This window comes from Arachis stenosperma, chromosome 6 (genome assembly GCF_014773155.1).
Source record: "Arachis stenosperma cultivar V10309 chromosome 6, arast.V10309.gnm1.PFL2, whole genome shotgun sequence".
Lineage (NCBI taxonomy): Eukaryota > Viridiplantae > Streptophyta > Magnoliopsida > Fabales > Fabaceae > Arachis > Arachis stenosperma.
The window spans coordinates 104474676-104546764 of record NC_080382.1 but is presented as its reverse complement, the minus strand read 5'-3'; the positions used below and the strand labels follow the sequence as shown (position 1 = coordinate 104546764).

Here is a 72089-nt window from a genome sequence, read left to right as displayed (position 1 = left end):
GCAGTACAGCTCCATGGCAAGCAAGTTCTGGTTACTGAGGAAGCAATTGAAGACATCCTCTAGCTTCCACCTAAATCAGATCAGCCAGATGGTTACCAGAAAGCTGAGGAGGATATGAGATTCATGAGGTTTGATTGGGATGCAGTAAAGAGGGACATCACTCTTGATCCTACTGTTCCCTGGGTCATGGGAACAAGCACATTGGTACCCAAGGGAATCCGGCTTATTTATCTTAATGATGAAGCTCGACTATGGCAACAGATTCTGAGTAACTATGTGATGCTGAGTACTCATGAGACGGACGTGCCAGCTGCTATGATTACCCTCATCTGGTGTGTGATGACGGGTAAGAACTTATATCTACCCCGCTTCATCCGGCATTACATGACCAGGGTCCATGTTAGAGGCATCCTCTCCTTTCCTTACCTGATTACTCAGTTGGGTTGCCAAGCTGAGGTACCTTGGGAGGTTGCTGATCAGAGGCCACCCGCCGCGGACTACCGGAAGATCATTCCTCACAGTCGGAAGTTTCTGGCTTTCGGCTACTGACCTCCATTTCTCACTGACACTCTTGAGGCAGCCACTTCTTCAGCTGCTCCTTCTGCCTCCACTGGCCCAGCACCATGCACTGCACCCCCACCTGCTCCTGAGCCCGTCTACCGTCTGGTGCACCGACTCTTTGACTGCCTAGATCAGATGGAGCGCCATCACTAGTAGCAGTTTGAGAGGTCTGAACGTTGCAACAGGCGACGTTTTGAGAGGTCTGAGCGTCGCCACAAGCGACGCTATGAGCACCTCAAGCTGATGATCAGATCTGGTGGCGACATCCCCTCCGAGCCCGACACACCCTCCGACACATCTGAGGAGGAGGTGAGCGATCATGAGGAGGAGGCACCTACCCAGGCTGAGCAGGGAGGTCCCGAGCATACTGTTCCACACCATGGAGAGCACCACCAGCTACAGACTACAGATCTGGAGGTTCCTCTACAGACAGAGCCCCCGCTTCAGCAGACCGCTCCTCCTACCCTCACTGAGACTGCAGACCCTCAGCCTACCATCGAGACACCAGCAGCCCATCCTTCTGGAGATGTCACTTCTTCACACCCAGTTTGACTGAGCATCGAGGACGATGCTATTATTTAAGTGTAGGGAGGTTGCCATCTCTGGCATATCTTTTGGTGAACCACTACAGACTCTCTTCTTATTTTGTCCATTTTCTGTATTTTTGCACATTTCTCTCTTATGCTTTTTGTTGTACTTTTGCATTCTGCACTTTGAGCTGTATATATATCTTGGATATTTTAGCTTAATTTGCATCTTAGTTTACTAGTTATATATTAAGTGGATTAACTAGTATAGTTTACCCTTTTTAGCATATGATAATTGATTTGATTGAAAATAAAAAGGAAGTAAGCTAGAGATTTTAACAGAATCGAAACAATCCACACCCCTTGTATATATAGCATTACATGTTAGTTAGTTAACAACATTTCATCAAGGAGAAACACTAAAACTTTAAAGCCACCCAAATAAATTTTACATTGAAAATAATGGAAACTCTTAATTTATACTTGCATGACATGCATGACTGATATATGATTTATGAGCTTGAGAACACACAGCCTGAGAGTTTTGAGCTTAATTGTATGGTTACATTCAGACCATAATTTTTATTCCTGTGCACTTCGCCCTTCTTTTTTATTCTGGTGTTCCTTGCTTTGTTTTACTCTATATGTCCGATTATAGAATATAGATACATACTAAGAAACTGATTGAGGCCATCATTTGAATTTTTCCTCACTTATCCCAAATTAGCCTACCTTTTACATCACCCTAGTTAGCACCCTCGAGCTTGTTAATCCCCTCTTTTCTGTAAACCATATTACTAGCCTTAAGCAGAAAAATAAATTAAAAATCCCAAGTTGAATCCTTGGTTAGTTTAAGATAGAAATTGTGTATAATTTAAGTATGGAGAATTTTATGGGAACATGGATGATAGGAAAAAAAAGTAAGAATTTAAATTGAATAAATTATTTAAAAATTTGGGAAGCATGCTCATGTAAAATCAAAACAATTAAAAGTCACCATGTGCATATGAAAAAAAATTATTTTCAATAAGGGGATACAAAAAATTCCCCAAATGCAAAATAAGAAAAATCAATGCACATGGGGGCAAAGTTAAATTTAATGCATGAGTTTGCAATACAAAGTGGGAAAATTTGGGCAAATAGGTTAAGAAACTTTGATTTGTATAAAGTATGTATATGTTAGGTGAGATCTTAGACTAATCAAGGATTCACTTATTGGCTCACTTAGCCTTATACATACACCGTTACCTCTACCTTGGCCCCATTACAACATTGGAAAAGACCTCATGATTTTTGTATGTCTATATTCTATAATTGTTGATTGGTTAGATGAAGAACAAAGTTATAGAAAGTAAGGATAAAAAGAAGATTAGAGTGATTAACCCAATAAACACTGAGTGACTAGAGAGTAAATACAAAATCTAGTGAGGATTCAATAGCTCATCACCATATATCTCTGCCTCAATTGTTAATTGTCTTGCAAGTTTGGAAAATATTTTTACCCATCTCAATTGTAAAAGTGCTTTAACATTGTCTAAAGGTTGGCTATGCATATATAATTCCTTGAGAATGTGAATTAATTTAACTACACGTAAGTTTTTATATACAAGTGAATAATAACTAGATTTGCATGACTCATTTAGGTAGATACATCTAGGATAGAATGCATTGCATGAGATTCCACCACTTTACCTTACTCTTTAACTTGGATTTAGCATGAGGACATGCTATTGTTTAAGTGTGGGGAGGTTGATAAACCCATATTTTACGATATATATTGTCCTCAATATAAGTGATTTATTCAACCCTTCACCTACTTATTCATATGAATTTGCATGATTTTGCAATTCCTTCCTTATGATATGACATATGAGAAAATATGTTTCTTATGCTTTAAATTAATCAAATTTAATTATCCTTTATTACCATTCGATGCCGTGATTTGTGTGTTGAGTACTTTCAGGTTTTATAGGGCAGGAATGACTTAAAGGATGAAAAGGAAACATACAAAAATGGAAGGAAAGCACAAAATTGGAGTTTTGGAGAAACCAGCAGTGACGCGTCCGCATGGACGACGCGAACGCGGGGTTTGCGCAAAAGAGAATCGACACGAGCGCATGGATGACGCGAACGCGTGGCTTGCGAAACATAACCCACGCGGACACATGACTAACGCGACCGCGTGGAAGAGCAAAACTCCAGATGACGCGACCGCGTGACGTGCGCGATCTGCAGGATTTGCAGAAGTCGTCCTCAGCGATTTCTGGGCTTCTTTTGGCCCAGGTCCAAGCCCAGAGAACACAGATTGAAGGATTATAAATGGGTGAATCCATCCATTCATAGAGGAGGATAATAACTGATATTTTTCACAATTTAGATGTAGTTTTTAGAGAGAGAGGCTCTCTCCTCTCTCTAAGGATCTAGGATTAGGATTTTTAGAACTTAGGAATATTTTCATCTTCTTCAAATCATAGGTTCAATGTTCTTTTATTTGTATTTTTAATTTGATTTATGAATTTTTCCATGTTAGAATTGACGTCTTTATTTAAATATAATGTGAGGTATTTCAGACTCATGGTTGTCTTTCTCCTATTTAAATAATTAATTTAGATTTTTTTCTTTTGGCTTTGGTTGATTAATTGGTAACTCTTGAGTTATCAAACTCATCGTGAGTGATAATTATTATTCTTGCTGATTAATTTAGATTCCTATAACTCTAGTCTTTCCTTAAGGAGTTGACTAGGACTTTAGGTATTAAATTAATTTGTCCACTTAACTGACCTTCATAGTTAGAGGTTGACTTAGTGGGAGCAACAGTATAATTCTCATCACCATTGATAAGGATAACTAGGATAGGACTTCCAATTTTCATACCTTGCCAAGAGATTTCTTCATTATTAATTTATTAATTTCTGCAATCCATTTCTCTTGTTTAAAACCTTTTTAAAACCCAAACACTCTGTTTTCATTAACCAATAGTAAAACACACTTCCCTGTAATTCCTTGAGAAGACGACCCGAGGTTTGAATACTTCGGTTTATAAATTTTATTGGGTTTGTTACTCGTGACAACCAAACGTTTGTAAGAAAGGTTGATTGCTTGGTTTAGAAACTATACTTGCAACGAAAATTTATTATAACTTCTAAACCATCAATCTTCAGTTCTTCAGTGCTCCCTTCCATGGCAAGTTGTATGTTGGTGGATCATCATTGTCAATGGCTACCATCGGTCCTCTCAGTGAAAATGATCCAGGAACGGTTTTCGCACAGCTAATCATCTGTCGGTTCTCACTTGTGTCAGAATAGGATCTCTCTATCCTTTTGCACACTGTCACTGCGCCCAACATTCGCGAGTTTGAAGCTCATCACAGTCATCCCATCCCCGATCCTACTCGGAATACCACAGACAAGGTTTAGACTTTTCGGATCTCAGGAATGCTGCCAATTGGTTCTAGCCTATACCACGAAGGTTCTAATCTCACGGATTCGAATGCTCTGTTGTCAGGAGAGGCGAGTCAAATCTGTGGATCAGAGACCCAGAGATTATACTATGGTTGTCGTCCAATGACTACATTAAACTTCATGTAGACCGCTTGTGGTTGTCAGGCACGCGGATCTTGGCTAAGCGAGTAACGAAGATAGTGGGTGATTGTCACGGGTCACCCCTTCATTCTGACTTAACTGAATTAAGTACGAGAATATATCATGGAGAAGAAGTAGGCGTGAATTGAAAAAAAACAATAATACTTGCATTAATTCATGAAGAACAGCAGAGCTCCGCACCTTAATCTATGAGGTGTAGAAACTCCACCGTTAGAAAATACATAAGAAAGAAAGGTCTAGGCATGGCCGAATGGCCAGCCTCCCTCAAGTGATCAAAAGATCAAAAGATGATCAAAAAAAGATGAAATACAATAGTCAAAAGTGCTATTTATACTAAATTAGTTACTAGGGATTACAAAAAATAAGTAACTAAGTGCATATAGTGCAGAAATCTACTTCCGGGGACCACTTGGTGTGTGTTTGGGCTAAGCTTTGAAGCTTTCACATGCATAGGCCATTCTTGGAGTTAAACACCAGCTTGGATGCCAGTTTGGGCGTTTAACTCTAGTTCTGGTGCCAGTTCTGGCGTTTTACACCAAAAAAGGGTCTCTGGTGTGCGTTTATACGCCAGTTTGGGCCATCAAATCTCGGACAAAGTATAGAGTATTATACATTACTGGAAAGCCCAAGATGTCTACTTTCCAACGCAATTGAGAGCGCATCAATTAGGCTTCTGTAGCTCAATAAAATTCACTTCCAGTGCAGGAGGGTCAGAATCCAACAGCATCCGCAGTCCTTTTTCAGCCTCTGAATCAGATTTTTGCTCAGGTCCCTCAATTTCAGCCAGAAAATACCTGAAATTATAGAAAAATACACAAACTCATAGTAAAGTCCAAAAATGTAATTTTTGCATGAAAAATAATAAAAATATACAAAAAATAACTAAAACATACTAAAAACTACCTAAAAACAATGCCAAAAAGCGTATAAATTATCCGCTCATCACAAATCAGAGAAGCGATGCGTACGCGTGGAGTGACACGTACGCCTGGGTGAATTTGTGCTAAAGGCAGAATTCCGCCCAAAACTTGCACAACTCTCTGGAATTTGTATGGGAGGTGAAAATTTTGGATCCACGCGTATGCGTGGGCGAGGCGTACGCGTGGGCGAGCCATACGCATGGATGGTTGAAAAGCTTGGGGTCACGCATACGCGTGGGTGACGCGTACGCATGGCATGGTGCTCTTTTTTTCAAAAATGTTCAAGTTCTTGCACCAAACCTAGCATTCCAATCCTCCAAACAGCTTTCAAAACACCATAAACCTTATTTAACATACTTGATTCCCAATTAAACTAAACTAACCAAACAAAACATGAAATTAAACCAAATTTACCAATATGTACAAAAGAGAAAAAGGGGTGCGGTGCCTCCCACCTAGCACTTTTGTTTATTGTCCTTAAGTTGGACTTATGGAGAGCTCTTCATCAAGGTGGCTTATGCTTGAATTCATCCTTGAACATCCACCAATGCTTGGACTTCCAATAAGCTCCATCATTCCAAATTAATATCTCCAAGCTTTGATGGAGTTCTTCACAAACCATGAGCTCCCAAAGTTGATCCTCCTCTTGTAAATCGGGATCCCATACTTTGTTTTGACACCCCCCTTCAAGTTGGTCATGTTGATTTCCTCCGGGTGGTAGAAAAGCCGAATTCTCACTAAGGCACCAAACTATTCTCCTAAACCCATTCAATTGAGAATCACACCAATCCGTGCTCCTAAATTTTGAACTTCCAACCATAATGAGCCTAGCTTTACAACGCTAACCACTAAACATCCTCCTCTTTTGCTTCATTCCACAAAGCGCCCTAAGTTGGCCATCCGTCTCAATAATACCATATTCAAGTGGGATAATAAAGCTAATAGTTAGAAGTTTTACCCACTCAAATGAAGGATTAGATGACAACTTAGGTAGAGGGATTCCCAACGGTCTTGATAAAGCATGTTCCACTCCCGTCCATCCTCTTCTAGAGGCTTCCACCACTTGGCAAGGTTCTTCAAGCTCTACCTCTTGCCAAGTTTCCTCAAGTTCACCTTCTTCTTCACCAATTTCTTATAGCTCTTCTCCATCACTCAAGTCATAAATAGGAGGTTTAGTAAAATCCACCTCATCATCCATTCCAAGCCCAATGGAAAAGAAATCATCAAGCTCAAAAAGATCATATGTTGATGCGGAATCATCATAGATAGGGGAACTTGGTGCTTGCCCCACTTTTTCCAATTCTTCAATCACATTGTGCCTTAGAGGTTATGCACTATCCTCCTTGACATCAACTTTGCACTTTATGGAAGAAGGCTCTTCAACTTGAGATTCCTCCTTGCACTCAACATTTCCTAAATCTTCAACATCTACTTCCTCTTGTTCAATAATATCTACCTCCTCCTCTTGTTTCACTTCTTACTTTAACTCGTCTTCTTCACCTTGAAGCTCCAAATTCACTCCCTCACTAAGCTCATTGATTACTTCTCCATATTCAACAATGGGAGTGCGTTGATTGCGTAAGCTTTGGTGGGATGAGACCATGTTGCTAATGGTTTTCATCACGATAGCAATCTTAGCTTCTAGCTCCTTGAACTCCTTTTTCGTCTCCTCTTGTTGCCTTAGGATATAATATCTAAGATCTCTTTATTTTAGCATGAGGGCATGGAGACCTTCATCTATTGGAGGTGGTGTGGGAAGAGAGGATTCATTGTTTGAGGGAAAGGTATTATAGTCGGAAGGTGGTTCATATGGGTGAAAGTCTTGAGGTGGTGTATATTGAATTTGTGGTTCATGGGAGTGTTAGTATTGGAATGATGGTGGCTCTAGATATGGTTCATATGGTGGATATGGGTTAGGGTCATATGGGGGTGAATGGTGGTATAAGGCTTGTGAGTGAAGTTGATAACAATATTAAGGGATTGGTTCATAATTGGGTACGCCATGGTGTGGATTGTAGCCATGAGAGATTGGAGGAAGGTGTTGTCAAGAAGGTTGACCATAAGCATGGAGCTCCTGCCTAATTTGATGTCCATTCCCACAATGTGATTTCTCATTGAAGCTTTCATTTCCGACAACATAATTGGAACCAAACTCATAGCCAAAGGGATGAGAATTCATGGTGACAAGAGAAAACAAAAACGAAAGTTAACAAGAAACAAAGAAAGCAAAATCCTACAACTAGCAACAACTAACAAGGAAGCAAAAGGCAAACATATTCACATTTATACAATAGCAAATAACATAACACCATTGCAACTCCCCGACAACGGCGCCAAAATTTTGATAAGAAGATTTATACCGGTTCGGAATTTCACCAATTAATTTCGTTGTGAGCATAGTCCAAACCAATAGTTGGTCCTCAAATAAAATTTTAAATGATTTTGGTTGTCACAAGTACAAATCCCAATGAAAAGTAACCGAAGTATTCAAATCTCGGATCATCTCACAAGGAATTGCAATGAAGTGGTCAATTATTGGCTATGAAGGAACAAATGTGGTTTGATTTATAAAAGTGGCGGGAAAATAAATGACAAGAAAAGTAAAGCAAATAACTAAAGAAAGTAATTAATAAAGAGAGACATTCATCGCAAGAATTAAGAATATAGGCTTTCTATCCTAGTCATTAATAACAATAATTAACAAGAATTTATCCTATTTCGTCATCTCCAACATGGAATAAGGTATAATATTATCTTCACATGAGAGAAAGTCAAATAACAATAGCTAATCTCAATCCAAAAGTCCTAATCAACTTACTAATTGAATTAGCAAAAGATTAGTGTCAATGGAAACAATATTAGCTAACAACTCTAGATCACCAACATGAGTTAGGTATTCATGACTCAAGATTGCCTAATTCCTCTTTCTTATCCAAGAATGCTCAAAAAGCTACTCTAACATTCAACCAAGCATTTTGTCAAACACTTGAAAGGCATAAAAGAAAAGCATGGTAAAATTACAAGAAATGTAAATCTACAACTATCCAATGCAAGGAATCAACAATAAACAAAGCAATTAACCATAAGAACATAAAAAAACATCAAATGTATTAAATGAAAACCAAATCCAACAAGGGTGCTCATAAACATAAAACAGGCTAAAAGGAGAAATTAACAGGAAAACTAAGAAGAACAAAGATATAAGAACAAGAAATTGTAAAAGAAACAAAATGAAAACAAGAATTAAATCCTAGATCTAAGATGCAAATAACCCTAAGAACCCTAATTCTAGAGAAAAGAGGGAGTTTCTCTCTCTAGAAACTAACCTACATGATGCTAACTTAAAACTAATTGCTCCCCCTTTGTCCAAGCTTGATTTCTGCATGAAATAGCCTCAGAAACAAGTTGGATTTGGGCCTGGAAAGCTCAGAAATTGCCCCAGCAAACTCACTTTAAGTGAGTCACATGCTGCTCGTCACGCGTGCGCATCGATGGCCAATTTCCTCCTCACGCGTACGTGTGAGTGACGCGTGCGTGTGGCATGCAAATCTTCAACTCATGCGTACGCGTGCGTGTGGCATGCAAATCTTCAACTCATGCGTACGCGTGGGTGACGCATGCGCGTGGCCCTCAATTCTCCAAATGCTCATTTTTTCATGAATTATCCACTTTGCATGCTTTTCTCTTCACTTCTTCCATCCAATACTTACCTTATGAAACTGAAATCACTCAACAAACATATCAGATCATCGAATGGAATTAAAGTGAATTAAAATTACCAATTTAAGGGCTTAAAAAACATGTTTTACACTTAAGCACAAATTCAGGGAGAGTTACAAAATCATGCTATTTCATTAAATAAATGTGAGATAAGTTGATAAAATCCCCTAAATTAAACACAAGATAAACCACAAAATTGAAGTTTATCAGTGAACCCTGAGGTTTACATGCTCATGCTCTTTTCTTTTGTTGTAAGGGATAAAGCAAGGCTATGGCTAGATTCTCAACCTAAGGAGAGCCTAGATATATAGGAGAAGGTGGTCAATGAATTTCTGACCAAATTCTTTCCACCTCAGAAGCTGAGTAAGCTTAGGGTAGAAGTCCAGACCTTCAGACAGAAAGAGGGAGAATCCATCTATGAAGCTTGGAAGAGGTACAAGCAGTTGATCAGAAGATGCCCTCTTGACATGATTTCAGAGTGGACCATGTTGGGGATCTTTTATGATGGCCTCTTCGAGATGTCCAAGATGTCATTGGACCATTCTGCCGGTGGTTCACTCCACATGAAAAAGACACCTGAGAAAACGCAGGAGCTCATTGAGATAGTTGCAAATAACCAATACATGTACACTTCTAAGAGAAACCCTGTGAACACTGGGACTACTCAGAAGAGAGGAGTCATGGAGGTGGACACTCTGGACGCCATTTTGGCTCAAAATAAGCTTATGTCCCAGAAAATCAACATGATCTCTCAGCACCTAAATGGGATGCAGGTCTCCGCTGTCAACTCTCAAGAGGCATCCTATGAAGGAGATGTTGGTGACAGTGCTTGGACCACCATAGAGGAAGTGAACTACGTAGTAAATTTCTCCTAAAATTCCGATAATAGTCCCTTTTCAAATACTTTTAATCAGGGATGGAGGAATCACCCTAACTTTAGGTGGAGAGATTAGCAGAGGCATCAACAAGGCTTCAATAGTAATTAGGGTGGAATCAATCAAAACAGGTTCAATACCAAACAGTTCCAACTCTCTCAACAGCAAATGGAGACGCCTATACAGAGCCTCTCTGACCTAGCTACAATAGTCTCTAACCTCTCCAAGATCACTCATAGTTTCATGGCCAAGACTAGGTCTTCCATTCGAAATTTGGAGATACAAATCGGTCAGTTGAGCAAAAGGCTACCTGAGGAACCCTCCAACACTCTTCCAAGCAACATTGAGGTGAATCCAAAGGAAGAGTGCAAAGCCCTCACTATAGGAGCTGAGGCCGAACCCAAGGAGGAAAATGCTGTTGAGGAACTGAAGGAGAACAAGGCTCAGGAGGAGATTGGGAGTGTACTCAACACACACCCCCATGAAGATTAAGGAGCCTGAAGACAAACCCTCTCTAGACGTACCAAAGGTGCCTGAGGATGAGCAACTTGCTCAGTTTTTGGCAGTCCTCAAGAAGCTGCAAGTCAATATCTCTTTGCAGAGGTGTTCAAAAAAAACCCCTATATGGCCTATTTAAAAAGTGTGATTTCTGAAAAGACGGCCCTGAAGAAGCATGAAACTATGGTGCTGACCAAGAAATGCAACACCCTTATGCAAAGGAAGCTACCTCTGAAGATGCCAGGTCCCGGAAGCTTCCTGATTCTCTGTACTATAGGGACCATCACATTTGAGAAGACACTGTGTGACCTAAGATCAAGCATCAATCTTATGCCTCTCTCTGTGATGAGGAAGCTGGGAATCCAAGAGGTGCTCCCTACCAAGATCTCACTGGAGATGGAAGATAAGTCCTTGAAACGGGCATATGAACTGCTTGAGAATGTCCTTGTAAAGCTTGAAGACATTTACCTCCCTGCAGACTTTGTGATACTTGACACTTGAGAGGACAGAGACAACTCCATCATCTTTGGAAGGCCCTTCCTAGCTACTATGAAGGCCTTGATTGATGTGGAGAAAAGAGAGCTGATTTTGAGGCTATAGGAGGATCATATCCTATTTAAGATTCCCAACCCTCACTCTCTCTTGGATAAAGGAGGTACTACTGTGCAACACTTAGTGTTTCAGTCTTTTCTCTCAGTGCAGAGCCTTACAGAGCCCCCAGATATCAAACCTAAGTTTGGTGTTGGGCATTCATCATCAACCACTGAGGAAGGAGGCACTAAGAAAAAAGTACCCCAAGGGCTGGCAAAACAAAAAGATCCCAAATGAAGACTTCTCACTTGGCATGCGAGCTGTCTTCACTAGAAGTCTAGTTATTCCACATACTGTGAATCGGATCCTGTCTCTAGAACATGTTAAAGTGATTCATGAGAGCACAGGAAGAAAGTTCACCATGAGGGGGGACGATTTGAGCCCCTCTCAACCTCCTTAAAGTTCCACATACTCTGTTTTCTTTGTGAATTTTGAGCCACTAAACCTCCTGGTTAAAGTTAGGAGCTCTGTTTATTTCTATAGATTAAGATTATTATTCTTCTACTCTAATTAATGTTTGATTCAGTTCTAAGATGTGATTTTCGTTCTTAATCTTATGAATTTGGGTGGAACGAGAGTATGGCCTTTATTCTACATGAGCTCTTGTGATTCTCAAGAGAGCTATTTCGCTTGAGCAACAGCTAGGAAACACTCCTCCTAAAATGAGGGTTACCAGCGCCTGATTGGGATGTGGTATGAAATCTTGTCAGCTTTGGGTAGTTATGGTTTTTGTAGCACTAAACTAATTTTCTGAACTTCACCCTCTGGTCTGAAAGAATTGACCTTGTACGTGACATTTCAGTAAGATTAGAGGAGATTAATTCGCTATGAAAGTAAACTTTAGTCACTTATGGTTTGCCATAGAATGAATCATTCATTGTTAAAGTGGTTAGTAAGACATTTTAATCCGAAAAGATAAAACATCTCCAAAACCTTAACTGCTTCCATATATTATATCTTTACCAAACTTTTAATTGCTTTCTTTATTTTCTTTATTATTTTGCTTTATGCGAATTCAAAAACTTTTTTTCTATTTATCTAACTAAGTCTAGCAAGATAACTATTGCTTACTCAATCTAATAATCCTCGTAGGATCGACCCTTACTCAGCTAAGGTATTACTTAGATAATCCGGTGCACATGAAGTTGTGCGAGTTTTAATTTCGCGCTCAGCATTCGATTGTATTTTATTTAAAAATACCCCTAAAATTGTGGCGTCCTAACTCTTGCTTAAAAAAAAATTAGAACGTCAACAATTGAAGAGTACAATATCTTCAAATATCTGAAGATGCACATTTCTATTATACCAAATTGATCATCTATTTATATCTATTTATATTATATAAAAATTAATACTAACTTATTATGAAATAATTTTATGCAATATCATTTTTTGTAATGATGTCATATCAGCAATTTTATAAAGATAACACTAATTAACTAAAAAGTAATTATTAAATACAACTAATAACTACATAGAAACTGTTATAATAATAGTAACAATTTTCAATTACAAATATTAACAGTGTGTATTCCTTTTCTTTCTTGAAACATTATTTATAGTGTTCATTTAGAATAAACAAGTCAATATTATTACTTTTAACATAATTATATTAAACTATATTATTACTTAACATAATCAATATTACTTTGTATAATATTTTTTTGCAAACCTTTCTTTAAATTCAATATTAATTTATATTAACTAATCAATCTCTAAACATTATAAATTTATAACATTATCCTATAAAAAACATAACACTTTTAAATTTATCCTATCCAGTATAATTAATTTATCTTTCTACACAACGTCTTTGTTAAGGAAAAAGGACAAAAGCTACAAATTTTCATAAAGATGTTTCCAATAATGAATGATAACTGAAGTTAATAATAACGTATCAAAATTTGAAAATAATCAATTTTCAAATTATAAAAAGTATTGGTGCATATAAAATTTTCATTTAAACATTATAAAATACTAAGTTGGTCTTAAAATTTTATATTCTAATAATTAACAAATACTAGTGTCATCAAATCTAATTTATCAAAATGTAACCATTAATAGGAACACATGCTTCCTATTTTGGGTACATATCCTTTAAGACATGATAAACCATTGCATTTACGTGAACCTGAACCTGAGCCCCATTTACAGATAAGATTCTCTCTATACTGCCCTATTTTTAAGACTATGAATGGTTTAGAATAGCAGTGCATAGTCAAAATAATTTAACCATACACACTACTTCGTTGATTCAAGACTCGCTAGTAGGCGGCCTGCGTCCGCGACCTCGTACGCCTCGACCACGCAGAACTCTTCCACGTGCTCTCCCACCAGTGGAAACTACTCCAGCCTGTCTCAATTGAGCCCTCTCTCGGGCTCGCTCTAACAAATTTATGGTGGTTGATGAACTGTTCAGAGGGGATGTCTGCTTTACATCGTCTGTTTCAGGAGGGGCACTACCATGGATAGTAGCTTGCCTTGTAACAATTCTTGAGGAGCTACTTTCTACAGCAATAGTAGCCGGTGTAACCTCACTTGCACTGGGAGTAGGTTCAGCCACCTGATCACTCTCAACAGCAGATGTCTCAACTGCTGTTGATTCGTTAACATCGGATGCCTTGTCTAGAGTATCACCAGCCTCCTCAGTCAATTCACCCTCGTCATTTTTATCATCACCTGAAAGCACAGGAGAATTGATCTCTCCTGCCTCAAGAGCTTCATCATCAGCCCTAGTAGGAGAAGGTTCAGGCGTTCTAACAGGCTCAGGCGTTCTAACGGGCTCAGGTTGACCTTCCCGAAAATCTTGGTTTTCCTCATTACCACCCTCAAGTTCTCCAGTTTCTGGCAATAATTCTCCCTCTTCTCTCTCACCAGCAACTGCAAACAATGACGGCTGGTTTTCTGGCTCAATCTGATCCCTTTGCATATCATCTGACCCCATTTTCACTTCAGCTTCTTGATCCTGATTCTCCTCTAAATCAATGGGCTTGTCATCATGTAATTCCTCTTGATTAGTACCATCCAAGTTCTGCGGATCGTTGGCTTCCACATCCTTTCCTACAGGTATTTCGCCATCTTCATTTTGAGCTTCAACGACTCCAGCATTTTGACCTTGTGGCAACTCACCCCTTTCAAGTTCCTCAGAAGCCTGATTAGTTCCATTAAGTTCTGGAGTTGTAGCAGGTTGATCTTCACCGCTATCTCCAGGGGATTCTGATCCCTTCGACTTCTTCAACATGGGCGTCTCGGAATTCTTCTCGCCAACTGCAACTGATTCTTCCCGCAACTCAGAAGTAGAGGTAGGAGCAACACGTTTACGAGCTACCGGCTGAGATGGAGCAAAACCAGTTTGAGGTTCTCCCTCAGAAGGCCCAGGCTTACCTGATCCTTCGGCATCAGACATTTCTGTGTCACCTTGTGGCTCATCAGGTTTTACCAGACGGGGCCTGACCAATTTCCTACCAGTTTTACGGGGTTCTGCACTTGGCCGGGAAAATGTAGGTCTTTTATCAGTATCTGTGGTGGCTTTAGGTGGTAACCCGCTTACACCAACAGCTGGCAAGGATACGACACTAGAGGTTGGTGCATGCACCACAGAAGCTGCCAAGTGTTAGCGCACTATTATTAGTATAAACAGAGGTATAAAAATTAATTATGCAGAAAGTCTGGTTTTAAATCTAGAAAATTTTCATTCATTGTTTTACTGCCTTCGCCAGACTCTCGCCATAACTCACGCTTCTAAAGTAATCTTAATGTACACTGCAGAAAGAGAGGTTAATAAACCTGTAGCAGCTGCAGAAGTATCCATAACTGTCGTTGCATCTCCAAGGTTCAGATGGTCTACAAGCTCAGAAAATACTGAATGAGCTTCCTTCTGAAAGCTTTCAACAGCAGATACATATGGAGCAGCTAAGTCATCAACATTGGTTCCAGAAAGAAGTTGAACTGCATTTGCTCCCTTAGAAAATTTATAACAAAAGCAAAAGGGGAAAAAATCAATATCAGATCTGAGATTTCTTTTTGATCTTTTAATAAAAACATTCGTAGGTTATAGCAAGCAACATCAGGTCAGAACATCACAAGGCAATCCCAGCTTGGACAAGCCACTATTTTACATCATTACCTCAGGAAGGCTGCCAACATCCTTAACCTTTTCAACTTCCTCAGATAATCGTTTTAGAGCCTCTTTGTGCCTCTCAAGTTCATTAATGAACTTCGCTTTCTCCTGAAAGTAAATCAATTAACAAAAGAAGTAAGAAGGTAAAGAGAGAGTATTAAAATCAAATTCTAATAGGGCAATATTAGTTTTTGTAATTTTTCTTAACAAAAAAAATTTGGGAAACATACAATGAGCAAGAGAGTCAACGTCAATCCATTATTGGGAGGAACCACAATGCATATTTAATCAAGAGATGCTAAAAAAACAATTTAGGAAAAACACCTGCTCAACATTGCTGTAAGAATCCTTTATTGCTCTTTCGGTCTTAATTCGTCTGGCTTTCTCCATTCGATTTTCGTCCCTCTCCTTCTTTAATTCATCTCGCTGTCTCTCCACTGTTTTTTCAAGAATCTAGAAATAGAAATAACAAAATTAATACATGCTGGATCAAATTTCTTCAAAAATAAAGGGTTGAACCACTTTCAGGCAAACCTGTATTCTGGTGTCCTTCTCTTCTTTCATTGCATGATCACCAGTTGTATCAGTAGTCAACCTTTTCCCTGAAAATTCAAATAATAAATATACTTCAGCCACAAGTAAGCATAGAACTTGAAAAGGAGGGGGGCGCTAAGAACCTTGTTTGATTTCATCTAATTGCTTTGAAAGTTGTTGAACCTCCTTTGACAATAACTCGTTCTTGTTCTGTAATTATGGACAAGGAAACATAGGATGAAAAAAAAACAATTGAAGACAACAAAATATCACCAAAAAAACAGAAATGGAGAATATATTAATAGGATAAAGGATAAGGATCCAGTAAATGAGAAATCTTGTAAAGTTACAAGAAAGGTTATCCACTCTTCAAAACAATAAATTAAACCATATAACCAGAACAAGGATAATATTCACTTTCACCTTCCAAAGATTCTCATATTAGAGGATCCAATCGATTATTCTTTTTATGATAAATATACAACTATTTTTTCAAACAAAAAATTTGTATACACCTTCAATGAACCCAGCATTTTCTTTTGCCTGTCCACTTCATGCTTTAGGCTAACCTGAGAAATTAATCATAACAAAATTTCGTAAGAAACAGGAGAACCTTTCAGAGCTTTTATAACAGAGAATATGATGTAGACCTCAGATTGTGAAATGTCATTAATTCTCTTTTCTCTCTCCACTAGTTCCGCTCTGCAATTTGATAGGTCTTGCTCCAAACGTGCAACTGAATCCTGTTTTACAGAAAGAGTTTTCCCCATTTCGTCTAGTTTAGAATCCTTTTCTTTGAGTCTTTCCTGATAAGATAAAATAAAATCAGTAAATACATAATAAATACCAAGATGCTATATTGCTTAATATAGAGTAAAACAAAATATTAAATCTGACAAGTGAATCTGTATACGTAAAAGTTAGTACTCCTCACAGATGAAAGATGCTATCTTTCTGTTTCTGTTGAGGAACTTTTACCACTTTCTATAATTATGCTAAGTAACATTGTGTTTGGTAAGTGTCATGAGGAGAAAAAATGTATGGCTCTGTCCATATCCCAGTTTTTTGGAGGACAAAAAATCAGGCTACTTTGGGCCTATTTATATTCACATTCTTCTCCAAATAGGTTTGTATCTCCTGGTGTGTCTGTATATTTGCCTTCAGACAATTACCAAATAAACCCTAAGGATCTATTTAGTTTTTGTGTTTCATTTTCTATTTTCAATTTCGGCATTTTCTATATTCAGCATCTTTTTAAGAATAAAACAGACAAATACTATACAGGTCTAACTATTTACACTTTTTCCTTCTCCAAAACTTCAAAACAGAAAGCATTTTCTCAATCCAAACAGATAGCATTTTCTCTATCCAAAAAAGTCTCCCTCTAGGCCGAGAACAAATAGTGTTAAAGATAGAACGATTGGTTAGAGCACATTCTAACATGTAGAGTCCAATCTAACTAGCTGTGTCAGCATAGCACTTAGGCTGTGTTTGGTTTATATATGGGTGAAGACAGAGACACAAATACACAAATATTGAAGACATATACATAAGGAGACACAAAATTTTTACTGTTTGGTAACTATGCACAAGACAGAACATAAATGGAAAATATCAATATTAACCTTATCTTTCCAAAAAAAAAAAAACCACCACCGTCACTACTATTAAGGATAAAAGTGGAAAAACTTATGTCTTAGCCTTTGTGTCTTAGTGTCTCAATAAAATGGCAGTACACAAATTTTATGTATTTGTGTACCAATGTGTACCACCGTGTCTTTGCTTATTTTATGTATTTGAAAACCAAACATGAAACATGGGTGTGAGTGTGTCACCGTGTCTCAATTTGGTGGACACACCCACTAAACAAACACTGCATTAGGGATTACAAAATAAATGACTAACTTATACCTAATATAATTCACCTATATATTTTGCAATCTAAGCTTATTGTGATTCGAATTTAGATTCGTCATTTTGAAGACTTCTCAACCCAAATCCTCTCGGTTTTACTTTTATGGTAATCAGAGCTATCTAACAGCAAATGCAGAATGGATCCCTCTACAAGACCAGCGAGAGCAAGTGCCACCCTCCATCTGATCAACTCCTCTTCCACCTATGATTCTACCAACTCTACAATTCCCACTAGCCCAACAATCTCAACCATACACATTTTGAATTCTACGTACTTAACGTCCCCACTAATCCATTTCGCATTCTCATCTTTCATAATATTTAACTTGTTGACATGTTACTGCTGAACATCGGATCCCATAACAAATACCATATTGTTGATCTTATGGATGTGGTGAAATTTGCTCATAAGCATTCTGGGTAAAATTCAATGCTTCAGTTAACATCTCCAAAAAATATTAAGTGCATAGGAAATTTTTTTAAGAGGCAAAGAAGTTTAATAACCTAGCTAATCAACTGTTAATAAAAGTACCACTTTTAACTATATTCATATTTTTCTTATTTAAAATAACGGAGAGCAACTCTGCCTATGTTTACATAGCCAGTCCCAAGCCCAAAAAAGAAAAGAGAAGGATTGTGTTTGGCATTCAACAGCCAATGTAAAACTTTGTCGAATCCTTATGCATGAACAAGACGCAATGAAGTCATCGGATTCATGAAGCGTACCCCATCTAGTAGGATAAGGCTTTGTTAAGAGAATAATAGACAGCATTGAGACTTGCTTTTGATAGCATCTAAGCCTTTCCTCCAGAACATAATTACATATGTACCACAAATAAAACTTACAGGCATATGACTAAGCTATGCAATATTTCAACTATGGTGGTATCAACATGAAACAGAATACATGAGAAGGGTAACACAATTTACACACTGATGATCCAAGACAGACAGGTACAAAGGAACATCTAAAGTTTTGAAGAGATATGACAGGATGAATGTAAGATAATATGAAACACATCTCTAGTGTGCAACAAAATCAACAGTTAAAACAGAAAGAAAATGTTACACAACAACAGTAAAGTAATATAAATGGATAATATGAACTACCTGCAAATCTCGAACAAGTTTCTTGCTTCGATCATAGTCCTCCATATCAATGTTTTTACTCCTTTCAAGCAACTGAAGTGAAGAAAAGTTTTAAAAAGAGATAATGATAAAAAAAACAACACAGTAACATTAAATGTTACTGGCAATGTTCAGGATGCAATACCTCAGAAACCTTATGACGGAGATCATCTTTCTCCCTTTTTAGTCCTTCAATTTCGTTCTTACAAAGGGCCAACTCCATTTCTCTTTCTCTCAGAAGGTTCTCTAGATTTTCAACCTCAGCTCTTGCTTTATGTGCTAGTTCACGCAATTTCTAACACAGATACAATGTTGGGTTTATTGTTATTAAAAGATAAAAAGCACATGCATAAGTAATCATTTTTTTTTATCCAATTAGAATTTTATTCTTAAATTCTTCTAAAGATACCTTCTACTCTCTCCCTATAATAAATTGTAACTTCTATATCACATCTAAGGAAATTAGAAATTTATGAATAAAATTCAATTTTTTTACACTTGATTAGAATTCCATCCTATTAATAGTTGGGTTTATCACCAGAGAAAGAATGATCCTTTAGCAACCACTATTTTTATTTTTATTTTTTTTATTTTACTTTTTACAATCAGTGGGAATATAATCCTTATATTGTTTTAAGAATACCTTCTACTCATTGTCACTATCTCCTTATAATTAATTGTGATTTTATGACCAAAAGTACTTCATGTATTCATGTACCTGGCACTCCTCAAAATTATGCTTATTTTCTTCCCTAAGCTGCATGTTGCTCTCACGAAGTAAGTTCATCTCCCTAACCTGCAGATAATTGTTGGAAAGAGGGGAAAAAGAAAGAGAGAAAGGGAGTGCGAAGGAAAAGAAAAAAGCACATTATTTGATTGATTATATAGTTCATTGAACACTACTATCGAAACAGGTCAGCTTAATATGACATCACAAGCAATGTAGATCATGAAAGAAGGATTCTGAACCTGAAGTTGCAATGATTTAAACTCCTCTTCAGTGGACAAGCATGATTTTGACTTTGCACGCTCAGCCTCTACTGATGCATGTGCAGATTCAACTGCCTTTAAAGCACCCTCAAGCTACATGAAACCAAGAAACCGAAGAAAAACACGTCACTAAATACACATAGCAAATCAGAAAAAAACTCCAGACAAAAATGAACTTCTTTAACTTGAACCTTCAAATGAACAATAAAACACCCTCAAGCTACATGAAACCAAGAAACCGAAGAAAAACACGTCACTAAATACACATAGCAAATCAGAAAAAACTCCAGACAAAAATGAATTTCTTTAACTTAAACCTTCAAATGAACAAACAAGACTGAAATATATTACTCAAGATACGGATTGTTTGAATGAGAATAAATACAAATTCTTATGTTATACATATATGCAAATTGTTATATTACTCATGCAATAGAATCAAGGTCTTGTTTTACAAATAGAGGTCAGTCTTGATGCAACAACTGGGAGGTCACGAAGTTGAATCATAAAAATAGCTTTTAATCTCTCTTGATGCGGCCATACAAAGAGTATGAGTAAAGAAATCAGGTAACAACTCAAAGTATTAATATTAGAGCAACGTACTGTAAAATATTAAGTACATATTCAAATCATTCACCTTTCAGTTTTTTAGACTACCGTATGATTTGATGAAAGCTATTACTAACAGTAGCATGATGCTGACACACCATGCCATGACAAACAAGAGAAAGATGGATCCAATGTTTTACCTGCAACTGTAGCCGCAGCTTTTCCTGTTTCAAAGCTGACACTTCTGTTTCTGACTGTGAAAGTAGAGAACTTAAAATGAATATACAAATATACAAGCGAAACAATTTTGCTGCACATGACAAGTATTTACAATTTCTTTTGAATTCCGGAGATAAGTCATCACAGCTTGAAGACCAGCATCACCAATTGTATCTGCACTACTACTTCCAGATGATATACCAGCAGCATTGCGTTCCTTCTCTGCCCTCCGAATATGCATAGCTTCAAGATGGCTATGAAGTATTTTATTCTGAAGGAGGTTGATGACATCAATCACACAAGTAATTTGTAAGACACCAATGCAATAAAATATAAAGAACAAAAACAGTTCACACTATGTGGGCTTGCCACAAGGAAGAAATAGTGTTACTGCCTGCTATCAAATACAGTTTATGGACATGCTGTTTAAATTGCATTACAATGTGACCCATTTTTTCTTTATATTTTGAGTTGATGATAAAGAAAAAATCCAGAGTTAGGAGGAAGAGGTCATTTGTATGACCAAAAAAGAAAAAAATAAAACAAGAGACAAACTCTCACACAATTACCGGCAGTGGCAGAGACTGCACATTGACAGTGATTAACTAGACTTGCTAACTGTAACTGATCTCAGGTTGCAAACTGCAACCAACACTCACCAAAGATACCAAATAAATTAACAGTCCTATAAATAATGAATTCCTCATATACACATCAATGGACCACAATTTTTTAATGTGTTGGTAGACAACAGTTTAATACTAAACAATAAGAGCAAGTTAGGACACAATAATTCAACAAGAACACTGAAGGATAACTGAATAAGGCATCATTCAAACTAAACGGGTGAAAAGAAAACCTGCTCATTTATTTCATCATATTTCTTCTCAGCGTCATCTCTTGCCTTCTCAAGCAATGTCTTCTCCTCTTCCCACTTAGCCTTCAGTTGACTCTGCAAACACAAATGTGCAAACAGGGTGAATTATTGGTACATCAATCCAGAAAATCAAACCAACCAAAATTTCAGTAAATGGGAAAGAATATATAGAGTAGACAAAGCATAAAACAAACTGACAAATGCAACAGTAAACCACGTGGCTTATAGGGAAATCCCAGTGCAGGAAGAAATGAAAAATCCCACTGAACTAGCACTATGAAAGAATCACTAGACACACTGCGCAAGTTTCACATGTCAGTCAAGAACATGTGCATTTGAAGTTCCAATTCATGGTATTGCCAAACTGCCATTGCCAACCTCATTCAGATGATACAAAAAGGGAACAAGTTGGACTGGATTGCCATTTTCATCCAAAAGACATAGGAACACTCAGCTTTCCCTGAAACTCTGAACTGAAGGTCAAGTTTGAAATAACAATTATGAACCTGGTGAACTGACAGATACCTGCTGTAAACTTCCTTACTCTCACTCCCGAGTCCAGTTATTCACCCTATACTGCTCCATTTTACCTCAGTATGTGATGTTCTTATTTATGTGATTCAAAAAACCACCTATATAATGTAGTAATTTTCTATTGAACTCTAGCAGCAATGACAAGAAAAATGTATATTTTAAAGATGTCCACCATCTTAAACCAAAATACCACTCAACTTTCTAATGGAGAAAAATCATCACTGTTTCATTCAAAATAGAACTGGAAAGAAGAGACACACAGCACCAGTAGATACAGTAACTTGATCAAGTGACATTTCACTACAATTGCAACACAGCATAAGTAAAAGCAAAAAATATAATAGGTAAATCAAAATAACACGACGTGGAATTTCTATAATAAATAATATAAGAAACAGGAAAACACACTAACTGCATTCATGATGAAGTACGCAGAGAAATAGAAGATAAGATTAAAGTTCGAAACTTTACATTTTCAATTTTCTGAGCATCAGCTAGTTTTCGTAATTCAGATGCCTCACCCTGCAGCATGGCTAATGCTTCAGATGTGCTTTTCAACTCTTGAATTGTTTCGGATTGGAGAATAACCTGTGATAATATATGTCACAAAGGGATTAAGTGATGAGAAAGGAAACAAAGTTATCCGAGAATATGAGTATGCAAAAATAAATTAAAATAAAATAAATTCATCGGACAATTTAAGGCCAGAAATCATTGGAGAGCCAGGGTCAGCACTATTTGAATGGTGACTGGTTTCACCACAGGTGAAATGGTCTCCGAGTAATCAGACCCAACATTTTGGAGAAAAACCTTTGCAACAAGGCATGCCTTGAACTTGTTGACACTGATTTCTGGGTTCTATTTTACCCAGAACACCCACTTGCAGCCATTGGCAAGTGTGGTCTGGGGGAAGAGGCACTAAGGACCAAGTAGACTTAGGACCTGAAATTCTTCTGTCACCGCAACAAGCCACTGAGGTGAGTCAAAGGCATCGCCTACAAACCTAGGTTCGAGGGAAACTACATGTTTAGGACCAGATACTGCTGGTTGTGTTGGAGGTTGAGAGGAGAAGCTTAAGGTGGGGCAAGGTTGAGGCTTTGCAGTTCAGGCTAGGAGTGTATGTATGGCTAGGGTTGGTGTGAGGACCGTTTGTGTAAGGGACGTGTGTTAGGGGTAGGTAGGAGGCCTCAAGCCATGGACCGAGTGACAAGTCTGTGCTAGAATGTGTGTGTTTGGAGGTATGTAAGGGTCAGATACAGAAGGAGATGGAGAAGAAGGGCAGGTGTGTAAAGGGAAGGATGTTCGATTGAGGACGCAGAAAAGGAGGATCCATCGGCAATGGCGGAGTCACCAGCAGAGGTGACGGAGGAGGATCCATGCCATCGTAATTTAAAGCTCTTGATACCATAATAGAGTTGGAGAATCTGTGAGAGTAGAGAGAACTAGAGAGAAATAGGATCTGATCATTCTGAATAATGAATCATAATATCACTGAAACGGTGCTTATATACATAGAGAGGAGTGAACTTCATCTAGCAAGAGAAAAGGGGCAGTAGAGTCACTGCACACTGTAACAGATCAGTAACCAGCAGTCAAAGCAAACATAAGTAAACCTGTCTTTCATAATTGTCTTGAGCAGCACGCCACTTCTTATGCTCCCCATCCAGCTGTTCTTTAAAGCCAGACATTTGAACTTCCATTGCTGATATTTGAGAACTACAAGCAGAAAAAACACCTGATACATAAAAAAAAAAAACAAACAAACAAACAAGCAGAATACTAAACATTACAGTATACACAACTTACCATTTGGCTAAAATTTCTTCCTTCAAATTTGTGATTTCAGCCAAAGCGGATGCAAGAGCCTGATCTTTGCCTGCACTTGCTGAAGCCACTTCTTCACATTTCAGACTAGTTTCATTTTCAAGCTCTGCCACCTTCTCTCTAAGTGAATGAACTTCAGCTTCTAAAGCCTTCTTTTCATTCTCAGCCTACATATGATAATGAAGAATATAAACAATTTTTAAATACAATAAAACTTCAGGATGATGTAAAGACAAACAGCTTTGAAGATCTAACTATAGCAACATACCTCTACTTTGTAGTTCTCATGCGCAGTTTCTATGCGCTTGAGTGCATCTTCATTAACCTCAGCAATGCTCTTATACTTTAATGTAAAATATAAAATGTAAGTAGTTATTAGTGTGAAGCACAAAGTTAATCTTTTCAGGGATAAAGAAACAAAAAAAGAAAATGAAAACCTGTAGCATGTGAGCTTTGATAGCATCAGCTTCCTCTTTCAATTTTTCAATCTCCGCTTTTGCTGTTTGTAGTTCACCATCAACCTGTGTCAGTTGTTTTAGGGGGGAATGTTATGAACAAATACAACACAATTGATAATGACTTGAATTGAAAGGAAATATGAAGCGCTCCACATGACGCAGGATCTTACAGTCAGTAAAATAATTTTTACTTCCTCTTATGCATAGATTAAATGGCATAAACACTACCCCAGCACCCCCCCCCCCCCTCCCACAGCAACAAAATAGAAAAAAAAAAAAAAAACACACACACACACACACTCAGTCTCATAGACAGAAGATAGTAAGTCAAGTGCTATTTTTGTTTTATAATAAAAATAAAAAGGATAAAATGTCAGGTCCGATTTTATTATGCTGCAAAGCTTTTATGTGCACATTGGTTATGTCTCCATCACTTCATATAATACAAACTAACTTAGCAGCAGAAGCCAAATTAAGTTATTTGTTTTCTACGCTCACCTCATCACTTGAGCTAGAGGGAAGTCCACTTACACCAACCTTTTCAGAAACCTACAATCAGTTATCAGTAATAAAATAAATTATAGTAAACAGAAAAACTAATATAGTGTATTTCCTTCGATGGAAAACCATAGACATGCAGGTGAACTTGCAAGTTTCTCTACATTCATGGCTCTTGCGTAACTACAAGCATGATCATTGAAAAATAAAAGAAAAACTATAGAAGAAACTAAACCTTATCGTCAACGGAGCCCATTTTTCTTTGAAGGGCAGAGAGTTTTGCCTGTGGGAACAAAGTTATCTTCATTGTCACAACAGTTTGCTAAGACAATTTTTCCAGCATATAGAAGTGTAAATCTAAAACATGTACCTCAGCCACAGCAGCCCTAGATTCAGCAGATGCAACAGCACGCAATGCATTAGCTAACTCTTTGCTCAAATCCTCAACCTGCCGCATAGTGTTCTTTATGGTTTGATCACGGTCTTGCATGAGTCTCCGCATATTTTCCCGCTCTTCTTGTAAGTCTCTCTTGGCCTCTGCCCATTCCCTCTGAAAAGGTACAATTTAACCCAATAAGCACTTTCTCAAGATGAAAAAATTATGGTTCACTAGGTGATAGGAAGTTTCATATGGAAACAAACAAATCAAACCTCTAATTTCTTTATATACTCTTCCTGTTTTACCCTCTCTGCAGCTCTTGCCTCCTACAGATTTCAAACCAATAAAACTTTCAAAAGAAAATCATGAAAGCAAAATGGAATTGGGTTGTACAATAAAAATAAAAATAATAATAAGAATAAGAAAAACAATAACAATAACAATAACAATAACAATAATAACAATAAGACACCTCTCGAACTTCCTCAGCACTTTGTATGGTACCCAGGCTAGCCTGCAACAGAAGCATAAGATAAGCATCATCTTGAATAAACATAATATAGCAAGCTAACATAAGCATCATCTTGAATATGCATAATATAGCATGCAATCTCTTGCTTGTTTAGTCAGTTAGAACTAGGAAAATCACGGAAGATCAAAAGGGTTCAATCTAAAAAAATGCTTTCATCCCCTTATCCTTACCATACCCCACAATCTCACCCAATACTCATTTAGGGGACTCACCAGGAGTCCATTAATTAGACCAGGCCCCTTGTAGTTCCTAGGTCATATTGAAAAAACACACAGAAGAAATTATCAGTACCTGCAGGCGCTGCACCCTTTCGGATAAACTACGAACCTCATCAGATGCTCTCTTTTCAGCATTTGATAATACTTCGTTTTCACGCTTTAAAACAGAGAACTGACAAATAAGGGCAGGCAGTGAGTTAATAAATAGGTACTATATAAAAATGTTACAAAAAGTGAAATCTTCTCAGCATTGTAATTGAATAAAATCTTAACCTCCATAGTAACTCTTCTTGAAAGCTCCTCAGCAGCATTCAATGACCCGGAACTTTCACGTAATTTTCGTTGGTAATCAACAATAAGCTGAGAAAATTCCACATTTCTTGCTAAAATGCTATTTGCTTCAGCTTTCTAAAATATCAACCCAGAATCCATGAATTAGTACAAGACAACCATGAAGATACACAAAAGTCCATTACTTCTAAAATATCAACACATTACTTCCATCAATTACCTGGTGTTCAAACTCTTTCATAAAACTATCGAGTCTCTCTTTAGAAAACTTCGCCTGGAGTTCCATTTTATCACGTTCTGATCGTAATACAATAATATCACTCCTGAAGATACACAAAAGTCCAAACCATGAAACCAATCAAGCTACACAGAATTTATGCAGGTTTTAGTAAAAGATGACTGATAAAGAAATAAAATTATTTAAATTAGAAGGATTTTATTATCCACTGTTCTGTTAAAAGGGAGGATTATTATGAAGTATGAAAAGCAACAACAACCTCAATATCAGATCTAATCATGTTCATACCAGAAACTGTACAAGACTAGTGGTGTACTGTGACAACCTCAGTGCCATAATGCTAGCTCATAACCCGGTTTTACATAATAGAACAAAAAAACATGTTAAAATGGAAGGAAAGTTACTGGTTGCTCACATTCCCACAACTGACCAGCCAGTAGATGTGCTGACCAAGGCTGTCTCTAAAGCTAAATTCCCAAGTTTGAGAGAAAAGATACATATAACAGTTTCAAAGTTATAGAGAGCCCAATTTCAGGGGACATAATAGAGAAGTTATAGGAATTGCAAACTATGATAGATTCCTCCCTAACAGTCCCTAACTAACTTATGTTTGTAAGGACCCTTCTACCCCTTTCATCTAGCATGCTGAACACTCCTCATCTATGTATATAAGTGCTGGTTCAGTACTCTAATATGAACAGGTTCTCATTTCTACAATTCTCTGCTTCTCTCTTTATCTCTCAACTTTCTCTTCTCTGAAATTCTATTAAAGAGTTTTATTGAACAAAATTTGTATCACGTATGTTTAACCAGCATTGAGGTTAACAAATACAAAGATCAGTTAAGGGTGATATATAACCAGCGATCATGTCAAAAGAAATTTTTATTATGTCAGACACGTTACAGTAGCTGCCATATCAGCAACATAAGGTAAAATACCCCCATTTAGCTTACTCCACAAACCATCTCTTCCAACTATATATTCTCAGGAAACAGTATTAGCACTCATAATAAAAAATATTCAGCTTCTCTCAATCTTTAAATCTCTGATTTTGTTACTTAGATGCACTTTTGTAGAAATTATGGTAACAAAATATTAGAGACCAAATAGGTTCCGTGTAAATGTATTGAGCAAGAGAGAACCTAACTTTTTATAATTGGCATCGAGTTAACTAGCTTCCTACAGTACCTAATTTGCATCATGTCATATTTTAATGTAATTACTTCTCACAACAGTATACAAAATACATTATGATGCATCATGAGAGAGAATATCTTAGAATAAATAAACAACTTACCTAGCCTTTGCTAAATCTTCCTCAAGGCATCTAACACGCTCTGCAGCTTTTTCCAAGGACCTCTTAGCCACTTCCTTTGATAATGAAAACAATATATATTACAAACCTTTGATATAAAAAGCTCAACAAAAGACCTTAAGCTTAATGAAGTTTTAGTCGTTGAGGTGATAAAAGAGAAATCATCTATGGCCAAATGACACATTGATTTATATACTGTAAACAAGAATAACTAACGAAGCAGAAGACTAAACTCTCCTTGCAGAACTAACAAAAGCTAATATTAGTTAAATGGGCTTGCCCACATTTCAACTTTCAAGCTCAAAGGATTTTTCCACGAGAGGAATCATATATGATGTTCTTAATGAACATGTGGGAGAGTGGGTCCCAAAAAGAAATATGGAATTGAAACATTGTTTCCAATAATCAAAACATCTACTTTACCTGTGAACTATCAATTAAAGCAGCAAGGTCATTTCTACCGACATCTTTGACAACTGAAAGATATGGAAAGATCATTTAATTAACAATACTTTATAGCAGTTGTCGTCCAAAAATTAATGTACAAATGCTTATAGCTTTCTTAGGATACAATGTTTAACACATATTGGCATTCTATGCAACAAAAAAAATGATACTTTACTGCATATACAAACCCTTTCTAGTAAAATAACATTTAAATAGTGTTTCACACATTTCTCTGTCTGACAAGCAAAATCAACATGCAGTGCAAAACTTTTCAACTGACATACAACTGAAGTTTTATTTATTTATTTTGACAAACACATGACAAAGAATACAACCAAGGAGGTTATATGTAATCTTCTAAAGAATACAACTGAAGTTTTATTTATTTATTATAAACGAAATTTGAAAAGGGGGGAAAAGTTAACATAAGGCATTTTCTGCACCACTTGACAACTTCAAAGCGGCGCATTGCAAATTCAAAAGTTTTGGGTGTAAAGTACGTGTGAGCTTAAAGTTCAGAGGTGTTTAATTACTTTTTTCACTTAAAAATAAAAAAGTACTATTCTAGGAATACCGGAGAAACGGGTACATCAGTACATATACAATATCAATGACAACTATTTTACATTCTTTGTGCTGCCATTCTCAAAGCAATAGAAAGAGTACAAGATGAACATAGGAAGCATATAAAGAACTTACTACTAAGCTTGAATAAACATAGGAGAAAATATAAAGAAGAAAAATTTATTGGGGATAAGGGATGAACATAATAGAAAAAACAACAATAGTACAAGATGGATAATTGGATATCTCAGAAGTAATGGCAGAATAAAACATCACAAAAGAAGACAAAAAGTGCTATAATAATATGTGCTTATATTCTAACTAAAAGGTCTTGGGTTAAAGTATTGGAAGTAGAAAATTATATTTTTATGAATTATATACAATGAAGGGAATTTCAAGAAAAAAAAAGTAGTGCATCAAAACTGTTCCATATCCCCATTACATATAGATTATTCCCCAAAGTCATCCACCTAAATCCTTACATTATGCCACAAAAGCTGTCTACAGCTTGTGGCTGAACAGCCTTTTAAAAAACTTCTTAATCGAGCATCAGTCCAAAAAGCCCCCTAAAACACATAAATATAATTACTTACAGTTAAAGACTCTTGGGTTAACATGATTTGTACCCCGCCAAAATATTTTCTTATTGGAAATGTGGAATAACAATAGAATTCAATTTCAAGCATGACCATAGAACATTACATTACAAGTACTAGGAGAACATGTAAAAGCAGCAGTAAGGGGAAAGAAACTTAAAAACAGAAACCAATTAAAGTAATAACATTGAATGCATTAGCTATATTTCTCATGGGTTTGAAATATGAATTGAAAGTGAATTGAAAGCATATGGGCAAACACCAAAACAAAGAACCACTGACACCGGGCTTCTGTCTCAAGCCCCTAATATCTCTCAAAATTTGTTGCACAAAATTATATACACTTGAGAAAAATGCAACAAACATATATTTTCCTTTCAATTCTGCTACATGTACATGCTATATAATAAACACCGTTTTGACACCAGTATTTTATTAACAACCAAACACATGTTCTCTTTGTCTTGTTAATTAAAAGATAATTTAAGTACACAATTAATTAGTAACAACTGTATTTTTATACAAGTGTCAAGAGTGTTTGGCGTATGGATAGTATTTTTCTTTTCCTTTTATCATAAATATGCTACATAGATAGCACTTCTTTTGATTGTTCTTTTAGTTAAAAAACAAAATTAAAAGAATAAAAATAAAAACAAACAAACAAACCTGTATGAGCATCTGAAGAATGGGTCTGGGATAAATGAATACTATGCTCTTCCTCATACAACCTCTTGTACATGGCAACCTACATCACGTAGCAACAATAAGAACTGATTGACAGAAAATATCAGGGTAACAAAACAATGAAAAAAGTTAAAACTTTGATAACACGAATACAAAGTTTGGTGATATAAACTTCCAGTACTTGAATTCCACATGTATAATATGTTATACGTTCTTCTCCCAAAGAGAAAACAGCACCACATGGCAGTTTTAACTAAATGAGGCCAGCAGCTACATGGTTCAGATGATTCTAGTACTGTTATTAATTATAGTTCAGATGACTCTAGTCTTGGATTTTGGGTTCCTTTCTAAAACCCAAATCCCTATGTATCCTTTATTTCATCTAATCTACTATTAGGTTTTCTGCAAGCCTTCCCAACAGATGCCAAAACCTATGGCAGAAAAAAAGAACACCCTACCCCATAATATATATAAATGATGAAAACTCACTGATGTATGAAGTGATTCAATCATGCGCCCTTGCTCTTCAGCTCTCTGCAGAACAGCAGCAACCTTTGCAGCAGCTTCATCGGAATGTTTTTTCAGCTCTAGTTCCAACCTCTCCTACAATTTATAGTAGAAAGAGGTAACAAAAAAAGAACCATATGTTATCGAGAGTTTGCACTGTGCTGATAACAGAAAGTTAACTGACCTTAAACTCCACCTCCTGATTCTCAATCTGGCCAGAAAGACTACGAACAAGACTTCTAAGTTGAACATTCTGCTCAACTAGACCATTAATATCCTTGAAGGTTAACTGCATCCAAATTTGAATTGAACAAATGTAATGATGTATCAGATGAGTTTGAGAAATAGAGAACTGCTTATTGGAGAATCAAGCCAACAAAGCCTTACAAGGTGCTCTGAGATTATTTTTTCAGCTTCCGTCTCCATACTTGTCCTTGAAGCTATATTTGCAACATCTTCAACAATATCATACCCAATGGATCCACAACGAAGTTGTATATCTCGGCATTCCTTCAGAAGTAATGTCACCTGCAATGAATCAATCATCATTTATTAATAACACATAATGGATAACCTAATACATTACAACACCGATTTAATTGCAATTAGAACAACCACAAAATCTTCTTCCACTTAAAAGGGCCTGCTCATTGCCCAATAAACCAGATGAAATTTTTATTTTATTTTATTGGTATTCCTTTAGCTAACGCACTGACTATCCTCCATCATGACTACTGGCATTGACAAAAGCTTCAATCAAAGCTTAAAAATAAATACACTGATAAATTAACAAAACACACATTATCAACTATTAGGGAACAAGGAAAACCATCATCTTTACCTGTTTTTGAAGGTCATCAATTTCTTTCTGTGCAAGGTTATAATCCCGTTCATGCCTTCTAAGGTCAGCCTGAAAAAAACAAAGATGAAAAAGAAAAGTTCAGAGCTAAATTTTACATCTAACGGTAAAAGATTAATCAATAGATAAAATAGAATTTTATGTATAAACCTTCAGTTCTTGAATACTTTTCTCCAAGTTAGCATTTTCAGTCAAGGAGTTCTGCAATTTTTGGTTCATTGAGGAGTATGCTTCAACCATCTTTTCATGTTCCGCTGCAAGGAGGATGTATAATAAATTTAGTGTAAAAGCCTAGCCTATCTTTGTAGATTTTGACCGAGTCTAGACAGTTATTAACAACAATGTAACAATTACCATGCATGCATGGTGTGAGAACTGGAATCAAATAGATAGAAAAGGCCAATTATCAGTGAATAACCCAGATTTGGGCAGAACCAGAGCAACGTATCTTTCCTCATGTTATTTAAGAGAAAATAGAAGAAAACAGTAAAGGGTATTTCAGACTGAGGTTTGCATGTTTCCTACACTTCCAATTCTTTTCGAGTCCCACCCTATAGAGTTCTAACCTCCTCACCACAATGACAACACAATAGAGTTGTTTACGTGCATTTTCCTCATTGGATACCACTATGGTGACTATCCTTCCCCAGCAATTAACCGTCTCAATGAACCATTAGTCATCACTACCTTGTAAATTTTTGTGTAATAATGAATATATATTTAATTTGTTTCATGTCCTTCTTTAATGAGACATGCACCTTTCAGTGCCTCTCAGCAAACTTTTTTCCCTTTAATATCCTCTATTCACAGATTATTTAGCAAGCTCCTAAACAATCAATGAATTTATATACCTCTTTCGTGTATAATAGCTTCAGCCTTCTCCTCTAACTCATACAGAATCTGTAAACAAAAAGTCAGCTTCAACATACTGTACAGGAGGGATATCATATATTCAAAGATCACACAATTCAAAATGGTGTATATTTGACAATCAAGAACGAACAAATGAAATAAATTGAAATTGAATGAGAGCATAATTTACAAACTCCACAGCACCAGCAGATAGTTGTACTAAGCCAAATCATGTAAGCATGACATAACAACAAAACTACCAGTCAATGATAATATGTGCCAAAAGGCCCAACAAAGTGACAAACTAAAACAACAAAATATCCTTCTTTCTGATACTCGAAAAACACAAGGATCTTCAGAGAAGTCAATTGCAGCATACAATGTATAGACAAATGTCAGCCATACCCGATGCAAGATTGCCTCTGACTCCTTTCTACCCAATTGCTCATGTCTCAGTGCATCAACAGCTTCTTGATATTTTGCATACATTTTAGCCAACTTTAGCAAATAAAACAATACAGTAAGATCATTTATATACACATATCTAAAGGAACGACGACACCAGTACAAGAAGTAATGGTTTGAGAACTCACACTCCATCCATCTCTCAGGAGTGAAGCAGCTAATGCTGTCCCAGAGACACCAACAGGAATTTTTGGGACAAGCAAATTATTTTCATCTGCCATATTATCATCTTCAATTGATGCCGTCCACCTGTGATCCAAAAGAAAAGGTTGAAGAAACTATGTCAGTGCATATTGTCATTGAAGAATCACACAACACAACACATTGAATATACATTTAGATAGACAATGGCCTACACATTATCTCTTAATCATGGCCATGAAAATATATTGATAATATATTTCTTACAAGATAAAAATGTACTAAATTATACAACAGGACTAATTTAAACAAAAAATCGTCTCCCTACTACAACTACACTGCCACAAACCCACCACGAAACAAATCAGAGTCTCTTGAGACAATTAGTAGAAATAAGTTTGCTCATTTAAATTTCTATTCATCACTAAACCAGAAGAAAACTTCCCCTAATAGTGAATTGCAAAATTATGTTATATAATCTGATGTTTGATCAACCATAATACTCCAACACCACAAAGCAAAAAATAAGTCCCAGCATAAGTAAATTATTAACTAAACTAGCAAAGAACATGACAGAATAGCATGTTTCTGCCATTTGGCATCAGAAATTTGTGGGACATAAGATGTCAACTGCATCACAAAGTAACTTCAATCTGGCAGTACTGATATCTTGAAGAATGAAGTGGCAGGATTATGCATAAATCAGCTCATTTTTACTCATAATGATCCATCGGCATCAGAAATTTGTGGGACATACGATATCATGCATCATCTGAAATGTAAATAATTGCTAAATATACAATGATGCATCTGTGGGGCTTGACAATTTCAACAACATGCCAAGAAAATTCAGGAAATTAGGAAAAATATGGAAACTTGAGTTCAAAGGAGCAAAAAGTTGTGATCAGCATACGGTTCAGCAGCAAAAGTGCTGAGTGAATGATCACTTGGCTCAGTTGTTTTCTTTCTTGCCTCAATTTCAGCTTCAAGCCTCTCAAGCTTTCCTTTTAAATCAGCAGCCTCCTAAAATGAACCGAACAGAGCACCTTAGCACATAACATAGTTTGACAAGAAATCTACTACGCACAAATGAAACGAGAACAAAGACAAAATGTCATCCAGCATTCACCATATACAAGTATACAAGTATAACTATAATAATAAAAAATGTTTTCCAGTTTACGGAACCATATTACAACAATTATTATTTCTTCAAAAATAACAACAGATTACACATATGAGAAGAAAGCAAATAAGATTCTTAATATCAAGTGACTAAAAAAGAATAATACCTTTTCTGCCTGATTTCTAGAAGTTACTTCCTTCTCCAATCTCTCTTTATAATCATCTTCAACTTGCTTTAGTTGAGACTGTTGAACAGAAACAAGCAAAATTAAATAAATACACAATTTTCAAATCTAAGCAATTCCAATCCTCAGAAACATCATAATTACAATCAAATTTCACCTCTATTGCTTGGATCACTCCCTCTAAATCTGCTGCTTTTCTTGACCACTCCTCAGAACTCTCTTTATATAGATCATTGAGCTTGTTAACCTAAAAATTAAATAAAAAAATCAATATACAAAAATAATTTACAAAGTAAATGAGAAATCAATTTTGTTTTATAATTTTATTTTCTGAAGAGGGGACCAGAGTTTATGTATTGCCTAGTCAATCTTACTTCCACAAAACATACATCTATGTCTACAAACATTATCTAGGTCTGGGATGGACTTATTTTTACACTTCAATTTGACTCTCAGGTGTTCTGCTCATTGCTACTTAAAAAAGGTTACTATCTCAATTATGCAAAGGCTCTGGCCAGCATTGTGGCACCTTTGCTGCTTTCCTAAGAACTTTCCTACATGAATTTCCTTTTGTACATTTCCAGTCAGCATCATAACTGCAGTTCACCTATCTTCTATTTCATAAAATTGACTTCACTGCCAAATCATAAACTCAAATATTTGGCAATTTAGAAAAACAACTCCAAAATAAAAATAGTCCATACACTTGAAGCTGGACATATAAATGCTGGATAGTGAAGCAGGGCATAAAAAGACTATCTTCAGCAGCTTAGATATCAAAAGGTTAGTGCCGTAGCTTGTATCTTATCATTCATCAGGCCAATGTCATACGAGGTCAGTTGTATCCTAAAATATAGTAAAGTTTAGACAATAGAGGATTATTTGTACACCTCTAATCCTCTATACATATGTATTCCCTGTTGGGAAGACATTCATTTGAATTAATGAAAGATTAGAAATTCAACCTGTTCTCTCAAATTCTCTCTCTAGTTGTCTCCCTCTTTTCTGAAACTAATGTATGCTGTTATCTACTATCTATCCCCTAACCTCCACCCCCCCCCCCCCCTCTTCTCTCCCCCGAGGCGGGAAAAACTTGCGATAGTTGGTAAGGAAAATTAATCCAATAGTCACATCACATGACTTTATTATGTTCCACCCCTCCTTTATTTCATCATATTCAAGATTGCAAGAAACTGTCTTAATTCAGAATCGAGATTTCTCATTTCCTTTTGTTCAATTCCTCATCTAGTCCAAAAACATAAAAAGCCAAGGAGTCTACATAATTAATCTGTATACAATGGCTGAGCCTATTAGATTTTAATAAAGCCAAAGAATTCAGGAATCAACTCACAGTGGAAAGTTCAGCTGATAATCGCTCTTCATTTGCTGCTGCAGCATCTTTAGCTGAAATTAAATCCTAGAAAGGAAAAGGAAAAAGGATCAATCAGTAAAGGGACATAAAAGCAACCGCAATTCAAGATGACCCATGGAACATTTGCAACCTCTTGCAAGGATATAAGTTGTGTTTCTAGTTCCCTCACTCTATCCTTATTCCACTGCAGAGATTTTGAGCATTCACTAAATTGCCTCTCAACCTGAAAGCAATGACAATAAATCAAATATTATCAAAGCAAAAACATAAGAAAACAAATTTAATAAGTATTTTTTAAAAAAAAAAATAAACTAGATTATTACATCTGCAAGCTTGGAAGACATGTCAGCGTCCAATTCTGTGTGTTTCTTTCGAAGCTCAAAGTAACTATTAACTTTATCTGTCAACTCATCATTAAGCCAAGCATTCTGTCTCTCAAGAATCTCCTTCTCCTGCTCACACACGTACACACAACATACACACAGATGCAACCAGAGAATTCCCAGAAGAACAATAAATATATTTAGACACAAATTTGATTTCACAGAACAGCAACTCCTTTAAGGAATTGAATCCAATTTCAATAAACATAAAACAGCTTTGTAAAACAAAGGAAAGTAGTAATAAAAGAGAATAATGGGAAAACACCTGTTCAAAGCGAGTACAAGCAGCCTTAGACCTTCCCAGCTCTGCTTCAAGTTCACTTATTCGGGCCTCCTTCTGAGCAGCATTCTCACTCAAATGAACCTTCAACAATAAACAGCATCATCAAAATTACTCTTCACCCTAACTAACAAACCAAACCACACAAAACAAAACCAACACCACCTGAAAATTCAGATTCAAAAAAGTTGAAAAAGAAAAAGCTCACAATCTTATCAAGGTAGCTCTTGATGGTAGCGTTTTTCTCACTAAGCTCCAAATCCTTCTGATCATTGAGCTCAATCAGCTGCCTCTTTGATTTGTGAACCTCGCTAACCTCCGTCCTCAACCTCTCTATCTCCCTATCCTTCTCAACCTACAAAAACCAAACACAAGAGGGGGGAAAAAGAATTAAACCAGGACAATAAGACGGGGAAAAACGCAATTGAAATTTCGAAACATTTCAAAGCGGCAATGTTGAACAATTCAGTACCAATTGGAGCTGGACTTGGTGGTTCTGCGATCGTACGTCTACGAGGTCACGGTTTCGCCGTTCGATATCGGACTCGAGTTCAGAGACACGGTACTGGAGGGAGGAGAAGTCGGAGGCGAGGGTTAGGAACTTCTGCTCGACGAGGGAGCAGTTCTGCTCGGCGTTGATATCGGCGGCGTGTGACCGGGCGCGGAGCGTGTCGAGCTCCTGGAGAAGGCTGCGGATGTAGGCGTCAGCCTTCGCCGCAACAGTGGCGCTGTCGCCGGAGCACCGCGCGAACTCCTCGTCTGAGAGGAACAAAGGCATCGTTTTTGTGCCCTAATTACGGAAGAAAGAGAACAGGCTTTTTCTCGACAGAGGAAGAGAGTAATGGAAATCAATTCAGAGAGAAGAAGTGGGAATTTTGAAGAGAATGGAAACGACCAGAATTTTGATGAACGTGAGAGATTTAAACGGCTGCACAATACCCGACCCGGTCCAGCATAAATATTCAACCCCAAATCCTAGAGGTAAATGGTAAAATTAGACCCTAAAATATCACTCAAAAATAAATTAATCTCTAAAAGTTTTTTTAATTAAATTTATTTTTCAAATGTTTTAAATTAATTGCATTAATTCTTTTGTTATTTTCTTTATTGATGGTACCAAAATTTGTTAATGTGACATGTTAAGTGATATTACAATACACATAAGAGATTAAGAATCTTAATTAACTATTAACATAATAAGTTTATAAAATTAGATCAAATCAAAACTTAATTTAGACGAAAACTTGAGATATTTAAATTCTTTAAGTTAGGATTGATATTATAGTGTCATTTAATGTGTCACATCAATAAATTTTGACGTCATTAGTAATGAAAGTGACGAAAAGACTAAAATGAATAACTTAAAATCTTTTAAGGACGAATTTGATTAAAATAATCTTTCGAGAATTAATTTGACCATTTTCTTTAAGTTCTATCATTGGCTCAAAATTTACTACTCAATTTTATTAAAGAGTAAACTACTATTACCCAAAGATTACATTGCTCGCGAAGAATTCTTGAAAGATGCTAACGATAAATAAACTCTCCAAAGATTTAAAAATACGACAAAAAGAATTAGATAATAAATAAGGTATTTCACACAAACAAATTATTTGAGGATCAAAATTACACCAATGTCTTAAAGTGAATTAGCTTACATGCATGTTCTAAAATAAATCTATGTAAATCGAAATGATTAAACTCAATTTACACATTTTAATGTAACTCGAATCACTATAATGATAAATCGAGTCAACTTGATTCGATATATACACATTCGATTTGATATCTGGCCATATTAACTTTAAAATACAAATGTCAATAAAGAAATACCATATTTGGATTTAAATAAAATATCAAAAAAATTAAAACAAATAAGAATAGAAATCCAACTTTTGTATTTTAGTTCAAATTCTAAAAACCTACATTTTTTTTAAACTTATGAATTTAAAACGGAACAATAAACGATTTCTAAAAATTCATTGAAAATCATGATTTGACTCATAGCATCTAAAATATTATTACCAAGACTTTTGATGTTGAAAAATTAATATAAAGTATAGCCCTCAAAGGTGGCAAAGGAATTAAAATTTGAATTTTTTTTAGAATTAGAAATAATTGATAGTTATACATTATAAAACGACCAAGTATATTTATACAATATGTAATTTGAGAAATAATTAAAATACTATATCAATTAAATTATCATTTAATTTGTGAAAATAAGTATAGAACTTAGATTTGAAAAAATGTATTGCTTTAATGATGTTACTTCCAACTCAAACTTAGATCTTTTAGAGTATAATGTCATCAAAGCATAAGTTTTATACTTAATTTCACAAATTTAATGATAATTTAATTGATATAATATTTTAATTATTACTAAAATTACATATTGTATAAATATAGTTAGTCATTTTATATTATATAACTACGTGTTATTTCTGACTCGGAAAAAATTCAAGTTTTAACTCCTATGCCACCTTTGAGTGCTATACTTTATATTAATTTTTTTCAACATCAAAAGTCCCGGTAATGATTTTTTAGATGCTAATGAGTCAAAGAATATTTTTAATGAATTTTTAAAAATTGTTTATTGTTCTATTTTAAATTCATAAGTTTATAAAAATATAGATTTTCTAAAATTTGAACTAAAATGTAAGAGTTGAATTTATATTCTTATTCGTTTTGATTTTTTGATGTTTTATTTGAATTTAAATTGGGATATTTTCTTATAGATATTTATGTTTTAAATTATTAACTTTGAAACACAAATGTTAATAATCTGTACAAGTAGTTATGCTGCAGAACAAGTAGTTATGCTGCAGAAGTAGTAAATCAAATCAACTAGATTCAATTTACATCACAGTTCTAAAAATTAAATCGAACTGGCCGATTCAACCAAATTAATCGAGAATCGGTCACCAAGCCAATCCGATTAGGTCTAAAAACCGCCTAGTAAAAAACTTGTCACAAAATCGGTCAAACCGACAGTTAATTGGTGAACCGGCAGAATCGGCCAGTTTTTTGAAGGGTTTCCAGTTCGAAAAAAACACTCCAAAACGGCGCCATTTTGACTTTAGAAAAAAAGAAAAGAGGAAAAATGGCAAAACCCTAAATCAATCCCTTTCATCCCCGTAACCCATCGTGACACACTCCTCTCCTTTCCTATCTTCTCTAAAACTGAACCAGAGAAGCCACCGCAGACCCCACAGCCTCCACCACGTCATTGTCATCACTGAGCTCGCCTTCTCTGTGTTCACCGGTGCCACGTCTTCTGTCGTCGTCGTCGCTCGCCTTCTTACTCACCGTCGGTAAGCACTGTGACTTAGATTTTGAAAATACTTGGATGTTGATAATCCTCTGTTCGCACTTCGTAGTTATCTCCTCGGCCTCTGCTTGCTGGTTTAGAGTTTAGTAATTGATTTTAATAATACTTGTTATTTGTTAGTAATTGATTTGCTAATTAGCTAGATTTTTTTAGCTTATTGTTTGCTGGTTTAGTAATTGTTTGATGAGGTTATTGATTTATTTGTTATGTCTATTCATGATTTTTTTGCCGAAGTTATTGATTGCTGGTTTAGTAATTGTTTGCTGAGGTTATTGATTTTTGCTGGTTTAGTAATTATTTGCTGAGATTATTGATTTATTTGTTATTTCTATTCATGATGTTTTTGTTGAGGATATTGTTTGCTGGTTTTGGTGAGGTTATTGTTTGCTAGTTTTGGTAATTATTTGCTAAGGTTATTGATTTTTCCTTGCTTAGTAATTGTTTGCTGAGGTTATTGATTTATTTGTTATTTCTATTCATGATTTTTTTGTCGAGGTTATTGTTTGTTGGTTTTGGTAATTGTTCATGAGAACTAAAGTGTCTAATTTAAAATTCTTTGAGAACCAAAATGGGTAAATATTCATAGAAAAAAAGTATAGAGATCTAATTAAAAATTCAATAATACTATAAAGACTAACAGAATAATTAAATTTAATAAAAAAATGCTACTTGTCCTTTAAATTTTCAGCTTTTAGTCAATCTTTTGATTTAAATAATATTATTTAATTAATTTAAATACTCACTTTTATAAAAAAGTTACTTATTTTTTATAGAAAGTTACTTATTTTTTAATTTTTTTTCTTCTAAAGATTAAATGATAGATAATTTTTAAAAAATACCTAATTGTACTGAACATAATAATAATAACAAGCTTCATTTGATACCATCCACAAATATCATATACAGCATGTATTGTAATTTGTAAACAATAATTTATTTTTTTTTAAATCCAATGAAAATTTTGAGTGAGCAGCTTAACTATTTATATCATATACTAATGAAAAAATCTCAAAAGAAAAAATGTATATAATCATGATGTATATTTAATTGGCCATGAGAAATTAAGCATCACTAACTACACAACAAACTAAAAGTTATTTTATATTGACAAATTACAAAGAACTCCAGTTCAAAGACCACTAAATGCATAATTATAATATGCAAGCTAAGTATAAATAATTAGTTTGTTACGAAAGCCAGAAATATAAGTCATTGGTGTATAACTTATGATAAAACATTTAAAGTTGTTTACTTGCATCATTTGAGGTTACTCGTCTACACTTATTTGGGATGAAAAATAAATCTAATTACTCTGATTAGCCAGAGTGTTTAATCAACTGGCATGTAATGAAATCTTATTCTTTATTGAATATTTGAAAGATAAGTTTGTGTGACCTTTCCTGGTTACTATATTATAATATATAATCCTCAATGAAAGGCACCATAGGAAGTGATCCATGTAGAAAGTTATATTAATTAATTATTGATGTATTAATGAATTGTATTGTTTTGATTGAGAATTGTTGGGATAGAATTGTTAAGATTGAGTAATTGATATGTTGCAAAAGAGGTGATATGGGTATGGAGTTGTTTGGATGAAATTAGGTGTGTTTTGAATTGGAAACTTTGGTTTAAAATTGAGAATTTGAAAAGAATTGAGGTTTTGGTGTTTTTGGTAAAAAGTGTTTTTTGACCAACTTCGATGAGTCATAATTCAGTTTTCGAATCTTCAATTTGTGTGAAATTTAATTTTTTTAAATAAAAATTGGGTCTGTAAAGATTACGTCATTCGAAGAACAGTCTAAAAATAATTTTTTGCGAAAACGTAATGCATGTGCGAAGTTTGGTGCAAAAATCAGGTTTTCTGCAAATTTAACAGATTTTGGTGAAAAGAGGTTGGTTGCGTACGTGGAGTATGCATGCAACGCGGGATTTGGGCGCTGTTTGGGAGTCTCGCATATGCGGGCATGGTGCTGCGTACGCGGACCATGATTTTGAACGCTCACGTACGTGAGCAGGATGCACGCGACGCAAGGAACTCCACCTTTTTACAAACTCACTATGCCCGCGTGCCCAGAACCCCTGTTTGGCCAGCAAAGAGATTTTCAAATGTTTAATCAATACTCTAACTTTCCAAACTCTGAAAATTCTGTTTAAGATCCGATGGCAAGGTTTTAAGCTACAGAATATGAGTAAACATGTTGATGGAGCTAGTTTTGGTGTTGGAAGAGATGTGTGAAATAAGTAAGTGACATGATGAGATATATTGATGATGATGATGAGAGCTATGTGCTTGAGTAATGAAAGTTGAGAGGTGGTGTTATGATGAGTGATAAACCCCAATTTGGTGGTCTATCTTGTGTTGATTTTAGGGGATTTTATCAACTTTTCCCACATTTATTCAATGAAATAGTATGGTTTTGTAATTCTCCCTTAATTTGGGCTTAAGTGTAAAAACATGCTTTTTAGGACATTAATTTGTTAATTTTAATTCTCCTTTTATTCCACTAGATGCCTTAATGTGTTTGTTAGTGAATTCAGGTTGACAAGGCTAGGAATGGATCAAAGGAGTGAAGAGAAAAGCATGCAAAGTGGAGAATTCATGAAAAATTAAGGATTTGGAGTGCATACATTGACGCGCACGCGTGACAGACGCGTACGCGTGACAAGAAAAATTCCAAGCGACGCATACGCGTCGCAACACGCACGTGACCTCATTAAAGTGAAAACGCTGGGGGCGATTTCTGAGCTTCCCAAGCCCAAATCTAACTGATTCCAAAGACTATTTCATGCAGAATTCAAGATGGGTCAAGGGGAGAGCACTTAGAGTAGTTATAATGAGCCTTTAGTTAGTTTTCTAGAGAGAGAAGCTCCCTCTTCTCTCTAAAATTAGGTTAGGATTAGGTTAAACTCTCTTAGATCTAGGTTTAATTTCTTGTTTTTATCTTGTTTTCTTTACAATTTCTTGTTCTATTGTCTTGATTTTCCTATTTTCTCTTGTTAATTTCTCATTTTGGTTATTTTTTATGAACATTCTTATCAATTTCTATTTCCTTTAATGTAATTTGAGGTATTTCATGTTAATTTCGCTGCATTCACTTGTTATTATTAATTTCTTGCTTTTGGTAGTTGTTAGAATTTACATTTTTTGTCATTTTACCATGCTTTTCTTTTGTGCCTTCCAAGTGTTTGACAAAATGCTTGGTTAGATTTTAGAGTAAATTTTTGTGTTCTTGACTTGGGATGGTAACTTAGGTGAACTTGAGTTGCTAATGTCCAAGTGATTGATGATTGGTGTCCATTGACACTAACTTTCACTAAGTTAATTAGTAGAATGGCTATGACTTATGGATTGGGATTGATAAAGCTCATTTAACTTTCCTTTACTTGTTAGAGGATGATTTAATGGGATTGATCCTTGGAATGATCATATTGTGGTTAGTAACAAGGATAAAGATCCTTAACCATCAACCTTTACCAAGACCTTTTTCCTTTACCTTCTTGCAATTTACATTTCTTGTCTATTATTCCAAAACCCCAAAAGATACAATCCATAACCAATAATTGAACACACTTCCCTGCAATTTCTTGAGAGATGACCCGAGGTTTTAATACTTCGGTTATTTTTATTGGGTTTTGTACTTGTAACAAACAAATTAAATCTTGATTGAGGATTGTTTGTTGGTTTAGAACTATACTTGCAACGAGATTTCATTGAGAAATTCTTTACCAACAATTAACCATCATCAAGTTTTTGGCTCCGTTGCCGGGTTATTGCAAATGTGTGCCTTGTTATTGGTTATTGTACATATATTAATATTGTATATAACTTGATTTTTGGTTGTTTTGCTAGTTGTGGGTGATGGTGTTTTTGCGGAAAAACGAATTTCCAACACACAAATCCAACCGGCAAGTGTACCGGGTCGCATCAAGTAGTAATAACTCACTTAGAGTGAGGTCGATCCCACAGGGATTGATGGATCAAGCAACTTTAGTGGGTGATTAGTTTAGTCAAGCTAACATTGAGTGAATTGTGTGAAGTGTAGCCAACAGAAAGTAAATGGCAGAAATCTTAAAGATGCAGAAAGTAAATTGGCAAGTAACTTAAAGAGAAAGAAATGTAAATTGCAAGAATCTTAAATGACAAGAAATGTAAATTGCATTAAATGTAAAGGGGATTGGGTGCAGGGAATTTAAAATTCAACAAGAAAATGTAAAGAGCAATCAAGCAGAGGAGTAAAAGATGAAATAAGTGCAGCAGATTTAAACAGAAATGGAAAATTGCTTGAAGAAGCAACACAGAATGTAATTAAGCTCAATTGTGAAATTTAAAGAGACAAATGAAGATCTCAGGGAATCAAAGAGACTAGAAAACAAGTCTAGATCTCAATTCCTTCCTTGATTCAACAGCAAACAGATTGAAGAAGAAATAGATATGGAAGCAGTAAAGAGAACCTTGATTTAAATCAAAATTCCTTGAATTATGCAGAAGAAGAAAGCATGGATTTCAGATCAAAGATTGGAATAGAATTCCTCCAACCTCAATCCAAAATTTCAAAACAAGAGAAAGACCAAAGAGAGAGCTCTCTACTACTACTCCTCCCTAATGGAGCAAGCCTTTTTCTAATGGAGCTCCTATTAGAGCCAACCCTCTCTCTGAAATGAGAATGATGCCCTTTATATAGGCTTCTTTAACAAAATGAAAATAAAATGAAATTGAAATTAAAAGCAAATTCACAAAAAAATGAAATTCCTAATCTAGCTTCTCTGTGTGCCTTTGAGTCATGTTGAGTGGACTTTTGCTTGCTTTGGATTTGAGGGAGAATGGGTCTTGGATGGCCTTGATTCAATTTGGTGAGGAATTGAATTTATATGAAATTGAACTTTTGGCCCATGATTATTTGCTCCCAGGAGGCTGCCCTGCCCTTGTGGAGGGCAGAGCAGGAAATGGTGCGTGCGGCCCTCGTTGCGTGCGGCCCTCGTTGCGTGCGTGCTTGGTGCGTCAGGATGCTGCCCTGCCCTTGGGAGGGCAGGGCAATGTTGCCTTGCATGTGTGTCTTGCGCGCTCAATTCTTTGGACCGTGTCATGATGCGCTCCTCACTCCCCTTAGGTGCTTGGTTCGAAACCCATGGGTGGCACTTGGAGTTTGATTTTTTCTTGGATTTTCATCAAGAAGAGCATGACATTGCCCTGCTCTCCAAGAGGACAGAGCAGAAAAATGAGCGCTTCTTGCTTTGGAGTGAGGCTCCAGCTTCGAACCTTGGTGGAAGCACTTTGGTTTATTTTCGCTTATTTTTTGCCCTTAAAGATGCCTTTCACTCATGCCTTAATTGTGCGCCAAATATGGATTGCTATATATCGTTGGAAAGCTCTGAATGTCAGCTTTCCAACGCAACTGAAAGCACATCAATCGAATGTCTGTAGCTCAAGTTATAGCTCTTTAAAGGAGGCATGGTCATGCTGTGAGCGCCCAGATTTTAACTTAGCGAAAATTTTCACTTTGCTTCATCATGATATTGCCCTGCCCTTGGCAAGAGCAGGGCAGTGTGCGCTGATTGCCTATTCTCCTTTAATTTGGTCATGGGCCACGCTTTTAAAAGCATGGCCTAAGGCTCCAAAGTGTGCTCCAACTTCAAAGTGTGTCCCAAAGCTCTTTTTTTCTCCTTTTTTTTGTGCTTCTTTGCTTCTTTTTCTTCTTATTTCCTACAAGATTTATAAAATTAAAAGATCAAGAAAATATATCATTTAAGCACAAAAGAATGCAATATTTAAGCACTAATCATCAATTTATTGTATGAAAAAGCATAGAAAAATAGGTATATGATGACTTGTCATCAGTAGGCCTTTGTCATTCTTTGTTTCTTATTAGTTTTGTTTTCATTCTCTCTTGTCACTATGAATTCTCACCCCTTTGCCTTTGAGCTTGGTTCAAGTTATGTTGTAGGAAATGGAAACTACAATGACAATATGCATCAAGGATGGAACACTCGAAGATGGGAGGAGCTTCAAGGAATTGATCACTCCTCTTGGCAATAACCTCCTCCGATTTCTTATAGGTATAATCCAACCCCTAATGCATATCAACCTAATGGTTATGGTGGGTCTCTTTGTGACAATCAACAACCACCCTCAAATACCTATGAACCTCATCCTCAACATAGCTATCAACCATACTCACAAGCCCCTTTTTACTAAATACCTTCCTATGACCCTCATCCATCATATAACCAATCACCCCTACCCCATCCTTGTGACCATTATGAGCGAAAACCCATAGAACCACCACAATTCCATCATAATTACTCCCAAGAATCACCTCAATACACACCATCTCCATACCCTCACCAAGAAGAACCACCTTCCTATTATGAACCCTTTCTCCAAAATAATGAACCCTCCTATCCATCCCAAGCCCAAATGGATGATTCTCTCACCTTGCTACTTCAAGGGCAAGAAGATATGCAAAGAAACACACTAGAATTTGTGGCTACCTTGACCAAGGTAGTACACACTTTGGCCTCCCGATACTCATGCACTCAAAGTACTTCCATGGCCAATTGTGGAGGATCAATAGAAGAGTGTAGTATGAAGGAGAAATTAGAAACTCTAGTGGAGAATAAGGAGTGGAATTTTGTATTGGAGCAATTGGAGGAAGCCATGATTGTTGAAGAAGAGGAATAAGTGGTTGAAGACTTAGGAGATATGGAACCACCATGGGAATCTCAAGAACCTCCTTCCAAGAAGCTCGAAATTAATGTTGAGGAGGGGGTACAACCTCCAAGGCATATCATAGTTGGAGACTTTGAAGAAGTTTATCAAGAGATAGATGCAATCATTGAGGAATTCTTATACACAATTGAATCTCCTCCCATTGGACATAAAATTGAAGTTATTGAAGACGACTTGATGAGCGGATAATTTATACGCTTTTTGGCATTGTTTTTAGGTAGTTTTTAGTATGTTCAAGCTACTTTTAGGGATGTTTTCATTAGTTTTTATGTTAAATTCACATTTCTGGACTTTACTATGAGTTTGTGTGTTTTTCTATGATTTCAGGTAATTTCTGGCTGAAATTGAGGGACTTGAGCAAAACTCTGAAAAAGGCTGACAAAAGGACTGCTGATGCTGTTGGATTCTGACCTCCCTGCACTCAAAATAGATTTTCTGGAGCTACAGAACTCCAAATGGCGCGCTCTCAACGGAGTTGGAAAGTAGACATCCAGAGCTTTCCATCAATATATAATAGTCCATACTTTATTCGGAAATTAACGACGTAACTTGGCGTTGAACGCCAAGTACATGCTGCTGTCTGGAGTTAAACGCCAGAAACACGTCATGATCCGGAGTTGAACGCCCAAAACACGTTATAACTTGGAGTTCAGCACCAAGAAAAGCCTCAGCTCGTGGATAGATCAAGCTCAGCCCAAGCATACACCAAGTGGGCCCCGGAAGTGGATTTATGCATCAATTACTTACTCATGTAAACCCTAGGAGCTAGTTTATTATAAATAGAACTTTTTACTATCATATTATCATCCGGGATTGGATTTTGAATCCTGTGATCACGTTTTGGGGGCTGGCCATTCGGCCATGCCTGAACCTTTCACTTATGTATTTTCAACGGTGGAGTTTCTGCACACCATAGATTAAGGGTGTGGAGCTCTGCTGTACCTCAAGTTTCAATACAATTATTATTACTTTCTATTCAATTCTCTTTTATTCTTATTCCAAGATATACGTTGCACAACACTTTGATGAATGTGATGATCCGTGACACTCATCATCATTCTCACCTATGAACGCGCGTGATTGACAACCACTTCCGTTCTACCTTAGGCCGGGCGCATATCTCTTAGATTCCCCAACAGAATCTTCGTGGTATAAGTTAGATAGATGGCGGCATTCATGAGGATCCGGAAAGTCTAAACCTTGTCTATGGTATTCCGAGTAGGATTCTAGGATTGAATGACTGTGACGAGCTTCAAACTCCTGAAGGCTGGGCGTGATGACAAACGCAAAAGAATCAAGGGATTCTATTCCAACCTGATTGAGAACCGACAGATGATTAGCCGTGCTGTGACAGAGCATAGGACCATTTTCACTGAGAGGATGGGATGTAGCCATTGACAACGGTGATGCCCTACATACAGCTTGCCATGGAAAGGAGTAAGAAGGATTGGATGAATGCAATAAGAAAGTAAAGATCCAAGAGGAGTACAGCATCTCCATATGCCTATCTGAAATTCCCACTATTGATTTACATAAGTATTTCTATCCCTTTTTATTTTATTTATCTTTATTTATCCAATCTAATCACATTTGACTTTATGATTCCACTTAACTGGGATTTACAAGATGACCATAGCTTGCTTCATAACAACAATCTCCGTGGGATCGACCCTTACTCACGTAAGGTATTACTTGGACGACCCAGTGCACTTGCTGGTTAGTTGAACGGAGTTGTGACTTCAAATAGAGCCAATTATTAAATTTCATACAAATACAAAGAGTATGTGATCACAATTTTGTCCACCACGACTCCACACCAAGTGACATTGGTGACCTTGTCGAAGATTCTTCCATTGGGTGTGAAGTCGATGTTGAAGTGGACTTCACACAACCTCCAAAATTTGATTTGATTGAGGATGATGAGGAGTTGGAAGAAGTTAACAAGCAAGAAGAACTTGAACAAAGTTGTCAAGCAGTGGAGGTAATCAAAGAAGTGCACAAGGGAGTGGAACTTGCATGATTATTGGAAACACCTCTCCCCAAGCCATCACCATCCATTCTTTCATTCAAGTGGCTAAATCTCTTATCCCTAAACTTTATTATTCCCCTTGAATATGGTTTGCTTGAGACAGATGGTCAACTTAGAAATATTTGTAGATTGAAGAGCAAAAGGAAGATGGTTAGTGGTTGGAAACATCATTCTAGGTTCATTAAGGTTGCATGTTCAAAGCTTAATTGCAAGGGTTGGTGTAGAACTAGATTGCATGGGTCAAGGAGGAGAATTTGGTGCTCTAAGGAGAATTCTATGTGCTTACCACCTAGATGGAACAATGATGACCAATTAGAAGACGGGTGTGAAAATAAGATATAGGATCCTAGATCACAACATGAAGACCAATTTTGGGAGTTCATATCTTGGGAAGAACTTCACCCAAGTTTGGTGAAGACGGTTGAAAATTCTGACAACCGTTTGAGGAGAGAGCATCCTTGGAGGTTCAAGGATGAATACAAGCATAAACCACCTTGACAAGGAGTTCCTCAGCTGTCCAACTTAAGGATGTAAATTAAAAGTGCTAAGTGGGAGACACCCCACCATGGTAAACTCTTTCAATTCTCTTGCATATATAATCAATGAATGAATTGAGTTGCCATTGTTGGGTAGTTTTCTCCCTTGCCTATTTTTATTTTAGTGTTTTGGTTGTTAGTTTGTTTGAGTAGATTTATGCTTTAAGTTGTAGGTTAGTTATTTTTGAATTGCATTTTGCTTGAAGTACAAGTTTTGTTTATTTTGTCTTTGAAAATTTATCAAAAAACTAAAAGATTTTTTTGTTAAATTTGAATTTTAGTTGCTTTAGAGTGTTTATAGGTTAGGAGAGTGCCATGTTTTTGTTTTCTATGTTAAAAAAAAAAGTGCACGCCACGCGTAAGCGTGGCCGACGCGCACGCGTCGTGTGCCATATTTGGACTCCTGGTAGAAAAATCCCGAGAGTTATGCGGGAGTGGTACTGCCATTGTGCAAATAGCACAATTTGGCCCCCACGCGTACACGTGGGTGACGCTTACGTGTCACCTGTACTTTCTGTGTTCCACGCGTATGCGTGGGCAACGCTTACGTGTCGCTTGTCCCTCCTGCATTCCACGCGCACGCGTGGGCGACGCTTATGCGTCGCTTCCGCGCCTTGTTTTTTCTCCTTTCTCCTCTCTTCTTCTTTCTTCTCTCCTTTTTCTTTCTTTCTACCTTTCTTCTTCTTTCTTCTTCCTTTGTTACTAACTTTTTTCCCTCTCTTCAAAATAATAATAATGATAATAATAATAATAAATAAATAAATAAAATAAAATAAAAAAAAGAAAAAATTTCACTTTTTATTTTTCTTATTTTTCATTTCTTTTGTTTATTGCAATTGCATACTTTTATTCATTGCATTTTTTAATTTTGTTTTTATAGTTTGTTCTTATTTTCTTTTCTAAGTTTCTTATTTTAATAATGGTGTTGAATTCTCCTACTCAATAGTTTTGGTGCTTCTTGACTTGTTTGATATTGATGAGTGATGAAATTTCTAAGTCAATGCTTAACCTTTGATGATTCTTACATCCTTTGTGCATTGATATGACCTCATATTGTCTTTCATGACCCACTCGTTCTTATTTGAACTTGATGTTTTTGAGTGCTCTTCATGCTTTGACTTTACTCTTGCATCAAGTGTTAATTGATATGCCTTAGCTTATATTGCTTTCTCACTCACATATTGTAGCTACCATGTAGTTGAGAACCTTACTCTTATCTAGCATTAGCCCCCACCTATATTCTATTTGCTTTGCTATCTTTGTTGTAGGTTTAATTTTCTTTTTTTTCTCTTGTTTTAGGCTGGTCACCAAGAAGGAAAGGAATGGAAAAGCTTCTAAATGGGGGCAACAAACAAGTTCATTTGCACAACCTTTTGAAGGAGCTCATCAGTTGTAGCAATCCATCCACCTTGCTCTTCTTTGCATGCACCGAGGACGGTGCAATCTTCAAGTGTGGGGAGGTTTGGTCGATGACCGACCTCCGTAGGTAACCACTTCCTTTCAACACCAATTCTTAATTTTCTTTATTAGATTAGTTGTTGCATTGCATAATAGGTTGCATGTTAGTTAGGATTGGTACATATTTTACCACTTCTTTTTTTTTGTTAGGACTACTTGGTTAGGGTGATGATTTCTTTTCCAAGAAACTGTTTTTAGAGCACTCTACCAATTTGAAAAAAAAATTGTTGAACTTGCTTGAAGAATTTATTTTGGAACATGGTTTTTGAGCTAAGAACACAAGCACGTGAGTTTTGAGCCTAATTGTGCGGTTACATCATATAGCCACTTATTTTCATTCTTGTGTGTGATTATTCTCTTTCTATGATTATGATCTTTGATTTGTTTAATTCTTTATGTCCATTATTCCATGTATACATGCATTTATATGATTGAGGCCATTGTTTCTGTTCATACCCTGACCGGGCTCCTCCAACTCGGCAAATCCATGAAAAGGTCCGACCTCGCCCTAAGGCCCACGCCTAAAGGTCGGACCTCGGACAATCAAGCAAAGGAAGGCCCATCAAAAGGAACGCAGCCCAAAACCTAAAGGCCGAAAGGGCCTAGAAAGGGCGGTTCCACAAAGATAGAGATAAAACTCCCAAAAGATAAGATAAGATAAGAATATCTTATCCAGGGAAGATCACGGCCAACTACTATAAATACACTGGAGCACCCAGGTATTTCATACATTCTACATTCGACATATATCTGCTTAAACCCATGCTAACTTAAGCATCGGAGTGTCATTGCAGGTACAACCACCAACCACTCTACATATCAAGCTCGGGTCCCTGACCCCCACCTCGGGCCCCTTCAGACGACCGAGCTACACGTTTCAGGTAACCCTCGGAACATTGGCGCCGTTGCCGGGGACCTGGAAGTCATCCCTCTACCATGGCGGACGACCCTCACAATAATGACCGTGCTGCGTCTGAACAAGAGGAAGAAATTGACACCGGAGAACGTCCGGACAGCCCACTGTCACCACGCACTCCAGGAGGAAACAAACAGAATCACCCAAAGACATCACTCCCAAACAAAGATCCACAAAATCCCGAAAAAGAAAAGAGCTCGGAAATTCTAGAAGCAGTCCAGGCACAACAAAACCGACTGAAACGACTCGAAGAGGACATAAAGAAACAGAAAGAAACTGAACAAGATCTGAGGAGGGAGACTCGAAAGCGCAGAGAATTAGAAGAAAAACTGCGGAAAATAGAGGCCAACCTGAAAGGCCGGACAGAGCGCGGCACCACCCCCGAAGGCAATCATGATCCCTTCACGCAAGAGATCATGAAGGAAAAGGTACCGCGAAACTTCAAACCACCCGATATGGATCTCTACGACGGCACCACCGATCCAAGTCACCACCTCAGCAACTTCAGAAGCAGAATGTACTTAGTCGATGCCTCCGACGCAATTCGGTGCAAAGCCTTCCCCACCACTCTCACCAAGACAGCCATGAAGTGGTTCGACAACCTGCCACCAAGATCAATCACCAGCTTCGAAGACCTGACCAAAAAATTCCTAACAAGGTTCTCTATTCAAAAGGACAAGACAAAACATGCCCCCAGTCTACTCGGGATCAAACAGGATAACCAAGAAACTCTCCGAGAATACATGGAGCGATTCAACAAAGCCTGCCTGGACATACAACACTTGCCCACTGAAGCAGCTATCATGGGACTAGCAAACGGCCTAAAAGAGGGACCGTTTAGCCAATCCCTATCCAAACGATACCCGACCTCCCTATATGAGGTGCAGGAGCGGGCAGAAAAATATATCAACATGGAGGAAACCTCCCAGCTAAGAGACTCGTCTAGGAAGGAATCAACCTACCCACTCCGAGATCGAGATCGGGAACAGAAGAAGAAAGAAGAACCCAACTCGGACAAGCCACGGAAGTACCACAACTACACCCCCCTCCGAGTCTCCCTGGTAGACATCTACAGAGAAGTATGCCACACCGAAAAGATCCCCCCGCCCCGACCTCTAAAACACAAGAGAGCGGGGAGAGATCGGTCCGAATACTGTGAATATCACAAGCTCTACGGTCATTCTACTAACGACTGCTACGACCTAAAAAATGTTATAGAAAAGCTAGCCAGAGAAGGAAAGCTCGACAGATACATAGCAGAGAAAGGAGAAGAGACCAGAAAAAGAAGGCGGGGAGACAACGAAGGTCGGGCCGAACAAACCCCGCGAACCCCCGAAAGGCACGTACATATGATAAATGGAGGTTTTGCAGGCGGAGGAACATCCAGATTCTCACGGAAAAGACACCTCAAAGAAGTCTATCATGTCCGAGAAGACAGTCCCCTGCCCGAATTACCTACTATCTCATTTACCCGAGAAGATGCCCAAGGGATAATACCCGGGCACGATGATCCAATGGTAATCACCATTATCCTAGCAAACGCCAACTTACATCGAACCCTGATTGACCAGGGAAGCTCAGCAGATATCCTGTTCAAAACGGCCTTCGACAAGCTCGGACTTGAAGAAAAAGAGCTAAAGGCCTATCCCACCGACCTATTTGGGCTAAGGGACACCCCGATCCACCCCTTAGGATACATCTCGCTACACACTACCTTTGGAAGAGGCGAGCAATCTAAAACATTAAGCATCGACTACATTGTAGTCAACGTCACTTCAGCATACAATGCCCTCATTGGACGACCAACCCTAAACAGACTGGCAGCTATAGTCTCGACCCCACACCTCTGTATGAAATTCCCTACCACAAAAGGAATCGCTACCCTAAAAGGCGACCAGAAACTAGCGCGGCGATGCTACAACGAAAGCCTGAGCCTAAAGGGGAAGGAGATCAACACAATAGAACTCGGACGAGTTCAAGCCCGAGAAGATCTTCGGCCACAACCAGAGGGAGAAACCGAAAAAATCCAGATCGGGGACACACCTGAAAAAATAACAAACATAGGAGCAAACCTCGAAGCAGGCCTAAAAGAGGGACTCATAACCCTCTTAAAGGAGAATTCCGACCTCTTCGCCTGGAAAGCCTCCGACATTCCAGGCATAAGCCCCGACCTGATGTGCCATAAGCTATCAGTATACCCGGGATCCAGACCGGTCCAACAAAGACGCCGGAAGCTCGGACCTGAGCGCATACAAGCCATAGAAGAACAGGTACAAGCACTGCTAGATGCAGGGTTCATTAGGGAAGTAAAATACCCCCTATGGCTCGCAAACGTAGTCCTGGTAAAAAAGCCTAACGGAAAAGGGAGGATGTGCGTCGATTACACGGATCTCAACAAAGCCTGCCCCAAAGACCCATATCCACTACCAAACATCGACGCCTTAGTAGACACAGCCTCAGGCTACAGATATCTCTCCTTCATGGACGCATACTCGGGATACAATCAAATCCCGATGTACGGACCCGACCAAGAAAAGACCTCGTTCCTAACCCCAAAGGCAAACTACTGCTACGTAGTAATGCCCTTCGGGCTGAAGAACGCAGGGGCAACCTACCAGAGGCTAATGAACAAAGTGTTCTCAGAGCACATCGGACTACAGCTGGAAGTGTACGTCGACGACATGCTGGTAAAGACACAAGAAGACAGAAACTTGCTGACCGACCTCACCAGTGTCTTCGGCACCCTCAGAAAACACAACATGAGACTTAACCCGACAAAGTGCACCTTCGCCGCAGAAGCCGGAAAATTCTTAGGCTTCATGCTGACTCAAAGGGGCATCGAAGCGAACCCAGACAAATGCCAAGCAATACTCAATATGAAGAGCCCGACGTGTGTTAAAGAAGTACAGCAACTGAATGGAAGGCTAGCCGCCCTATCAAGATTCTTGGCAGGATCAGCAATAAAATCACTACCTCTCTACTCGCTCCTAAAGAAAGGGAAACCCTTCTCATGGACCCCGGAGTGCGAAAAAGCCTTCCAAGAATTCAAGGAATTCCTCGGGCAGCCACCAATCCTAACCCGACCTCTAAAAGGAGAAGAACTCGTACTATACCTCTCGGTTGGAAATCGAGCAGTCGCTTCAGCGTTAATACGAGAAAATGACCAAGGACAACGCCCCATATACTTTGTAAGCAAAGCACTACAAGGGGCCGAATTAAACTATCAGAAGATAGAAAAGTTCGCCTACGCCCTAGTGTTCACAGCTCGGAGGCTCCGTCCCTACTTTCAAGCCCACACCATCAAAATCCGGACAAACCAACCCATGAGACACATCCTGCAAAAAACAGACCTGGCAGGACGAATACTACAATGGGCGGTGGAACTGTCCGAGTTCGACCTCCACTATGAAGCCCGGACTGCCATAAAATCTCAGTATCTAGCCGACTTCATCGCAGAATACACTGAAACCCCTGGAACCCCACTCTCATGGAACCTGTATGTCGACGGGTCCTCAAACAAAACAGGAAGCAGAGCCGGGGTTATACTCGAAAGTGACCAAGGAACGCGGATAGAACTATCCCTAAAATTCGAGTTCCAGGCTTCAAACAATCAAGCCGAATACGAGGCCCTACTAGCAGGTCTAAAGCTAGCCGAAGAGGTCGGAGCCCAGAAAATCACGATCTTCAGTGACTCCCAGGTCGTCACGTCACAAGTAAATGGAAGCTACCAGGCCAAAGACCCAACTATGAAGAAATACCTGGACCAAACACAGGCACAATTACGCCACTTTTCAGAAATACAGATCCAGCACATACCTCGGGAACAAAACGCACGGGCAGACGCCCTCTCAAAGCTCGCCAGCACCAAACCCGGAGGCAATAACAGAAGTCTCCTCCAGGAAACCTTACAATCTCCCTCCGTGCTAAGAGGGGAAGAAACGCTAAATATATCCAGCCAACAGCAAGGATGGATGACCCCCATACTCAACTACCTGAAGTCGGGAACTCTTCCCGCCGAAAGAAAGGAAGCTAAAAGACTCACGAAGGACGCCCAGAATTATACGCTAATTCACGACGTATTATACAGAAGAGGATTCTCAAACCCCCTCCTTAGGTGCGTCCCGACCTCAGAAACAAAGAACGTCCTCGAAGAAGTCCACGGAGGCATGTGTGGGAACCATCTCGGAGCTCGGGCATTATCCAAAAAAGTAGTCCGAGCCGGGTTCTACTGGCCGACCTTGCAAAGAGACGCAACGGAATTTGTGAAAATATGCCCCCCTGCCAAAAACACGCCAACTTCCACAAGGCACCACCAGAAGACCTTATCAGCATCACCGCACCATGGCCCTTCGCGAAATGGGGACTCGACCTACTCGGCCCATTTCCCCAAGGACCGGGGCAAGTCAAATACCTCATAGTAGGGGTCGACTACTTCACAAAGTGGATCGAAGCTGAACCCTTAGCCACCATTACGGCTCAGAAAAGCCGCAAATTCCTATACAAAAACATTGTCACAAGGTTCGGAGTCCCCTGCTCCATCACAACAGACAATGGAACACAGTTCACGGACACAAGTTTTCAGAACTTGGTGGCCGAACTAAAAATCAAACAGCAGTTCACCTCAGTCGAGCACCCACAAGCCAATGGACAAGCAGAGGCCGCAAATAAAGTCATCTTGGCCGGGTTAAAACGGAGACTCCAAAAGGCAAAAGGGGCATGGGCCGAGGAGCTCCCCCAGGTACTATGGGCATATCGGACAACCCCACACTCTACAACGGGAGAATCACCATTCCGACTAGCCTACGGGATGGAGGCAATGATTCCTATCGAAATAAATGAAGGGTCACCCAGAGTCATCTTCTACAACGAAGAAGGCAACCCGCAGGCGCAAAAGGAAGAACTCGACCTCCTGCCCGAAGTCCGAGAAAGAGCCCGAATCCGAGAAGAAGCCCTAAAACGGCGAACGGCACTCAGATACAATCAGAAAGTAATAAAGCGAAGCTTCTCCATTCACGACCTGATTCTAATCCGAAATGACATCGGAACACAAAAGTCGGGAGAAGGAAAGCTAGCTGCAAATTGGAAAGGACCCTACAAGGTAACAGAAGTCTTAGGGACAGGCTACTACAAAATATCCGACCTAGAAGGCAATGAGCTGCCCAGGGCCTGGCACGCCTGTAATCTAAAACGGTACTACAGCTAAAAAAAAAAAAAAAAAAAATTTTAACCCGAGGTGTACTCTTTTTCCCTACAAGGGTTTTTTAATGAGACACCCGGTTAAACAAGGACACCCGACCTAGTCAAGGGTAAACACTCTGTAAATATTCCTTCTTTTTTAATACTAATCAAATTTTTCTATTTTCTTTTCTCCTTCCTCATAAATGAAACAAATCCTGGAAAGTACCCCGCCAAGGCGCATTAATTTATGCTCGGCAAAACGCAAAAAATCATTTGCCAAGAGACCACACAAGGTCGGCAAAGATAAAGCGACGAGGTTCAAATTAATGTGAGAAGTTATAAAGCAACTCTGAAAAGGCTCAAAAAGCCAAATAAAAAGAGATTACAAAAATAACTTAAAAGGCCGACCAAACAAGGTCGGACCCAACAAAGGGAGGTACTCAAACGCCCGAGGTCCGAGAAAAAGCCCGGATCCAAGAAAGAAGCCTTAAAAACGGCAAAAGCCAAGATTTCGAAAACGCTTACTAAAAAGTTGTTATCCAAAAACAACTAAAAAAGTACAAGCGAAGAAACGAAATCGAAGGAAAGGATAAAAGCGAAGTTTCAAAGCGCTAGCTAAAAAGTTGTTATCCAAAAAAAAAAACAACTAAAAAGCATAAAAGCGGAACAAAAAGTCAAAGCAAAACACCGCATAATAAGCTAAAAAGTTACTACAAGTAGCTAAAAAGCGTCCAAAGCGTTCACAGAAACCATCCAAAAACAAAAGAGCCCACAGGCCGGGCAAAGAACCAAAAATAAAAGATTACAGAGGATCAAGGTCCTTTCCGGATTCCACATCGGTAGAAGGCTGCGGAGGAAGAACCATAGAAATCGGGACAGCCTTGACAGCACCATCATCTCGGTTTGAAACCTCCACACCAGATCCATCCCCGGCCAAAGGTGAAGTCGGGTTCGCAACCGGAACATTAAGGTCGGACACCGGAACCTCATCCTCGTTGGGAGCAGGAACAATCTTTCCCTCCACAACAACGTTATCCGTACTAAACAAACTCAGATCCAGGTCAGGAGCAAGAACCCGGACCTGATCCTTCAAATTTCCAAACATAGCATCCATACCCTTGGCCACATGACCCTCTAGCTCGTAAAAATCATCCCGAGCAGATTGCAACTTCTCCTTTGTCTCCACAAGCTCGGCGTATACCCGAGTATAATTCTCCGTCGCCGCCTTCGCCATCTCCTCAGATGCTTTCGCTGCCGCCACAGCCGCGGTAGCTTTAGTTTTCTCTTTCTCCAGAGAGGCCTCCAGCTCAGTAATCCTAGCAGCCTTCAGCTCACTAATCCTCTCAAACTCAGACTGAGCCTTCTCAAGTCGGGAGCTGGTCGCACCAATGGGGGATTTCTTGAACTCCCGGGCAATAGCAGCATGAAGACTGGCCATCCGAACACAACTCCGCGCCATATATTGAAAATGGTGCTCCATAGACACGTCATCAGTAGAAATAAAAGTCTGAGGGAGAATATGCTGTTCAATCCAACCAAGAGCATCGAAATCCTTATCGTTAAAACCCGCAAGCTCTTGAGAGGTCTTCTGCTTCTTGGGAGGAGGACCCGAGAACGGGGGAGGAGAAGAGGTAGCAGGCCCGGAGGTCGGAGGGTCTTGATTTATAGCTCGGAACTGGGGAGTCGGAATAGTCTTCGACCGAGTCTGAACACCCACAGTAGTCTTCTGCGGAGAAGATCGGGCAGAACCCTCCTCAGCCTCGATATTTCGAGCAGCCGCAGACTTTTTCGCCCGACGAAGGAACTTCATGGAATCCGCCTGGGAGGACATCTCTGCAGAAACAAAAGAAAAACGATCACCACAACAGAAATCCCACCAAAACAAGCAAAACAAAAATACTAAAAAGATGAAATCTCGGAGAGGTCGGGAACTACCTAACTCGGAACGGAGAAGGCTTGGATCTCCCAACATTTTCTTCGTGTCCAAGTGAGGTGCCCGACCCCATAAACCGCTCACCACACCCACAAAAGCCTGCTCCACCTCATCTAGACTCTCAAAGGTATACTTAACAGACACTACATTCTCCTGCCAACAAAGAGGAAAAGAAGGCTCCCCACTCTCATCTAGAAAGAAAGGTCGGACATCTCCAGTAGCCCGGACCTTGAAATAAAAGTTCTTAAAATCATGAAAGGACTCATCATACAGGGTACAAAACTTCTTTCCCTGGTTAGCCCTAAAAGAGACCCAAGATACCTTCCCTCCACCCGACCCAGGCTTCGTCAACACAAACAAGTAGGAAAAAAGAGAAATAGAGGGAGCGACGCCCAAAAACTGACACAAAAGTTGAAACAGCTTTAAAAACGCCCAAGAATTTGGATGGAGCTGCGTAGGGGCAAGGTTACAAGACCACAACACCTCGGACTCCAGGTCGGTAAAAGGAAGTCGGACACTCAGCTTAGAGAAAAAACAATCATAAGCATAAAAGAAGAGCTTCTCGGAACTATCTAAAGGCGGGAAGCAAACTCTCTCCTCGGAATCCGGGGCTACTAGTTCATAATCCCTCTCAGACTCTCTATTCTCACATATGCTACAGTGCCTACGGAACCTAGCCAAATATTCAGAATCTACCACAGAAGGGACTTTTAGAGGAAGAGGGTCTACCCAACCAAGACCACTTGGAATCTTGGTCGACATCGCCTGAAGAACCTTTCGAGACATAAAACTCTTACCTACAAAGAAGAAATACAAAAGCAAGCAAAAATCACATAAAGCAGACAGCGAAAAACCCGTTCAGCCAGGCAAGAAACAAAAACCCGGAACAAAGTACCAGAAAAACAAAAAGAGCCCCCCCATATACAAGCAAAGCAATGGCGGCGCCTCTTTTCGGGGCAACCCAGGCATAAAGAAACAAACAAGAGCCACACAAAAGAACAGAAGCATATGATCACAAGAAAATAGAAACAGGAGAACAAACCTAGAAGAAAGAAAACGAAGGCGAAAAGCTCCGAAGCAAGGAGAACGAAGCGGCGGCGCAGAGGAAACCCCGGAAAGACACACGGAAAGATTCGGGGAAGAAGAAACAAAGAAAGAGAAGCGGTGCTCGAAAAAGGAGATGGCGAAACTTAGAAAAACAGGAAAGGAACAGAATAAACGAAGAAAAAGGAAGGGAGCAAATAAATAAAGCCTTCACAGAGCCCGAACGGAAATCGAGGAGAAACGGTAAAATGCAATAAATGCAGAAACGGCCATTTTTGAATTTTGAAAAACTACTATGCCCGAGCTCGACCTCCCAAAAAGGACGAACTCGGGCAGGGGGCACTGTTCATACCCTGACCGGGCTCCTCCAACTCGGCAAATCCATGAAAAGGTCCGACCTCGCCCTAAGGCCCACGCCTAAAGGTCGGACCTCGGACAATCAAGCAAAGGAAGGCCCATCAAAAGGAACGCAGCCCAAAACCTAAAGGCCGAAAGGGCCTAGAAAGGGCGGTTCCACAAAGATAGAGATAAAACTCCCAAAAGATAAGATAAGATAAGAATATCTTATCCAGGGAAGATCACGGCCAACTACTATAAATACACTGGAGCACCCAGGTATTTCATACATTCTACATTCGACATATATCTGCTTAAACCCATGCTAACTTAAGCATCGGAGTGTCATTGCAGGTACAACCACCAACCACTCTACATATCAAGCTCGGGTCCCTGACCCCCACCTCGGGCCCCTTCAGACGACCGAGCTACACGTTTCAGGTAACCCTCGGAACAGTTTCATTGAGCTTACTTACCCAAATAGCCTACCTTTCATCAACCATTGTTAGCCAACTTTGAGCCTATGATTAACCCACTTTGTTCTTAATTTTAGCACATCACAAGCCTTAAAGCGAAAAAAATAATTGTCCTTTATTTGGATCTTTGATTAGCTTAGGCTTGTGAGTGTGTGTATCATTTAAATGTGAGAAACTTGGGACATTGGTTGAGGCAAAAGTATATTTTGTATTTTCATTGAAGATCTTGGGAATTGGGTACATACTCATGCATTAAATGTTAAACCATATGCATTGATGCTCTTGTATATATTTTTAGTTTGAAAAAAAAAGAAAAGAAAAAGAACAAATAAAAAAATTGAATGAAAAAAAAAAGAAAAGAAAAAGAAAGCAATAAAAAGGGGACAAAATGCCCCAAAGTGGAATAATAATAACCAATGCATATGTGTAGTGATCAAAAGAGAATGCATGAGTATGTGAGAAAGTGAAAATTATGGGTAGTTAGGTTTGTTTAGAATGGTATAGGTTGTTCTATAGGTTAGGTGGGAAGCTTAGGTTAATCAAAGATTCAAATTCTAGTCCACTTAACCATATACAATCCTACCTTGACCCTAGCCCCATTACAACCTTATGGAAAGTCTTCATGATAATTGTATGCATGCATTGAAGAATTGTTGATTGTTAGATGAAAACAAATCTTGGAAAGCATGATTGGGGAGAATTGAGTGAATCAACCCTATACACTTGAGTGACTAGAGCGGATACACATTCGGTGAGAGTTCGATTGCTCAATTACATGTTTTCACCATGATCATCCCATCTCTTGCAAATTTGTGAAATCTCTTAATAACTCAATTCAATTGTGGGTTTGATTTGATTGTTATTACTTTAGCCCCTATGCTTATACATGTCTTATTGGGAATTGATTTATTTTGACCAAGTAATTGCATGTATTTAGATAGTTGCATTTAGGTAGTTGCAAATAGATAGTTTGCATTGAATAAATGTTCATACCCCTTGTTTCCTTCTTGATTTTAGCATGAGGACATGCTTGGTTTAAGTGTGGGGAGGTTTTATAAACCCCAATTTGGTGGTTTATCTTGTGTTGATTTTAGGGGATTTTATCAACTTTTTCCATATTTATTCAATGAAATAGCATGGTTTTGTAATTCTCCCTTAATTTGGGCTTAAGTGTAAAAACATGCTTTTAGGCCTTAATTTATTAATTTTAATTCTCCTTTGATTCTACTAGATGCCTTGATGTGTTTGTTAGTGAATTCAGTTTGAAAAGGCTAGGAATGGATCAAAGGAGTGAAGAGAAAAGCATGCAAAGTGGAGAATTCATGGAAAATCAAAGATTTGGAGTGCATACATTGACGCGCAAGCGTGACAGACGCGCACACGTGGAGATGAAGTTGCATGGCGACGCGTACGATGCGTACGCGTGAGAAGGAAAATGCCAAGCGACGCGTACGCGTGACCCATGCGTATGCGTCGCAACACGCACGTGACCTCATTAAAGTGAAAATACTTGGGGCGATTTCTGAGCTTCACAAGCCCAAATCCAACTGATTCCAGAGACTATTTCATGCAGAATTTAAGATGGGTCAAGGGGAGAGCACTTAGAGTAGTTATGATGAGCCTTTAGTTAGTTTTCTAGAGAGAGAAGCTCCATCTTCTCTCTAAAATTAGGTTAAGATTAGGTTAAACTCTCTTAGATCTAGGTTTAATTTCTTTTTTTCATCTTGTTTCCTTTACGATTTCTTGTTCTATTGTCTTGATTTCCCTATTTCCTCTTGTTAATTTCTCATTTTGGTTATTTTTATGTTATGAACATTCTTGTCAATTTTCATTTTCTTTAATGCAATTTGAGGTATTTCATATTAATTTCACTGCATTCACTTGTTATTGTTAATTTCTTGCTTTTGGTAGTTGTTAGAATTTACATTTTTTGTCATTTTACCATGCTTTCCTTTTGTGCCTTCCAAGTGTTTGACAAAATACTTGTTTGAATTTTAGAGTAGATTTTTGTGTTCTTGACTTGGGATGGTAACTTAGGTGAATTTGAGTTGCTAATGTCCAAGTGATTGATGATTGGTGTCCATTGACACTAGCTTTCACTAAGTCAATTAGTGGAATGGCTAGGACTTATGGATTGGGATTGATAAAGCTCATTTAACTTTCTTTTACTTGTTGGAGGATGATTTAATGGGATTGATCCTTAGAATTATTATATTGTGGTTAGTAACAAGGATAAAGATCCTTAACCATCAACCCTTGCCAAGACCTTTTCATCATTTGAGTTTCCTTTTACCTTCTTGCAATTTACATTTCTTGTCTATTATTCCAAAACCCCAAAAGATATAATCCATAACCAATAATTGAACACACTTTCCTGCAATTTCTTGAGAGACGATCTGAGGTTTTAATACTTCGGTTATTTTTATTGGGTTTGTACTTGTGACAAACAAATTAAATCTTGATTGAGGATTGTTTGTTGGTTTAGAACTATACTTGCAATGAGATTTCATTGAGAAATTCTTTACCGATAATAAACCATCTTCAATAGGAAGAACATGGATGATTATGTGATTATTTAAAGTGATTATTGATGAGCGGATATTTTATACGCTTTTTGGGATTTTTTCATATAGTTTTTAGTAGGATCTAGCTACGTTTTAGTATATTTTTATTAGTTTTTATGCAAAAATCACATTTCTGGACTTTGCTACTAGTTTGTGTTTTTCTATGATTTCAGGTATTTTCTGGCTAAAATTGACGGACCTGAGCAAAAATTTGATTCAGAGGCTGAAAAAGGACTGCTGATACACTTGGATTCTGACCTCCCTGCACTCGAAATGGATTTTTTGGAGCTACAGAAACCCAAATGGCACAGTCTTAATTGCATTGGAAAGTAGACATCATAGCTTTCCAACAATATATAATAGTCTATACTTTGCTTGAGTTTTGACGATACAAACTGGCGTTCAAACGCCAACTTCCTGCCCTATTCTGGCATTAAACGCCAGAAACAGGATACAAGCTAGAGTTAAATGCCCAAACCGGCACAAAAGCTGGAGTTAAATGCCAGGAATAGCCTATGCACGTGAAAGCTTCATTGCTCAGCCTAAACACACACCAAGTGGGCCCCGGAAGTGGATTTCTGCACTATCTATATTAGTTTACTAATTTTCTGTAAACCTAAGTTACTAGTTTAGTATAAAAACTACTTTTAGAGATTCATTTGACACCTCATGACATTTTACATCTGAATTTATATCTTCTACGGCACGAGTCTCTAAACCCCATGGTTGGGGGTGAGGAGCTCTGCTGTATCTCGATGGATTAATACAATTACTTCTGTTTTCTATTCAATCACACTTGATTCTATTCTAAGATATTCACTTGCACTTAAACATGATGAATGTGATAATCTGTGACACTCATCACCATTTTCAACCTATGAACGCGTGCCTGACAACCACTTCCGTTCTACCTTAGATTGAGTGTTTATCTCTTGGGTTCCTGGTTCACGAGTTTGACTGCTTCTTCTGACAACAGAGCATTCAATCCGTGAGACCAGAGTCTTCGTGGTATAAGCTAGAATCAATTGGCAGTATTCTTGAGATCCGAAAAGTCTAAACCTTGTCTGTGATATTCCGAGTAGGATCTGGGATGGGATGACTGTGAAGAGCTTCAAACTCACGAACGTTGGGCGTAGTGACAGTCGCAAAAGAATCACTGGATCCTATTCCAGCACAAGTGAGAACCGACAGATGATTAGCCATGTACATGGACCTTTTTCACTGAAAGGACGGATGGTAGCCATTGACAATGGTGATCCACCAACATACAGCTTGCCATGGAAGGAGCCTTACGTGCGTGAAGAAGAAGACAATAGGAGAGCAGAGATTCAGAAGACACAGCATCTCCAAAACTCCAACCCACTCTCCATTACTGCATAACAAGTATTTATTTCATGTCCTTTTATTTTTTACAATTAAAACTAAGAACCATTATTGATATCCTGACTAAGAATAATAAGATAACCATAGCTTGCTTCAAGCCGACAATCTCCGTGGGATCGACCCTTACTCACGTAAGGTATTACTTGGACGACCCAATGCACTTGCTGGTTAGTTGTATGAGTTGTGAAAAGTGTGATTTACAATTTTGTGTACCAAGTTTTTGGCGCCGTTGCCGGGGATTGTTCGAGTTTGAACAACTAACGGTTTATTTTGTTACTTAGATTAGGAAAAATTTTTTTCTTTTTGGTTTAGAGTCTTTTACTTTCTTTTCAAAATTTTTTTTTCTTCAAAAATATTATTTTTCTTTATTAATTGTTAGTTTTTCATTGAGTCTAGTTGCATGTTTTAAGTTTAGTGTCCTTTGTGTTTTTGTCATCTAAAAAAAATATAATAATTAAAACCTTTTTCAAAAATAGTTTTTCTCTGTTTATTCCTTGCATTTGTTGAATGTGTCTATGTTATTGTGAATAGTTGCTCCTTTGAGTCTTCCTTTCTAATTTTTTTTTGAAAATAATTTCTCTTTGTCTAAATCTTGCTTCAATTTTTAAGTTTAGTGTTTTCTTGTTATTTTCCATGTGATTTTCGAAAATTTTATTTTGGTTTTCTAAAAATTTTAAGTTTGGTGTTTCTTTTTATGTTCCTCGTGTTCTTGAGTCTTGTATGTGTTTTGATCTTAAAATTTTTAAGTTTGGTGTCCCTTAGTGTTTTCCTCCAAAATTTTCGAAAAATAAGGGAGCTAGATCTAGAAGTTTTAAGTCTTGTGTCTTCTGTGTGTTTTTTTCTTTCCTCATTAAGTTCAAACATACATCTTTTCCTTTATTTACTCATTAATTTTCGAATCCCTTGGGTTGACTTGGTCAAAATTTTTCAAATCATATCTTTTTAAGATTTTTAAAATCATATCTTTTTCAAAAACATCCTAACCACTTTCTCTCTCCTCACTTTTTCGAAAATCCTCATAGAACATTTTCAAATCTTTTTTTATTTTAGTCTTTATTTATTTTATTATTTTAAATATATATATATATATATAATAAAATTTTTATCCACATCATCTCCCTTACTCCATCATGGACCTAAGTAGAAATGAACAGTCCAAAAGGACTCTGGGGTCATATGCTAATCCCACTACTACTTCATCTGGGAGTAGTATCTGTATACCCCCCATAAGAGCCAACACCTTTGAGCTGAACCCTCAGCTCATTATCATGGTGCAGCAAAATTGCTATTATTCCGGTCTTCCACAAGAAGAACCTATAGAGTTTCTGGCACAATTTTTACAAATTGCTGACACAGTACGTGATAAGAAAGTGGATCAGGATGTCTACAGATTATTACTGTTTTCATTTGCTATAAAAGACCAAGCTAAGAGGTGGTTAAATAACCAACCCAAAGCCAGCATAAGAACATGGAAACAGTTGTCAGACAAATTCCTGAATCAATATTTCCCTCCAAAGAGGATGACACAGCTAAGGCTGGACATCCAAGGCTTTAAATAAGAGAATAATAAATCTCTTTATGATGCCTGGGAGAGGTACAGAGAGATGCTAAGGAAATGCCCCTCTAAAATGTTTTCAAAGTGGGTGCAGTTAGACATCTTCTATTACGGGCTTACAGAAAAAGCTCAGATATCTCTAGACCACTCAGCTGGTGGATCTATACACATGAGAAAGACGATTGAAGAGGCTCAAGATCTTATAGATACGGTTGCTAGAAATCAGCATCTGTACTTAAATAGTGAGTCCTCCATGAAAGAAGAAGCTAAGGCAGTATCAATTGACTTTAGTCCTCAGGAACAAGTTGCAGAACTCAATCAGCAACTATCTTCTATAACAAAATAGTTAGCAGAATTTAAGGAGATGCTACAAGAAACCAAAAATGCTAATAAGGATATGGAATCACAATTGAATCAGACAAAACAGCAGTTATCAAAACAGATAACAGAAGAGTGCCAAGCAGTTCAATTAAGAAGTGGAAAAATATTAAATACCTCAACTCAAAGCAGCAGAAAGTCAAGAAAAGAACAACTGACAGAGGATAAGCAAACTGCCACCCAAAATCCCTCTGAGGATAGTAAGAGCCCAGAGAGGAATGATTCTGGCATTCAAACGCCAGAAAAGGGTGAAAAACTGGCATTAAACGCCCAGTGGATGCCCAGTTCTGGCGTTCAAACGCTAGAAAAGGGTGAAAAATTGGAATTAAACGCCCAACCCATGTCCATTTCTGGCGTTAAACGCTCATTCCTCCCCCTATCTTGGCGTTCAAACGCCAATGAGTGGTCAGACACCTACAAGTGCTGATAATAACTCCCTCAAGAAGGCTTCTCAACCTGCCTCTGTAGGAAATAAACCTGCAGCAACCAAGGTTGAAGAATACAAAGCTAAAATGCCTTATCCTCAAAAACTCCGCCAAGCGAAACAGGATAAACAATTTGCCTGCTTCGCAGACTATCTCAGGACTCTTGAAATCAAGATCCCGTTTGTAGAGGCACTAGAGCAAATACCTTCTTATGCTAAGTTCATGAAAGAGATCTTAAGTCATAAGAAGGATTGGAGAGAAACTGAAAAAGTCTTTCTCACTGAAGAATGTAGTGCAGTCATCTTAAAGAGCTTACCATAGAAGCTTAAGGATCCTGGGAGTTTTATGATACCATGCACATTGGAGGGTACTTGTACCAAGACATCTCTATGTGATCTTGGGGCAAGTATCAACCTAATCCCTGCATCCACTATCAGAAAGCTTGGCTTGACTGAAGAGGTCAAACCAACTCGGATTTGTCTTCAACTTGCTGATGGCTCCATTAAATATCCATCAGGCGTAATTGAGGACATAATTGTCACAGTTGGGCCATTTGCCTTTTTCACTGACTTTGTAGTACTAGAAATGGAGGAGCACAAGAGTGCAACTCTCATTCTAGGAAGACCTTTCCTAGCAACTGGACAAACCCTCATTGACGTCCAAAAAGGGGAAGTGACCCTGAGAGTCAATGAGGATGAGTTTAGGTTGAATGCTATTGAAGCAATGAAGCATCCAGATACATCAAAGGACTGCATGAGAGTTGATATTATTGACTCCCTGGTAAAGGAGATCAGTATGGTTGAGAGTCTCGAATCAGAGCTAGAGGACATCTTTAAAGATGTTAAGCCTGATCTAGAGGTACCAGAGGAAATAAAAGAACCTCTGAAAACTCCTCAGGAAGAGGAGAAACCTCCTAAACCCGAGCTCAAACCATTACCATCATCCCTGAAATATGCGTTTCTAGGAGAAGGTAACACTTTTTCCTGTAATCATAGGCTCTGCTTTAGAGCCACAGGAAGAGAAAGCACTAATTCAGGTGCTAAGGACACACAAGACAGCTCTTGGGTGGTCCATTAGTGATCTTAAGGGTATTAGCCCAGCCAGATGCATGCACAAGATCCTACTGGAGGATAATGCCAAGCCAGTGGTTCAACCACAAAGGCAGCTGAATCCAGCCACGAAGGAGGTGGTGCAAAAAGAGGTCACTAAATTACTAGAGGTTGGGATTATTTATCCTATTTCTGATAGCCCCTGGGTGAGCCTTGTCCAAGTTGTACCCAAAAAGGGAGGCATGACAGTGGTTCATAATGAAAAGAATGAACTGGTTCCTACGAGAACAGTTACATGGTGGCGTATGTGTATTGACTATAAAAGGCTCAATATAGCCACCAGAAATGATCATTTTCCTTTACCATTCATAGACCAGATGCTAGAAAGACTAGCAGGTCATGACTATTACTGCTTTTTGGATGGCTATTCAAGTTATAACCAAATTGCAGTAGATCCTCAGGATCAAGAGAAAACAGCATTCAAATGTCTATCCAGAAGGATGCCTTTTGGTCTGTGCAATTCACCAGCAACCTTTCAGAGATGCATGCTCTCTATCTTCTCTGATATGGTGGAAAAATTTCTGGAAGTCTTCATGGATGACTTCTCAGTATTTGGAGACTCATTCAGCTCCTGTCTTGATCATCTAGCACTTGTTCTGAAAAGGTGCCAAGAGACTAACCTGGATTTAAACTGGAAAAGATGTCACTTTATGGTGACTGAAGGAATTGTCCTTGGGCATAAAATTTCGAACAAAGGAATAGAGGTGGATCAAGCTAAGGTAGAGGTAATTTAAAAATTACCACCACCCACCAATGTTAAGGCAATCAGAAGTTTTCTGGGACATGCAGGATTTTACAAGAGGTTTATAAATGATTTTTCAAAAATCGCAAAACCTCTGAGTAACCTGCTAGCTGCTGATACACCATTTGTCTTTGACACAGAGTGTTTGCAGGCCTTTGAGACTCTGAAGGCTAAGTTGGTCACAGCGCCTGTCATTTCTGCACCAGATTGGACATTACTATTCGAACTAATGTGTGATGCCAGTGATCATGCTATTGGTGCAGTATTGAGACAGAGGCATAACAAGCTTCTGCATGTCATTTACTACGTCAGCCGTGTTTGATGTGGTATTTTACAACCCACACTACTAATCGGCAAGTGCACCGGGTCGTACCAAGTAATACCTTACGTGAGTAAGGGTCGATCCCACGAAGATTGATGGATCAAGCAACAATAGCGTTTGATAGGATTAGTTAGGTAAGCAGAAAAGAGTGTTTTGGTATTCAAAGAGCATTAAACACAGACAAGTAAATAAGTTGGGAATAAAATATTAAGAAAACTGTTAAGGCTTCAGAGTTATCTATTTTTTCGGATTAACTTTTCTTACTAACTATTTTAATTAGTAGGATTTAATTTATGGCAAACTATATATGACTAGACCCTAATTCCTTAGACCTTTCTAGTCTCCTCTAAAATTTATTAACTGCCAATTCCTTGGTCAATTAATTCCAATTAGAAGCTACATGATCAAATTCCAGTTTACATGCCACAAAAACTCTAATTATCCAAAAATAAAAGGATTATATGTCACGTATCCCGTTAAATCAAGATAATTAAAATTTAGGAGAATATGTTTTCAAGCTGTTGTTCTAGTAAAGAGCTTTTCCAAGTTTTACAAGAACTCAAATAGAAAGAGGGTCATACTTCCGTTCCACCCAAATTCATAAAATAAAGAGCGAAAACAATTCTTAAATTATAAATCCATACATAAATTAAAATAGAAAAAGTAATAAAATCAATCTATACAAATAGACAGAGCTCCTAACCTTAACAATGGAGGATAAGTTGCTCATGGTTCAGAGTAGAAAACTAGGATTTAGGTAAACTGTTTCTGATCTGAATGTCCTTCTATAGAAGAGAAGTCTCCCCTTTTTATAACTAATCCTAATTAATTTAAAATCTAATATCTAAAACTAAAAATAATATCTTTTCCTAAAAGATAAGATTTGAATTTAAATTTGAATTAATTAACATATCTTTAGTTGATGGGTGGGGACCACTTGATTTGTCCATTCTGCAGCTTTTAATCTGTGTTTTCTGGGCTGAAAACTGGGTTAAAACAGCCCAGAATTCGCCCCCAGCGTCATTTGTATTTTTGCAAATCGCGCATGTGACGCGTCCGCGTCGTCCACGCGTTCGCGTCATTTGTGCATATTTCAGTCCACGCGTTCGTGTCAGGCACGCGATCGCGTTATTGCAATTTCTCCATTCCGCGCGGTCGCGTGGGCTACGCGTCCGCGTCGGTCTTCGCTGGTCATCTCTTTGGTTTCTTCTTCTTCTTTGCAAAAACTTCATCAAATCCATCCGAATGCTACCTAAAATAACTGAAATTGCACAAAACTTAAAATAGCATCCATAGTGGCTAAAATATAATTATTTCTAAATTAAACTCAACAATTTAGATGCAAATTCTCTAGGAAAAGATAGACAATATGCTCACGCATCACAACACCAAACTTAAACTGTTGCTTGTTCTCAAAAAACCAAAACTAATATAAGCTTAGGATGTGAATTTGCATGAGAATGAGAGTTCGATTAAGCTCGTGTCTCTTCTTATAGTGGGGTTTACAACTGCAATCCTGAATAGATTTGGCATCTCACTCTCCTTTGAATCAAGAACGTTATTGTCATTCGGATATTATGAATTCTCTGATCTTTATATTTCAGTTTAATCTTTGAACACAGCAAAATTTACTTTAATTTATTTTTGTTTGGTGCTTTGCACCTTGAGCCTAGCCGTGACTTTAAATGTTTTGTCTCAAGCTTTACTTGACACAGAAATACCACAAGCACTTAACTGGGGAACTCTCTTTGAGTTCTGATTTTTCTTTCAGTTACTCCCAGACAGTGGTGCTCAAAGCCTTTGGCATACTCTGTTAAATGCACTTGGTCTCGACTTTAAGTGTTCTGTCTCAAGAGTTACTTGATACAATCACACCACAAGCATATGACTAGGGAAACAACTCTTTGAGCTTTTAATCATGTTTGACCTCCCAAGTCATTGATGCTCAGAGCCTTAGACCTTGCTTTTATTTTTATTTTTTTATTTATATATAATTTTTTTCTTTTGCTGTTTCTTTTGCTTCAAGGATTAAATTTTTATTTATTTCAGAGAAGGCATAATAATTCTCTAAATTCCTGTTCCTTATACATCAACATCTCTTTATTCAAATTCAAATATACACTGTTCATATCATGCATTCAAAAATCACAGAAAATACCACCACATTTAAGTAAATAAGACTATTCTTATAATTAAACTCAATTTCTCATGCAATACATCAAAAAAAATTTTGATTTCAAGCTCAGTGGGCAATGCATGAGACATCTTTCAGAACTAAAGTGTTTTAAGGGAAAACTAAACTAGTCCTAGGATTCTAACTAATAAATGATCATGCAACAAATAAAGCAAAATAGCAGAAAACCGGAACATAACATAGAAGAAAAGGGGGAGGAATAAAAATGAAAGGAACTCAACCACCTTAGTTATCCTAGCGGTCGCTTTAGTCTTCAGGTTGTGCTCCTCAGTGAAGATAATTCGCCTCCCTTTTGGTGCCATAGGAATAGATAGAAAACTTCTAAGCGAAGCGTCAACACCAAACTTAAAGGTTTGCTTGTACTCAAGCAAAAAAGTACTGAAAATAGAAAGAGATAAATATTATGAGGAAAGAAAAAGAAAAATAAAAGGATAAAAGAACAAGAGAGGATTAGGATTGGGAGAGAGGAGAAAGAAAACTGGGCGGCGAACTAGTGTGGCGCAAGCGACACGAACGCGTGCAACACGCGTTCGCGTGCAACAGGCATTTGCGTGGGTCGCGAAATTTCCATAATGACGTGTAAGCGTCAGGCACGCGTCCGCATGCCCTGGATATTGTGCGATTCGCGCGAAGCCAGCCGCGCGTCCGCACGACTTTCTATTCGCATGGCTTGGGAACCAATTTTTCATACGACGCGTTTGCGTCATACACATACTCGCGTGGATGGCCATATGTGTGACTGACGCGAACGCGTCAGTCACGTGTCCGCGTGACCAAATTTTTGCTTTTAGCACACTTCTTGCCCCAAGCCAGCGCAACTCTCTGCCCAAACATTCCTTTACGTTGATTTTGCAGGTCACGCGTCCGCGTCAATGACGCGCCCGCGTGAATGGCGAAAATCACAAATGACGCAAACGCGTGGGATCGCTGTGCGAAAGGCTCCATTCTGGCGCCACTCCTGCGTAACTCTCTGTTAAATTTATTTTTTTACTCACACATGATCGACGCGTTCGCGTCAGTGACGCTTGTGCGTCGTATGCGCTTTTTTTTTGAAATATATATAGAGCTTGAGGTGTT

The 72089-nt window shown here is 38.0% G+C and overlaps 1 protein-coding gene and 1 non-coding gene across 2 annotated transcripts; both read right to left on the bottom strand.

The window, feature by feature from the left end:
• Window positions 1–9695: 9695 nt before the first annotated feature.
• On the bottom strand, window positions 9696–9804 carry LOC130937536 (small nucleolar RNA R71). The gene has a single exon (XR_009068751.1). It is a non-coding gene; the product is annotated as a small nucleolar RNA R71 (small nucleolar RNA).
• A 3385-nt stretch (window positions 9805–13189) lies between these two features.
• Window positions 13190–37272, bottom strand: LOC130935246 (nuclear-pore anchor). The gene is made up of 48 exons (XM_057864890.1): window positions 36846–37272; window positions 36582–36728; window positions 36359–36457; window positions 36034–36162; window positions 35841–35933; window positions 35690–35755; window positions 34496–34585; window positions 34321–34398; window positions 33942–34051; window positions 33016–33136; window positions 32828–32920; window positions 32422–32470; window positions 31721–31824; window positions 31553–31621; window positions 31099–31239; window positions 30896–31000; window positions 30694–30807; window positions 30187–30265; window positions 28337–28389; window positions 27896–27969; window positions 26580–26682; window positions 26342–26476; window positions 26142–26240; window positions 25791–25832; window positions 25591–25644; window positions 25310–25489; window positions 25175–25222; window positions 24940–24990; window positions 24421–24504; window positions 24252–24326; window positions 23966–24150; window positions 23773–23875; window positions 22631–22747; window positions 21608–21700; window positions 20861–21019; window positions 20730–20783; window positions 19960–20073; window positions 19709–19786; window positions 19136–19285; window positions 18973–19044; window positions 16599–16754; window positions 16464–16517; window positions 16092–16158; window positions 15949–16016; window positions 15739–15867; window positions 15421–15522; window positions 15081–15255; window positions 13190–14897 (listed from the first exon to the last, which is right to left on the bottom strand). Exons 1-48 carry the CDS (start codon window positions 37149–37151, stop codon window positions 13549–13551), a joined length of 6216 nt encoding a protein of 2071 aa, XP_057720873.1. The 5' UTR covers window positions 37152–37272; the 3' UTR covers window positions 13190–13548.
• Window positions 37273–72089: the final 34817 nt, after the last annotated feature.

Coding starts and splice junctions, on each gene's coding strand:
- LOC130935246 (XM_057864890.1), bottom strand. CDS start 37,151: ATGCCTTTGTTCCTCTCAGACGAGGAGTTCGCGCGGTGCTCCGGCGAC. Junction 34,586..35,689: donor TATCAGCTGAACTTTCCACT/GTGAGTTGATTC, acceptor TTTAATTTTTAG/GTTAACAAGCTCAATGATCT. Junction 26,683..27,895: donor GAAGATTTAGCAAAGGCTAG/GTAAGTTGTTTA, acceptor GTGTATCTTCAG/GAGTGATATTATTGTATTAC.